This window comes from Bos mutus, chromosome 5 (genome assembly GCF_027580195.1).
Source record: "Bos mutus isolate GX-2022 chromosome 5, NWIPB_WYAK_1.1, whole genome shotgun sequence".
Taxonomy (NCBI): Eukaryota; Metazoa; Chordata; class Mammalia; order Artiodactyla; family Bovidae; genus Bos; species Bos mutus.
In genome coordinates this window covers 98,964,893-99,029,739 of record NC_091621.1, presented here as the reverse complement: position 1 = coordinate 99,029,739, position 64,847 = coordinate 98,964,893, and the positions used below count along the sequence as shown (strand labels likewise).

Genomic DNA, 64,847 nt, shown 5'->3' with positions numbered 1-64,847 from the left:
ATGAGGTCTCTCCAAAGTCCATTGTGGCTCCTCCGGTCAGGCTAGCTGGAGTCATCATCACCACCATCATGGTCATCACCACCACTCATGGTCATCAACCTGGCAGACATGTATTGAGCATTCCCTGAGCCCAGGCACTGAGCTAAGCAATCTGCATGGCATGGAGTTGTCTATCCTTCCCACCATCCTAAGAGGTGTTCTCTTATTCTCTCTTATTCTCCACCCTCTCCCTGCCCCCACCAACCCTTCAGTTCAGTTCAGTTGCTCAGTCGTGTCTGACTCTTTGTGACCCCATGAATCACAGCATGCCAGGCCTCCCTGTCCATCAGCAACTCCCAGAGTTCACTCAGACTCACGTCCATCGAGTCAGTGATGCCATCCAGCCATCTCATCCTCTGTCGTCCCCTTCTCCTCCTGCCCCCAATCCCTCCCAGCATCAGAGTCTTTTCCAATGAGTCAACTCTTCGCATGAGGTGGCCAAAGTACTGGAGTTTCAGCGTTAGCATCATTCCTTCCAAAGAAATCCCAGGGCTGATCTCCTTCAGAATGGACTGGTTGGATCTCCTTGCAGTCCAAGAGACTCTCAAGAGTCTTCTCCAACACCACAGTTCAAAAGGATCAAATCAATTCTTCGGCGCTCAGCCTTCTTCACAGTCCAACTCTCACATCCATACATGACCACAGGAAAAACCATAGCCTTGACTAGACAGACCTTTGTTGGCAAAGTAATGTCTTTGCTTTTCAATATGCTATCTAGGTTGGTCATAACTTTTCTTCCAAGGAGTAAGCGTCTTTTAATTTCATAACTGCAGTCACCATCTGCAGTGATTTTGGAGCCCAAAAAAATAAAGTCTGACACTGTTTCCACTGGTTCCCCATCTATTTCCCATGAAGTGATGGGACCAGATGCCATGATCTTTGTTTTCTGAATGTTGAGCTTTAAGCCAACTTTTTCACTCTCCACTTTCACTTTCATCAGAGGCTTTTTAGTTCCTCTTCACTTTCTGCCATAAGGGTGGTGTCATCTGCATATCTGAGGTTATTGATATTTCTCCTGGCAATCTTGATTCCAGCTTGTGTTTCTTCCAGTCCAGCGTTTCTCATGATGTACTCTGCATATAAGTTAAATAAGCAGGGTGACAATATACAGCCTTGATGAACTCCTTTTCCTATTTGGAACCAGTCTGTTGTTTTATGTCCAGTTCTAACTGTTGCTTCTTGACCTGCATATAGGTTTCTCAAGAGGCAGGTCAGGTGGTCTGGTATTCCCATCTCTTTCAGAATTTTCCACAGTTTATTGTGATCCACACAGTCAAAGGCTTTGGCATAGTCAATAAAGCAGAAATAGATGTTTTTCTGGAACTCTCTTGCTTTTTCCATGATCCAGCAGATGTTGGCAATTTGATCTCTGGTTCCTCTGCCTTTTCTAAAACCAGCTTGAACATCAGGAAGTTCACAGTTCACATATTGCTGAAGCCTGGCTTGGAGACTTTTGAGCATTACTTTACTAGCATGTGAGATGAGTGCAATTGTGCAGTAGTTTGAGCATTCTTTGGCATTGCCTTTCTTTGGGATGGGAATGAAAACTGACCTTTTCCAGTCCTGTGGTCACTGCTGAGTTTTCCAAATGTGCTGGCCTATTGAGTGCAGCACTTTCACAGCATCATCTTTCAGGATTTGAAATAGCTCGGCTGGAATTCCATCACCTCCACTAGCTTTGTTCATAGTGGTGCTTTCTAAGGCCCACTTGACTTCACATTCCAGGATGTCTGGCTCTAGGTCAGTGATCACACCATCGTGATTATCTTGGTCGTGAAGATCTTTTTTGTATAGTTCTTCTGTGTATTCCTGCCACGTCTTTTCAATGATAGCAAACACCCTTTTCCAACAACACAAGAGAAGACTCTACACATGGACATCACCAGATGGTCAACACCGAAATCAGATTGATTATATTCTTTGCAGCCAAAGATGGAGAAGCTCTATACTGTCAACAAAAACAAGACCAGGAGCTGACTGTGGCTCAGATCATGAACTCCTTATTGCCAAATTCAGACGTAAATTGAAGTAGGGAAAACCACTAGACCATTCAGGTATGACCTAAATCAAATCCCTTATGATTATACAGTGGAAGTGAGAAATAGATTTAAGGGACTAGATCTGATAGATAGACTGCCTGATGAACTACGGTCGGAGGTTCGTGACACTGTACAGGAGACAGGGATCAAGATAATCCCCATGGAAAAGAAATGCAAAAAAGCAAAATGGCTGTCTGAGGAGGCCTTACAAATAGCTGTGAAAAGAAGAGAAGCGAAAAGCAAAGGAGAAAAGGAAAGATATAAGCATCGGAATGCAGAGTTCCACCAACCCTTAGAGAGGAGCAAAGTGAGACTCAGAGACGGGTCTTTCACAGCAGAGCAAGTAGGGAGAATCCGTCCTGTAGGGATTCGAACCTAGAGCCAGTCAGTGGCGTCAGCGCTTCAGGCGGTGCAAGGAAGACCGGACCGGACAGCGCGCACCCGCGGCCCCAGAGTTCATTAGCCGGGCGCCACGCGGGCCTTCCTTCAAGCTCAGCTACGTGGAGGATGCCCGCTGCGGCCCTGCCCAGGCGCTCCCGGCACCCGGGGCGGGAGAACCGCTAGGAGGGCAGCGCGGGGTGGGAGGTGGAGCAGGGTCCCCTACCCTCGGGGACCGTCCCTCCAACAAGCCGGGGAAGAGTGCAAGTGCACTGAGGGAAGAGGAGGGGGGCGGCCCTTCAAATTGGGGGGCAATGCCAACACAGAGAGAAGCCCTGGAACGTCCACTTTCCCCCATCCCCTTTGACTCGTTCCCGCAGCCACCCACACACCCATTTTACAGGTGGTTCGCCCGAGGTCGCGAGCGGGAACGAGTTGCTCTCCGCCCCATCTCCAGACCTGATCGAGAGCCTAGGGATGAGGGGAGGGGGCGAGGACCTGACCCGCACTTAGAAGAGGATTTGGAAGGGGCGTGGGAGGACATGCAGAAGGCGCCCGCACCCGCCAGAGCGGCGGCAGGAAACCAAGCCTCTCCGGCTGTAGCGCCGTCGCCGCTCCCTCTCACTCCCCAGCTCGCCTCCGTCAGCCTCCTCCTTCCTGGAGCGCTCCCCTCCTCCTCCAGACTCTCTTTCCGGAAACATGTCCTCTCCCCGCTCCCATCCCCACCGGCTGATTTACCGCAGTCTCGGCCCACTTCTGCGTCCTGCTGTGTGACCCTAGATGAGTGTCTTACCCCCTCTGAGCTTTAGTAGTGTCCTCCGTTATAGATTTAAGTGGAAAAAAAAAAATCAGAAGACCTCAGTGATGAAATGCCATCCTTTAATGGGTTAAAAAGGGGAACATGTACATGTTTGCTTATCTCTGGGCGGACACCCCGGGAGGAAAGCGAAGTCGCCTGCAGTAGTTGGCTGTCTGCCTCCAAGGACAGGAGCCTGGCCTTCTGAGAGAAGGGACGAAAACACAGAGACCCAGCATTGCACACATGCATCTTTTAAATATTGATATATAAATGCATTAGCAATTCCAATGAATAGGTTAAATAAAAGGCAAACATTTACAAAATTGAACTTTAGAAATAATACTGGTACCCGGAGGTGTTGTGAGATGTGTGTATGTGTGAAGCAGACAGACACACGGAAATTTCAATAAACCGTCTCTATTTTGGTTGTCACTGCCGGCTCACTAGCCCTCTCCTGCTCTCAATTTCTGTTCTTTTCTCCCCCACCTTCTCCTGGCCTCTGGTCATCTCCCTCCCCTCCTCTTCTTCTCCCCCCTTATCTCAGCTAAGCGCCAGGGATATTTGACAGTGGAGCCAGGGGGCGAGATAGGGGGCAGAGGCCCCTCCCACCAGCCTGTGGCAGCATCATGGGGACCCCTCAGGCTGCACACTGCGGAGCCTGGGGCCCCTCGCACTCCCTCTTGTCGTAGGCTCCTTCTCCCCTCCCCAGCCTCCTCCAGCTCTCCTCTTGGCAATACAGGCAAGACTGTACCCCGAAATGGCAACAAGTAATCAGCAGGTGAGCCCAGTCTGAGGTGTGCCAGTGTGGCCTCAACCCACCACAGGGGGAGGCTGGTCCAGGAACTGGGAACCTTCCAGAATCCCATCAGCAGCACCTCCCAGAGCTCCACCGCAGAGGGCAAGGGAGAAGCGATCACCCTCGCAGCCCCAGGAAGGCAGGGTGGGGACGGGACGGCTGGGGACCCCTAGAAAGACCTTCCTCCCTAGTCTCCCTGTCTCCAGCCTTGCTCTCTCCAGGCCACCTCCTACAATGCAGGTCTTACCCCTTTCATAGATGAAGAGACTGAGGCTCAGAGAGGTTAAGAGACTTGTTCAAGATCACATAATCTGTGTTTCCTGGGCTCCCATCGCAGTTGGCTTCCAGTTGGATTTGGCCAGTGGCTGGGAGCCTAGAGGATGGGAGGAAGGAAAAAGTCTGGGTCTTTCTGCCTACCTGTCTGCCTTGGCCATGGCTGTGTCTCCTTCAAGGCTCTAGCTCCTGCTGGAAATGCTCAGCCTCATCCTAAGGTCCTTGTCATCATTGTTCAGTTGCTAAGTTGTGTCTGACTCTTTGCAACTCCACGGACTGCAACACACCAGGCTTCCCTGTCCTTCACAGTCTCCTGGAGTTTGCTCAAATTCATGTACATTGAATCAGTGATGCCATCCAATCATCTTATCCTCTGTTGCCCGCCTTCTCCTCCTGCCCTCAATCTTTTTCAACATCAAGGTCTTTTCCAATGAGTTGACTTCTCATCAGGTGGCCAAAGTATTGGAGTTTCAGCATCAGTCCTTCCAAATGAATATTCAGAGTTGATTTCCTTTAGGATTGACTGATTTGATCTCCTTGCAGTCCATGGGACTCTCAAGAGTCTTCTCCAACACCACAATTGGAAAGTGTCAGTTCTTGGATGCTGAGCCTTCTTTATAGTGCAACTCTCACATCCATACATGCCCTTAAACTGCAATAAATCTATCCTTCCTGTGTCCCCCTGGCCTAGGGGAATCTCTTCTTGTCATCCTCTAACTCTTCTAGTCACCCTGTGTAAGCAGCCCCCTATGATGGGTCCTGTGTGTCTAGACCTCAACCCCATTGCCCACAGTCTCTCTCTATACGGTTGCTGCTCCAGCACCTCATGTAGGTTCCCCGTCTCTCACCAGGTGCCTCTAGGCCCTTTCACATGCTGTTCCCTCTGCCTAGGACAGTCTTCCTGAAGCTTTTTGCCTCACCGGTCCATCCATTGCTGTGCTTAGCATTTGCTTAAGGAAGCCCCCTCCACCTCCCAGTCTTGCTTCTTTTTCCCTCACAAGGCCCCATCTTCTCCTTCAAAGCCCTGGGGGCTGCCTGTGGTTACACATCATCTGATTGTTTGCTAAATGTTGGGTTTAGCCCCTGGACCACAGGCTCAGGAACTCCTAGTGAGAAGGCATGTTTGCCTTCTCACAGCTGTGGCCATGGCCCCAGTGTTTCTTACTGTTCCTGGGCATAGCCATCCTCAGTCAGTAATTGCTGAATGAATGAATGAATCTATGAAAGGGTCAGTCTATAGTAGGATTTGCAGATGGACATGGGGGCCCGGCCAGATCACCAAAGACTTTAAGTGTTAGACTACACTAAGAAGGTGAGTGGGACCTGAGGAAACTCTTTTTACTTCCTCTTTTTCTCATCAGATGCTTGACTTGGCTGATGTCCCAAAGCTCACATAAGAGCACAGTAAATGGGTTTCCCAATTCTTACAAACTCACCAGCCACCTTGACCTTTTCCAAGTACATACATGCTGAGCGTGGGAGGCCCGAGAGGGAGGCATGGGGGACTGTGTCAGGCAGCGTGGGTCACCCAGAGCCCAGAGCCCTGATCGGTCTCTTCTCTGCTTAGAGCGGCCCCTCAGGCCATGTTGCTCTGCTAGCTTGTCCCCTTCTTTACCCTGAGAGCCCCAGGGAGGGGTGATGTCAACGGAGCCCAAGGCAACCCACAGGGTTTGATCACTGGGTCAATCTCAGGGAAAAGAGATGTTGAGACCTGAAAAGAGACATGGCAGGATCCCCATCAAACCCTGGGAGTGATCCAGCCCCTGGCCCCTCCTGAAGAGAGCTGGGTGGCTTCCCTAACTGTGTGAGCACTGTACTTGGAGTCACCCAACCCAGGGATTCTTAGCCCCTCAGGGCCTCAGCCCTCACAGTGTCTCTTGCTCCATGAAATGGGGGCATGCCAGGTGAACTGGGACACTGCCAGGGCCGTGAGGGAAAAGAAAAGAGGTGGCAGAGAGGACACGGGATAGAGCCCAGCCTGGGAAGTCCCACGGCCTCCCTGTGCTTCAGTTTTCTCTTTTGTTAAAAGAGGCCATCTGATTACGCTAAGGGAAATAAGCCAGACCCCAAAGCATAAATATTGTCTAATTCCACTTATATGAAGTATCTCAAATAGGTGAATTCATACAGAAAGAAAGTAGTCGGTGGTTACCAGGGTCTAGGGGAGAGAAGGAGAATGGGGGGGTGTGTCTAATGGGTAGAATTTCTGTTTGGAAAGTGAGACAGTTCTGAGGATGGATGCTGGTGATGGCTGTGTAACACTGTGAATGTGCTTAGTACCACAGAACTGTATACTTTAACAAGGTTAAGATGGTAAGTTTTGTGTTACCTCTCTCTATCACAGTTTTAAAAAAATACAAAACACAGAAAGTGATCAGCCCTTACTTATCCCGCAGGGCTGGCTGGGCCCCTGCTGGGAAAGGGCGTGAGATCTGAGTTCTGAGGGGCTGTGTTGAGCCCAGGGCAGTGGAAGAGCTGCCGGGACCTCTCCTCTGCCTTCCTCCTCAGGCCTGAGGTAGGCAGGCCCTGAACACAGGACGAGTGAAGAGCAGGAGCCCGGGGACCCAGGGATGCGCCAGGGAGATCCTGGGTGCTCTACCAGCCAAGCCTGTCACCATGGTGTGTCCTTGTTTTCTGCAGCTCTGTTCGCAACTCAGCAAAACTCTGTCCCTTTCCCAGGGAGGCAGGGCATGGGTCATCAGGCCCATTTTCCAGGAGAGAAGACTGAGGCCTGAACAGACTCAGAGACACCCGCACAGTCCAACAACCTGGACTAGGGTCGGTGGAACCTGCAACCTGACTCCAGAGCCCACCCAGCCTGGTACCTGGGAGCTCTTCTGAAACAGGCACTGCCTGGTATATATCCTTCTCAGACCAGGCCCTCCTCCCATCTCTAAGTGCCCGCCTTAGTCAGCAAATGCCTCCAGAGTCTCCCCTCCTTCCCTTCCACTGTGGCCCACCCTGGGAATATCCTCACAGCGTAGAAACAGGCAAAGGAGGCTCTTAAAAAAGCCAAATAGCCCCATGAGAAACTGCTACTAACCTGGGAGGCTCCAGGGGAGAAACAGCAGGAGTAGGGCACTTGTCCAGCCTCCCCCGCTATGGTGGAGAGACGGGGAGAGGCGGGTGTCAGTGTCAGGTGGCGGGTAGGCGGCGAGGCGCTCGGAGTCCAGTGAATTCTACCGCAGATCCCATCACCGTCTGGCGGCTACTGCAGAGCAAGCACCTGCTGAATGTGCTTGGGCTTCTGTAGGAACGGTGAGCCAGGAGAGACCGGCACCAGGGGTATTAACCCCACTGTACAGATGAGAAAAGTGAGGCCCAGGCAAGGCCATGGACAAATGCGCCTGGTTCCACAAAGGTCATACAGCTGAAAGATGCCTGAGCTTGGGCTGAGGCTGGGAAAAGCACATCTCTCTGAAGCTGAAATCTGAGAGAGACAAGGGAAGATGGATAGAGAGAAGGAGGGAGGAAGATAGGGAGGAGGGAGGGACAGAGAGAAATAGAGAGATGGGGGAAAGGTCAAGCAAGAAGTGTCGTGAGGAGAAAAGTCCACTGTCCTCACCAGCAGCTCTGGGAGCAGCCATATAAATGGAAATTAGGTGCTGCGTGGAGGTGGAGGACTTGAGTTGGCCAAGTCTGCCTCTGAGGGCTCTAACCTGGGGGCCTAGGAGCTGAAGGGGGCTCAGTGCCTCCCCAACCACTGCTGTCCACTTTGTACCCGCTACCCATCCCTTGGCTGGTTACCATGGCACTTGCCCTCCCTCGCTGCTCCTCCAGGGCCCACCCATCCAGCCACAGAGCCAGGGAGCTGTCATCGCAGCAGGGCAGTGCCCACCTTTCCTGCCCAGCTCAGAGTCAGGGAGCAGAGGAGACTGAAGACCTGAATCTTGGTCCCTACTCTGCTACTGTGCAGCCTCAAGCAAGTCACTTTCCCTCTCTGGGCCAAGTTTCCAAGATGGTTGAACATTTCTCAGCTGGTTCTGTTTCTGGGGTTTTCATGCTAGCTGACAACATTGCCAGCTCAGAGAAAGCTCTTTGGTGCCATCAGAAGAGCAGTGATTCTGGAGTCCAGGGGAGAAGTTTCAAATCCTGCCTCTCATCCATCCTTTAAGCACCTACTATGTGCCAAGGACTGGTTCAGAAAGACTGGAAATACTGAAATATTGTTTTCTTTCGTGACCTCTGAAAGTGAAAGTCGATCAGTCGTGTCCGACTCTTTGCAGCCCCATGGAATTCTCCAGGCCAGAATACTGGAGTGGGTAGCCTTTCTCTTCTCCAGGGGATCTTCTCAACCCAGGAATTGAACCAGGGTCCCCTGCATTGTAGGCAGATTCTTTACCAAGTGAGCTATCAGGGAAGCAATTCCGAACCTCGGCTTCCTCATCTATAAAATAGACCGGTGATGGAGAGCTCCTCCCGCAGAACAAGAAAGAGGCACAAGTGAGGCCATTTATGGGAATTGCCCCTAGACAGACCACTGCTGTGATCCTCTTCCTGCTTGGGCTCTATTTCCCCCAGACCTCCGCTCGGAGTCAGGCTGGGTCACTTACCATTTGTGTCATCCTTTGGGGATCCCCGAGATAATCCAGTCTGATATGTGTTGAGTGGGTGCCTCCCCCTAACCTCCATCCCCCTGACCCACTTGCTCCATGAACTCCCCCACCCCCACCCCATCCCCAGAGGATTCGGACTTGGGTCCTCAGAGGCCTTCCCAGGAAGGTCCCAAATCTGAAAGGGTGCAGAGCAGTCAGACGAAATACAGCTTTCTTCACACATGTTTCTCTCCCCTGGTCCAAAACCTTCTGTGGCCCCTCATTGTCCTCCAAATGAGCTTTTCTTCTTGGGTTTTCAAGCCCTTCAGAAGAGGAGCCCAACTCCTTTCTGTCGTGATCTCCCACCATCACTTCCCTGGTTCTACCCTCCCTTCCAGCCAGGCTTGCCTCCCCTCTCCCCACCCTCAGAGCACATGTCACCCTGGTTTATTTTGGCCATTCCAGCTGGAAGGGACCAGACAGTGCAAAGGCTTCCAGTGACGGTGAGACCTGCGCTCAGCACACTGTTCACTGTGGCCAGCCCCCTACTTCTCCATCCCACAGTTGCCCCTGATTTTTTTCCACCCTGCTCCTCTGAAAATCCATTGACATTCTTCTGGGGGCCTGGGAGCCTCTGGGCTTCACTGTTGATTTTTCACAAATGATTATTGGCGGCAGAACTTGTCACCTGCACAATGAAAGGAAAATGAACCTTTCATTCATGAGGCTCTGAATCTCATCAGAGCCAGCCTTGGGCCCCTGCAGGGGCTTTAAGAGCTGGAGTGAGGGGTGGTGGGTGGCGTGTGGGGGAGGGGAAGGAAAGCAAAGGGAGCCCCATCCTGGTCCATTTTAAGTCCCTCCTCGTTGGAGCAAGGGGAAACTGAGAAATAGAAAGCTTGAGAGAATTGCCCAAGGTCCCACAGCAGCTAAGGGACAGTCTTGGTAGGGAGCTTAGCTGTGCCCACTCAGCACCCCATTAATGCTGGCAAGATAGGTCTCACAGGGTTCATGTCACAAAAGCTGAAAGCAATATGGCAGGCGGTCTGGTCCAAGGCCTCCTCCATTTCACAGATGTGGAAATTGAGTCGCACAGAGGGGCAGGGACCTGCCAAGAGCACACAGTGAGGCCCTGGCAGGGCGAGACTAGAACTAAGGGCTCCTGCCCTCAGGCCAGCCTCCTTCCTCCACCCAGGAATCTCTAGTGGGGAGGCCCTGGTGTCCCCAGCCCAAAGGTCTGGACCACACATACCCGCCCCCTCCCTTCACTCTCCCTCCTCCCATGAAACCCTGGGCTCTGTGATCCCAGCTCCGACAGGAGGGTTGCCAGACCAGCCGTCTTCTCCAAGCCTCAGTTCCCCCAGGGAAACTGGGCACCACACCAGCCCATTTCTTGGCCTGCGGTGTGGACCTGGCACACAGAGGTGCCCGCCTCCTCCCCCAGGCCACCCCCAGTCTGAGAATCCTGTCTGTCTCTCTCTCAGCCCCCGCGGCTCACTGTGTGTGCTTCCTGCCTCCTCCACCTCCACCTTGGCGGGCTTCCCTTCTGGCTGCTCACCCGCCTTGCCCCCTCCCAGTGCTCCCGCCGCTCAGCGCTGTGAAGATGATCAAAACCCCAGCTGCCAGGCAGGGAGGGCGGGAGCACAGCGGAGAGTAGCCTGGTTGGCACTTAGGATCTCGGTTCAGAAATTTCCGTGGTTGCCACCCACTCAGCCTCCCATCTCCAGCCCGAGTCCAACCTTCTTCTGCTCTCATCATCCCCCTTCCAAGTCCCCAGACCCCTCCAGGCCCCTGACTCTGTCAGTTCCCAGTCTCCTCCAGCCAGCCCCTAGCCCCTTCCCAAACTCCAAGACCCCTCCAGCTCTGCAGCCCCCACCCTTTCTAGATCCTCATCCTCAGACCCTTCCAGCCCCTCAGCCCTCTCCAGACCCTTCCAGATGTCCCCAACCCTCTGCCCCCTAGCCATCCCATTCTCCTCTAGTCCCCCCGCCTCAGGCCTCTGATCCCTGGGCTCCCCAAACAGAGGGGTGGGCAGAGCAGTGGGGAGGTCTCTAAAGGTGGAGAGGCTGAGCACTGGTCGCCCACCTATCTGGTAGCCCAATTGAACCTGGAGGCTCTGAGAGCCACATTGGGCTCCTACGCTGAAGTGACACCAGCCACCCCGCACTGCCCAGCCCTCAGGGCCTGACCTCAGTGATCTTGGCCTGAAGCGGCTTGAAGCAGGATTTAGGTTCCCACCAGAGACTGAAGTCAGGCCATGACACTGAGAGTGCTCAATCCTAGCCACTAGGCCTTGGCCTGTCAGCTGTGTAGAAATGAATTTTCACATGGAGATGGAAAGTAGTGAAGCAAGTAGTGTTTATTAGGAGGAGAAAGGGTACATGTGCATAGACACCTGGGTGGGCTCAGAGAGAGAGTCACACGCCCTCATGGTGGTTTGAATCGCTTACATGGGGCATTTCTTGTTTCCTTTGGCAAGTCATCTTGCTTGGCCTGGCTCTGAGTCTGTATCGGTACATCTCAGGGTCCTCCCATGGGTGTGTGGACATCTCTTAGCCAAGATGGGTTCTAATGAAGAGGCTTTTGGGTAGGTTGGCATCACTTGCTATGAGGTGACGCCCCCTCCCTTTTGACCTCCAAGGAGCCTTTCTGCACATGTGTAGTTGGGAAGGTCTCCTTGACTTCAAGAGTGAGGAAAATATGGTCTTCTGTCTCTTATCAGGGAAAGGTTCAGCTTCTCATCCCTCCTGCTACTTTGGAGAATCTGTCCACAGGGGACGAACTCTGCACAACCTGGGGTCCATCTATCTCCTGCCTCAGGCCGACCACCCTCTCCCAACTCCTAGTGACAGACACCATCCTGCCCTGGGCCCCCTATCCCATGTCCACACCTACCTCCACCACCACCAGCAGTGCACACACACACACACACATGCATACACACACACACACACACACACACACCCGGGAGCTCTAATCCCACCACAGAGGCCCCTGGCACTCCCCATTCTCAGGGGCCAGGCAGACAGAGCCCTGGGAGAGACATGGCCTGGTCACACACTAGAAAATTCTGCCTCAGAGCCCACCTCTGCGGCCACCTAACAGGCTGCCTTCGTCTCCTGGTCCTCCCCACACCGCCTCTGCTGGTGACTGGGGAGGTGATAATGTGACAGAGGCCCTGGCCATATTGCCACCCCGGCTCCTTTCCTGAAGACTCCCAAGCACCCAGCCTCTAGGGGAGGCCCAAACTCCTTAGCATAGCCTTCACACTGGTCTCTTTCTCCTCTCCCTGCCCACACTGGTCCCCTCGGCCAGTGGGTACCCTGCCCTCCCTACCCTGCCACTCTCTCCAGCAGCACAACAGGGGGCAGTGGGGGTCAAACCTATGTGCAATGCCCAGCTTGGCCACTTCTTAGCTCTGCCTTCACTTCTCTGGGCCTCAGTTTCCTCACCTGTAAAGCGGGCAGGCATGGCACTCACCTCATCAGGTTATGGGGCACCTAGCGCCGAGTAAGTGTTCAGTCAGCAAGCCGTCATCACCTGCCCCCACCTCCATGAGCTCTGCCAGACGCTCACCCTCCAAGGTGTCCCTTCTCTTCCCACTGAGCACCACTCCCCTCTCAGGACCTGGCCCGGGTGCCTCTCCCCAGCGCTCTGGGCCCCCCTCCACCTCAGCAACCCCCACTGCCATTCACAGGGCTTCAGCGGACCTGTCCCTGCCTGTGCCCCATCCAGACTGTGAGCCTCTTCCTAGTCATCCCCACTTTCCCCACCCTCCTCGCCTGTCACTGTGAAGTTTCCTCTGCCAGGAACACCCTCTCTGCTCTTCCCTCCCCAACAGCCTTATAAGTCACCTCCTCCAGGAAGCCCTTCCCATGCTCTCCATGGTGACCCTGGGTGGTGTACAGCTTTAGACCCAGATGATCTGGGTTCTCTCCCTGTCTATGAGACCTCAGGCAAGTTGCTCCTTTTCTCCAAGTCTGAGTTCCTTGTGTGTGAAATGGATTCATAAATGCCAACGGCACACAGTAGGTAGTCAGCAAACCCTGAGGCACACACCTGTCCCCCATGAGGGGTCATCCCTGGACTCTCCTGTGACTGTCCATGGTACGAGCCCCCCCACCCATGGCTTTGACCCCCCGTACTGATCCTAGGTGCAGCGCTAAGCACTTGTCACCTATTCTCACTGTTCTCACCTGAATCCTCTCCACTACCCTCTCACAAAACTCCACAAGCCACAGTTTCTTTGTCATTAAAACAGAATGATAACATGGACGAGAATTTATATGAGGGTGAAATGAAAACATGGCGGCCACCGTTATTTCTGGGTTTGTTGTTGAAACCCATTTCCACCCCAGAAGACTTCAGACCTGAGCATGACATGGACCCTTCCAACCAGGCCGCTTGCAAAGGGTTGAATGGAGGAGCTGGAGGAGCTGAGGTTGTCCCGGCTGAGGCTGGGGAGGAACAAGCAACCCAGCCAAGGGTCCAGAGTGTCCTGGCACCTTTGCATCTCGGAGAGCCACAGCCAAGTCCCGGGACCGCCTTTCATGGGGGACGGGTGTGTGCCTCAGGGTTTGCTGAGTACCTACTGTATGCCGTTGGCATTCAGGCATCCATTTTACACACATGGAACTCAGGCTCCCAGAGGCAGAGCAACTTGCCTGAGGTCTCAAGGGCAGGGAGATAACCCAGATAACCTGGGGCCAAAGCCCCCTCACCACCCCCTGCCTGTGGAGGCCCTGGTGATGGCTTTGACGCTGTGGCCTCCCCACCTTCTTCCTCTTATTTCTCTTTGGAATTGCTTCTCCAAAAGTTCATTTTGAGACAAATCGATTTCCAAGCTGCTTGGAGATGCAATTGGGTTTTTCATTTTGAAGAAATGATGGTTGAGGAGAAGTTCGGACCCTTAATCACCATGGAAGGCCACGGAAATAAAGAATTCCCCTCTCTTGGCCAGAGACAGTGGAGCCTGTGTGCCCAGTTCTCCGGGACAGCAGAAAAAAGGTGTGCGTGGGAGGGCATGGATACTGGACACGCACATGTGCACATTAGCACACATATAAACTACACACAGTCACACACGCAACACACAAACATGCATGCATATGCACACATACACACGATCCACACTCGGTGAACTGCCTGCATCCACACTCAGGGAGCCCCAGTCACCTCCCTGCAAACCCCTCAGCAGGGCAGGGAGGGTCATGGTTGGACCACCTCCATCCCGCAGCACTTCAGAGCATTCTGCTCTGGGACCAACCTCACTGTTGTTATTTCTGGGATGGACTGGCTTCCTTACCTCTTCCAGAGGTTCATTCCAGATCTGAAGCTGCAGGTATGCAAAATCGGACATCACCACCTCATTCATTAACATTCATGGGCTCCCTATTACCTGACTGAACAAAGATCACAACCACATCCATGGGCATAAAAACCCTCACCTTCTGGCACTGAAGCACACGTGCTCTCAATATCACACCTCCCTCGGCAGACCCTGACCGACCAGGCAGTTTCTGTGTCTGCGACTGTGGCCTCCATGTTGTGGATGAACACAGAGCTCAGAGAGGCTGAGGGGTTCACCCAAGGTTGCACAGCTGGTAGGTGGCAGTACACACACACACACACACACACACACACACACACGTCACTGGGCCTCCAATCTACGTTATCATCCCATTCTTTTGCATCTGGAAGATTTCAAAGGTTTCTGTCTGAAGATGCATTGTGTCTGGAAAGGTGTAATATCTGATACTCTAAGGCCAGGGACCCCCAAATTCCTTAAACCTGGGACCAGGAGAAACCCTAAATTTCATCTAGTCCAACTCCTCTGATATTCAAACTCCCTTCACAATATCCTTGCCTAGGGCCATTGGGCCTGTACTAGCACCACCGCCCACCCCCTACTTCCCCTGCCAGGCCTGGGGAGCTCACTCCTACTGGCTTCCTCCCAGCTCCTATGAAGGTTGAGGACCCTCTCATGCTGAGCTGAATGCTGGCTGTCAGGGCCTCTCCCACCTTGGGTCCTGGGTCTCTTCCCTGGGACGCCAAACCCTCTCCTTTTGTGGCTGCTGCCAGGCTCAGAGGACTCATAGAGGTTTCCCAGATCACTCCCACCCCCCATATACACACACGTACACACTCACACGTGTGAAGCAGGGGCCATCCCTTGAGGTGGATAGCCCCTGGGGACACCGTGCAGAGAGAGGGGGATCCTGGGGGTGATAGACATAGGGCCCTGTTTTGAGGGTGGAAGGGATGAAGGGCTTCAGGAAACAAGAGGGGGCACAGATGAGCACAAGTGCCCTGATAGAAGAGGCAGGAACATTCCTGGAGAGTCCCAGCCCATCCTCTGGGCGTCTTTCATTAAGGACAGGTTGCCCCAGGGAGCGACACTCAGTGACCTTCCCTAGGCCCTCCTTCTGCCTGCAGCCCCAGGTTCGCCCATCAGCCAAGGGCACCTGGGGTGGGGACAGGGAGGGGATGCAAAGTCAGACCCTTTGGGAGGTGAGGCCACACTGGGGATGGGGAGGATCCCGGCCACTTGGTGGGACATGAAGTGATCGGGGGTGATCCGCCTTGTTCCTGGGACTCATGGTGTCCACACCTCTTATATATTTACCCACTGGCTTACTTCCCTTTTGTTGTGCATTTCCTACATGCTGAGGGCTTTACACCATCAGTCAGTCCCTAAGTATCTGTTTTTTTCTTAATTTATTCTGAGTTGCACCAGGTCTTTGTTGCTGCTAGGCTTTCTCTAGTTGCAGCGAGCAGGGACTACTCTACGTTGAGGTGCACAGGCTTCTTGTCTCAGGTGTTGCACAGCACGGGCTCTAGGTGCACAGGCTTCATGAGCTGCAGATGGTGGGCTCTACTGCGCAGACTCAGTAGTTGTGATGCACGGGCTTAGCTGCTCCATGGCATGTGGAATCTTGCTGGACCAGGGATCCAACCTGTGTCCCCTGAATTGGCAGGTGGATTCTTAACCACTTCGCTGCCAGAGAAGTCGCCCAGATATCTGTTGAGCACCTACTGTGTGCCTGTGTGCCAGGCATTGGCCTGGGCTGGGTGGATGACTCCGGCGGGCAGCCCTGGGTCTCTGGCTCCCCGACAGCAGTGTGATGGCCTCGAAAAGACCAAGCCCTGACCATTAAGGAGGTCCGGGTATAGGCCCCCAGCCCCACCTCGGAGCTTGTGGGATTGGAGATGAGTTACTTTGTCTCTTTGGGCCTTGTGGTGGGTGGAGCCAGGAGCTGTGGTTTGTGAGGGGCAGGCCCTGACCGGTGGATGGACAGGGAGCCCTGCCCTGGACTCCCCCAGTGGGGCGGGCAGTAGAGAGGTGCCAGCACACAAGGCATGGCCCTAGGGACCAGCCAGGCCGCTGGCCCAGATTCCCTGCACCTGCCCCAGTTTGACGGACCGGTCTATTTCTGCTCAAGGATGTTTGGAGGTTCCTGAGAAGCATGCGGGGTCTGGGGGAGGGCAGGGGACGGGGATGGTGGTGTGGAGGGCTTCCCCCCTCTCCCCAGCTCCAGCCTCAACTCCATCTTAGACACACACCATGACTCCCCTGGCACCCACTCCTCCCTCTGTAGGAAGAAGCCCCTGAGGGTCCTGGGATTCAAGGGGCTGAAAGAGAGCCCCCAGCTCTGCCCACACTGAGGAGCATTTTGAAGCAGACCCAGGTCCCCTACTGTGCCGCTCCTCGCCTCCTTGTTGCCCTCCCCCTCCGCACTTCAGGTCTCTCTCTGGGCCCATCTGCCTTCCTTCCCTCGGATGGCACCCCAGAAGGGCTGAGCGTGTGTGATAACAGAGCTCACAGTCCTGTTATTAGCTCTAATTACCCCAATCAGCATCGTGGGGGATGGAGGGCGCAGCTCTGGCGCCCACCCCAGTCACCAGCCCAGAGTCAGAAATGCCAATCAGCCTGCTCTACGCAGGGGGCAGGCGCCAGTGCCCAGCAATTTCCCATGTGCCAGGGGCTACTTGACCCCTGAGACAGTCCCCTCTCACCTCCAATGGCCCCGGAAGCCCCCTTCCTTCCCCTTAGGATTCTCTCTCCCTCCTGCAGCCCGAGAGGCAGGAAACCAGGAGACCAGGACTCTTTTCATCCTGCCTTCTGCACTCCCGCTCCAGTGGCTGTGTGACCCCGGGTAACTCATTTCTCCTCTTTGGGCAGGTTTCCTCCTCCCTTAAACCAGGAGGTGGCATTTCTTGCCTCCCTTCCAGCTGCATCATCCTGCCAAACTCTCCTCCCCGGCAGCCACCAGTGTCAATGTCCACCTGCCTGTCCCGAGGGGTCGGCTGCTTCCTCTGCCCTCCTTCCTACACGTCTCCCCTGTCTCCCACTCACCTCCACACCCCTTCTCTTCTTTCCCACCTCCCCTCTCTCTCTACCCCAATTCTGTCCCTCTCCTCCTCACCACCACCGCCCCCCCACACCATCCTCTCCCACCCCCGCCCCTCAGCAGCCTCTTCTCTCCCTGTCAATTAGACCGGCTCTGGCAGGATGCTCCGAGAGCAGACCAGGGCACCCAGCTGGAAAATTGGGTGTCGGGAGCTGTCTGGAATCGCAATGCCCCAGCCCTGCCCTCCCCCGACCCTCGCCTCTCCCCCTCTGCTGCTCCCCCTCCTCCCAGACCACTGGCTCCTCTCACTTCCCCAAAAGGGAGCAAACCACCCCCTCCCCTTGCTCGGCCATCCCCTCCCCCAGCTCTGGCTGCCAGTGGAATTCACAGCTCAGAGGAAACAGTGCTGGGCTGACAGTCCAGAGACCCCATCCTGGCCAGTCCCCCTCTCTGGGCCTCAGTTTGCCCATCTGTAAAATGAGGTTCCACCTTAGAGCCCTTCCAGCTCAGGCTATGTGGCTTCTAGGTCTTTCAATTTTTCCTCCGAAGCAACAGGCTCCATACCTGCTCTCATGGCTGGCCTCATTTTGTGCTTTTGTTTTTATTATGAATGGTTTGGGCTTCCCTGGTGGTTCAGATGGTAAAGAATCCGCCTGCATGCGGGAGACCTGGGTTCGATTCCTGGGTTGGGAAGATCCCCTGGAAAAAGGCACAGCAACTCACTCTAGTATTCTTGCCTGGACAATCTCCATGGACAGAGGAGCCTGGCGGGATACAGTCCACAGGGTCACAAAGAGTCAACCCCATGGTCGACTTAGTCGACTGAGCAATTAAGCACACACAGCACATGAATGGTTTGGGACTAGGCACAGAGTTTCTGATCCTCACAAACCCTCTCACTCCCTCTGTCTCTGTGGTCACCTCACTCGTCTTTGCTCCTGCCTGGCCCCTGAACAGACAGTGTTTTTGCTCCTCCTGGGTTCCTTGGACTTCCCAACTCTGAGCTGGCAGTCACCCAGGGCCAGCAGGCATTTAGGTAACCCAAGCCCCATCTCCGCCTCCTCCCAGGCAGTCCAAGAGAGCGCCTCTGAGTGGAATGGAAGACGCACTCTCCCTGGCCCCCACCTACTCCCATCCAAAGCCAACCCCAGTCTCAAGGGTCCAGCTCCGCTCTAGTCCCTCAGACCTTGTAGGTGTCAGTTGGCCAGGGCTGAGGACACTGATGGTTCACCCAGATCAATAGTTTTCTTTTATAACTGATATTATTTTTTAAATTATTTTCTAATTACCCAGGTAACAAGAATCCCCAACAAGAAGACTCTTTTCCACACAATGCACATTCCATCAGCTGGTAGAGGATACACAGGACCCACACGCTCTCCCATCAGTCCAGACTCCAGGAATCTTTGAGGGGGAATCAGTGTCAAGCTCCTACTGTGTGCCAGGAGCATGCTGGGGCTCTGGGCACAGCAAGGAACCTGACAGACAAGTCCTCTTTTCTCACAGTCTACAAACGGGTAAATGCTACAGTAGATCATTTCAGAGAGACCAGCATTAGGAAAGAAAGAAAACAGAGGGACAGGATACTGCTTCGGGACAAGGCCAGATTCAAGGACTCTGGGAAGACACCTCGGGGGAGGTGACACGGAGATGGGGCTGGAATGACAAGAAGCCAACATGACAGGGTTTGGGGCGCATCATTCTGGATGGAGGGACTGAAAGTACAGATGCCCTGAGGCTGGAACATGTGGTTGTCTGAGGACCAGCAGCCAGCGTGGCTGGAGCACAAGGGGTCAGAGACACTGTCCCCGCTGGATCGCATCTTGCCTGGTAGATCCTGGAAGTTGCTGGCGATGCATTCTAAGCACAACAAACACCCAGTAGAGCTTTTAAGCACAAGAGAAATGTGTTCTATTGTTCCTGTAAAAGATCTTCATATTCTGGTGGCTGGCACAGAACCGGTTGTTGAGGGTAGGGTGGGAAGAATAGAAGCCAGGAGGCCAGTTTAAAGGGATGTTGCAGAGATGCAGGCAAGAGATGTTGGTGGCACAGGCACAGCGGCAGCAAGGAGAGAAGTGGTTCTGGAGAACAGAGGGAGGTCCACAGGGCGAGGTCCGCTGAACTTGTTCCACCTATGACAGCAGGAAGTGCTTTCCCAGGACCCTCCCCATTTCACCTTCCTTTTCCTTCCACTCCATACCCATACCTCGGTTCTTTTTCATTCCCTGTCTCACTGAAATCCTGCCTCCTCTTGCCTCCAGCCTTCCACATGGGCTTTCCTGTCCTTCTTAGCTTTATCCAGTCCTGCAACTGTTCTGGTGGGGAATGGGGCGGAGGAGAAGGCGCGGGCACTGAGGTCCTCAAGGGGAGGGGAAGAGCAGAGCCCTCATGGGGTCCACTCCAATAATGGCACCTACTTCTTTAAAAAGCAACCAGACCTTTTACACTGCAAAGACCAACCTCTGGCTGAGGGTGTTCTTTATCCTGTACTGTATTATATAATGCAAAGAGTGTCCATTACCTTCTCAGCCTTGAGCCGGTTTTCAGCAATCTCCCTTCTATTACCTGAGCCTGGGTGTTGTCCAGAAAAGGATGCAGCACTGTGAAAGAAAAGACAAGACACTCCTTGGGAAAAGATACTTACCAATAAGACTCTATTACAAATCAACTGGAGAAAAGGAGATAACCTAACAGAAAAATGGACAAGTGACTTGAGCAGGCATTTCACAACAGAGGATATTCAGAAGGTCAATAAAGATACTTAAAAAGCACTCAACTTTATTTACTCAGGGAAATGCAACTTAAACTCACAGTGATTAACAATTCGCACACCCAGGAGAGGGATCGAAATGAAATTGCTAGACTGTATCAAGGGTTGGTAAGGATATGGGTGTCGCAATCAGAACCTTCATGTATAATTGGGGAATGTGTAAATTGGTGCGAGCATTTTGGCAGCTCTTTGCTCAATGGCACCCCACTCCAGTACTCTTGCCTGGAAAATCCCATGGACGGAGGAGCTTGGTGAGCTACAGTCCATGGGGTCACTAAGAATCGGACTCGACTGAGCTACTTCACTTTCACTTCTCACTTTTCATGCATTGGAGAAGGAAACGGCAACCCACTCCAGTGTTCTTGCCTGGAGAATCCCAGGGACAGGGGAGCCTGGTGGGCTACCGTCTATGGGGTTGCACAGAGTCGGACACGACTGAAGGGCCTTAGCAGCAGTAGCAGCAGCAGTAAAACTGAGCATGGGTGCATGTGCGCTCAGTAATGTCAGACGCTTTTTCGACCCCATGGACTATATAGCCCACCAGGCTCCTCTGTCCATGGGATTTCTCAGGCAAGAATATTGGGATGGGTTGCCATTTCCTCCTCCAGGGGATCTTCCTGACACAGGGATCAAACCAGAGTCTCCTGCATCTCCTGCATTGCAGGCAGATTCTTTACTGCTGAGCCACCGGGGAAGCCCCCAAACTGATCATACACACACCCTGTGGTGGAATGATCCAGACCCAGGTACACATCCACCAGGAGGGAGTACAGATGCCACCAAAAGAAGGGTGAATGAATGTTCATACCAGCTTCATTCATCACAGTGCCAGACAGAAGCCACCCAAGTGTCTGTCCACAGTGGAAGGAATAAACTGCAGCGTATCTCACAGGAAGAGGAACAAACTACTACTACACTCAGCGTTAGTCACTCAGTCATGTCTGTTTCTTTGCGACCCCATGGACTGTAGCCCACCAGGCACCTCTGTCCATGGAACCTTCCAACCAAGAATACCTGAGTGGGTTGCCATTTCCTTCTCTAGGGAATCTTCTGGACCCAGGGATCGAACCTGAGTTTCTTGCATCTCCTGCATTGATAGACGGATTCTTTATCACTAGCACCACCTGGGAAGCCCTAAATGCATATATACATATATACATACTGCGTGATTCCATTTATACGATGTTCAAAACAGGTTAGCATCCAGGAGAGGCATCATCCTTGTAGGGCAGTGAGAGACTAGAAGGCGACACAAGCAGCCTCAAGGGATGCTGGTCATTTTGTCTTGTCTGGGGTCCCTGTGTTATGGGTGTGCTCACTTTGTGAAAAATTCATCATTTTCATCTGGGTACTTTGTGGGTACATATATATATATTAACTTTAACTTCAAATTTATTAACTTTAAAAAAAATAACAAAACACTGCAGAAGGATTTAGAGTGAGGAGTATATTCACCCCCTATCCCACATGGCTTTGGAGTGTGAAAGAAAGTGAAAGTCGCTTAGTCATCTCCAACTCTTTGAGACCCTGTGAACTATACAGTCCATGGAATTCTCCAAGCCAGAATAGCTTGGAGAATTCCCTTCTCCAGGAGATCTCCCCAACTGAGGGATCGAACCTAGGTCTCCTGCATTGCAGGCGGATTCTTTACCAACTGAGCCACAAGGGAAGCTCAAAAATATTGGAGAAATGGGTAGTTTATCCCTTCTCTAGGCGATCTTCCTGACCTAAGAATCAAGCCGGGGGCTCCTGCATTGCAGACAGATTCTTTACCAACTGAGCTATCAGAGAAGCCCATGGAGTGTGACCTCCATAAATTTTTCTATGCAATCATGTAGCTTAATTCGAATTTTAACACCAATGGGATTCCAGTGTAGCTTACTGAGTTGTTTCTCATTTTATAACAGGGATCCTCAGGTTTGGCACTATTGACATTTTAGGCTGGTACATGCTTTGTTGGGAGGGCCGTCCTGTGCATTGTGCGATGTCTGCGAGCATCCTTGGCCTCTACTTACTAGTGCCCTCCTGTCAGTCACGATAACCAGAAATGTCTCCAGACATTGCCAAAGTCCTGAAGGCAGGGTCGCCAGATAAAATACAGATATTCAGTTAATAATGTACTCCCCGGGACTTTATTTTAAAAAAGTATCCATTGTTTATCTGAGATATATATTTATTCTGTATTTTTATTTACTCAGTCTGGCAACCTACCTGGGGAGAAAATAATTCCTGATTGAGAACCAAAATTATCTCCTGTGGCTGGTTCCCTTTCTAGACACGAGGATCCTACTCTTCTTTGCAGTGGCTCTGCCATGTTCCACAATACCAACGTGCCCTGATTTGCTAAGACTTCCCTTCTGACAGGCATTTTGCTTGTCCATCGAAGGTTTCCTGCTGCAAGTAACAGAAACCCCTGCTCAATCTCGCGTCGACCACAAGCATATACCCATTTCTGCACAACAGGAAGCCTGGAGTGAGCTTTGGGTTCCAGGATGCAGGAAGCAGCCTCTTCCCTAGTTGGGCTCACCCCCATCTCAGTGGTGTAGCAGATATCACTGCCAAGCTGGCTGTGTTGGTAGACCCCACAGCAGAGTCCCGGCTGCTTTCCCTGATGTTTCACTGGGTGGGGTTGGTCACATGCACACTCTTGACCTATCACTGACAGAGGATATGTCATCCTTAGGCCAATCAAGAGCACCCGTGGTGGTGGTGGTGGTCGTGGTGGTGGTGGTGGGGCTTGTGTTCCCTGAAGCAGTTGCTGGAGGCGGGAGGGCCCAGGTTAGGCACTGTTATTAAGACAAGACGGGCATGGGTGCTGGTGGGCAGCAGACACCACTCTGCCGATTCTGAGTTTGCACTGTTGCCACTAACTCCCATCCACTCACGAGCAACATGCAGAGGGCTCTTCCAAATCAGATCATGGTGCTCCCTGCTGGAAGCCCCTCAGTTCCTCCCTCTGTTGTTGGAAGCTAGAAAGCCTTAACTAGGGCTCTTCCCCTTGCCCTGCTGGCAGGATCATGTGCCTACCCATTTGGCATCCTTGCTCTTCTTCAAACAGGGAAAACTCCACCCTGTCTCAAGAAATTAAAACTGCTCTTCCCCTTAGCCAAATCGTGTGTCAGGGACTCCTTCTCCTTGTCCCCTCCCTGCTCAGAAATCTCCAGAGATGGGCCACCCCTGAGCACCCCATCACCTATAATCACTCTGGGACCTCTTTCCCCAGTGTTCAGTTCAGTTAGTTCAGTCACTCAGGCGTGTCTGACTCTTTGCAACCCCATGAATTGCAGCATGCCAGGCCTCCCTGTCCATCACCAACTCCCGGAGTTCACTCAGATTCACATCCACCGAGTCAGTGATGCCATCCAGCCATCTCATCCTCTGTCGTCCCCTTTTTCTCCTGCCCCCAATCCCTCCCAGCATCAGAGTCTTTTCCAATGAGTCAACTCTTTGCATGAGGTGGCCAAAGTACTGGAGTTTCAGCTTTAGCATCATTCCTTCCAAAGAACACCCAGGGCTGATCTCTTTCAGAATGGACTGGTTGGATCTCCTTGCAGTCCAAGAGACTCTCAAGAGTCTTCTCCAACACCACAGTTCAAAAGCATCGGTTCTTCGGTGCTCAGCTTTCTTCACAGTCCAACTCTCACATCCATACATGACCACTGGAAAAACCATAGCCTTGACTAGACAGACCTTTGTTGGCAAAGTAATGTCTCTGCTTTTGAATATGCTATCTTACCAGAGGTCAAATTACCTTGTTTACCTACCTGTATTTGTCGATTGTCTCCTCCTGCTTAGATGTCAGCTCCTTGATGGCAACCCTCAACATCCTGGTCACTGTTGTGTCCTTGGGGACTTCTGGGAGCAGTCCATGGCACCAAGACGTTCCCCACTCACACTGACTTAACCAAGCATGAGAGGGTGCACCTCTGTGTACCAGGCAAGTACAGGCCGGGCCCTTATTCAGAGCCATAATATTCTGGTGCTCAGAAGACCTTCTCTTTACCTAGATGGCAGCAAACCTGACCCAAATCGATGTGAGGCTATTTCAAGTCTTTGTGTATCTCACTTACTGTGAATATGTATGCAGTTTGCTGAAGAAATATTAAAAAGTGTTTCATTAAGGGATTATTCTGGGCTGGGCTCCCTAAAAGCAGAGCCAGAGACAGGACTTGGGTGCTGGTGGTTTATTTGGAAGGTGATGCCAGGAAGCAGGAATTAGGGACTGGGGAGAGTAAGATAGGGAGAGGGAGAAGCCAAAACAAGGGTCATTGTCGAGGTAGCTGCAGAGGAGCGGTCAATCCTCTGGGACTTCATGAGTAGCCTGGAGTATTCGCGTGAAAGATGGAGTCTACTAGGCACTTACCCACCTGCCCCTGGGCCCTAGCCGAGGGTTACCCCAAGGAGCTTCCACTCTCCGGAACTTCCCAGCCACACCTGAGGTGGGACCTGTGCGCACGAGGCTGAAATCAGAAGTGGAACTGAAGACCCCAGTGTGAGACACCTCCAGACCCTGTGGAAGAGTGATGAAGAATGTGGCATAAGCACCAAATTACCTTCTTAAAATCTGGAACATATCTGGCCCCTAGGATTTCTGCTTCCTAGAGGCAGAATTGCTCCGTTAGAGCAAAGTTTTAATAGATGCAACCAAGAGCCTTCTGGAATGGCTCTCTACATTTCACACCACCTCTGACCCAGTCAGCAGCAGATGTGATAGCTAAGTAGGAATTTTAAGGGCAGGCGCATTAGTGCCTTTTCTAAGAATTTATTTCCCACAATATTCACTAATACTGTGTGTGTGTGTGTGTGTGTGTGTGTTTTAAAACAATCATTTGTTTCAGGTAAGGAACCTGAAAAGGTCATGGGACACAGAGATTACACAATTCATCCAGATTGCCATAGCTGGTAAATCCAAGGCAGGAGTCCAACCCAGGTGCGACATTAACCACAAGGCTACACTGTCTCCAATGATATAATCATCTTTTAATTCTTATCAATATCATAAGTGAAAAGTAACAGTTTATTGTCATTTTATCAGTTAGGATTAGGCATGGGTACAAGTAACAGAGACCTAAGCCAGAAATGTGTTGCTCAAGTAAAATCTTGAGGCTGATAGTTGAGAACTGGCATGGTGGCTCTACTCCACAGTGTCAATCACTCAGGCTCCTTCTCTTATCACTTCCCTGTGTATGATCTCTGTTCCCAAGATCTCTTCTCAGTCCAGTATAGCTGCTGGTGCTCCAACCATCAAGTCCTGTCTTCCAGTCACAGGAAGAAGGGATAAAGACAAAAAGCACTTACCAGTTGTCTTTTCAGAAGATTCCTGGAATCTGCTACTTCTCATTGGCCAGAACTTGGGCACATGGCCTCACCTAGATGGGAGACTATGTCTTTATTCTAGATGACCATGTGCCTAGCCAAAAATCAAGGGCTCTGCTCCTATGGAAGAAGGGAAGGTAAATTGGAGAACAGCCTGTGATCTCTGCCACACTGGAGGAGTACACAAAGAAACCTTTGTGTGTCTCACTGTGAGTCTTTGTGTATCTCACTGTGAATGTGTAAGAGCTCTTCCCCTTTTCACTTCTTCACCTCAGAATTATCTTTTCATAGTCTCCATTTCTATTGCATTAGTTATTCTCATTTTTAATGATGCTTCTTGTGGGGAACTCATGACTGTAACAACAATGCTTGACTCTAAGGATTTGTGTCCCAATCAAATGGAAGACACAGTGGTGGACCCAGCTCAGCACCTGACTCATCTCAGGTGCCCTGCAAATGTTGACTTCCTTCCCAAGGCAGGGGTTGCCCAGTGCTGGTGTGTATCACAAGCTGCTGTAGTGCTAAGAACTCAGTCTGGGACTCACTGAAAGACAGGAACTGGGCCTGTGGTTTTACTAAGTTCCTGAGGTGAGAACAATGCCCAGCAAGTTTGAGTTTGCCCTAAATTGTTAGCAAACTTCTTTATGCTGTCATTCTCTTCCTCTTGGTGGTCTGTAGCGCAAATGTGGCTGGTCTCTCCTCCATTCAGCCGCCCCCCACACACATCTTGAAGAGATTAATGAGGTCACCCACAGAGCCTTCCCTTTGTCAGGCTAAAACCCCCATTTTCTTACATGTCCATTGTCTGACAGGATTCCCAAACCTTCCAAATGGTATTGTTCTCAGAGGGGCTCCATTGGGTCAACCTCCCTCCTGGAATTGACCACAGCTTCTCTAGGTGGGGTCTGGGCAATACAGAAGAGTAGGGAACCCTCACCTCCCTTGGCCTGGACCCTGTGTTTCTATTAATGTGGCCCACAGCTGCATCAACCCTAGAAGCAGCTGTCACTCTGTGAATTGACTCTGAGCCCAAATCTACCACGCCCTCCACAGGTAGGAGTGACATGTTGATGGTGTGTATCTGCATATGGCTACAAGTGACACAAAATCCCTATTCAAGTCAAGTTCCAGCTAAAGAGACATCATCTCACATGAGAAGGCAGAGGCAGACAGACCCAATGCAGTCCTCAGGTCCATTCTTCAAATAAGGGTCCTCAGGTCCATTTCTTCAAATATTCTCTTTCCATTTGGCCTTCCTGGTGTGTCAACTGTGCTCATAGAGAAGGGCTTCGTGGCCACAAGGCTGAAATGGTTCCAGTATCTGCATCCCAATTACATACAACAAGGGCATCCAGGAGAACACAGAAAATCCTTCCCCTCTCAAAGCCCACCAGTAGGTTTCCTTCCCTTGGTAGGAAATGGGTCATGTGGCCATTCCTAAACCAATCACTGGCAAGTGGGGGGAGCGGTGGTAGGGCCACCATGATTGCCCAGGCCAATCCACATTTGCCTGGAGCTAGGGGCAGGGCCATGTCCAGTACTGAGTGTAGGTGGGGAAAGTTCTCCTGAACCTAAGGACGATTCTTTTAGGGAAGGTAAAGGGAAGAAATGGAGGTTCAGGGGGAAATCTCCAGCAGAGAGAACAGCGGGTTCAAAGGTCCAGAGGCATGACTGGGTGAAGGGTCTTCTCAGCCTGGCTGATGGAGGCAATGAGATTATTTAGACAGATGAGGGGCACAACCAGATGCATGCCCATCATGATCCCTGTGCCTGTTTCAAAGAAACAGACTGGGGCCTGCACCCAAGGCAGGGAGGCCAGTTAGGAGGCTGCTGCAGTGCCCAGGTGAAGGATGCTGTGCTTGGACTACAGGGAGAATGCATACATGGTGTCAGATTCGAGGTGGGTTTTCAGAGTCAGGTCAGTAGGATGTGCTGCAGCCTCAGACCTGGGGAATGAGGGGGAAAGCTCAGTAAAGAGGACCCATGGTGCTGGCTTGAGCAGCTGAGTGGTGCCATTTACGTAGGAAGCAGATTGTTTTGGGGGCTGTTGGGGATGTCTGGGTCGGATATGTAGCTGAGAGTCATCAACATATGGATGGTATTTGAAGCCTTGGGACTTCAGAAAGTGTGTTCAGGAGGGAGTCAACGAAGGGATGTTTTCGTGAGCCCACACCTTTCTCTAACCATTGTAGGAATCCAAGAGACAGACAGACAGGCCAAGATTAAGGTGTACTAGAGAGGATGGACTTCAGACGCCTTGAAGATACCATCTGTAGGACCTCTGGACCTAAGCAAATGCAAGTAGGGAAGGAGAGGGAGAAATTGAGGTAATTTGCAGGTTTGGGCTTCAGAGAGGACTGGGTGGTACAAGGTTCAACATTAACCATTAACCCTATAGGCTCTGCCCTGCCAGGGCCCAGGCCTCCCCCAGAGCCCACACTGAGGCCTCCCCACACCCTGCTCGTTCCCCTTTTCTTTCATCCCACTCTGAGATTCTCTTCCTTTCCCTCTTCTGGTTTAGAGCTGCCCCCGCATGCCTCTGGCCCCGGGGTCTGTTTCTTTTGGACAAAGCATGTGCTCCCGCTGCTGTGTTGGCCACTCTGTCACACCCTCTTCCATTCAGCTAACATTCTTGGCAGCCTCCCTGGGCCAGGCCCTGGTAGCACTGCTCCTCGGCTCTCAGGTCTTCAACACCTCCCTACAGCCTGGGAGGTGGATGCAGCTATAGCTTTATTTCACAGAGGTGGAAACTGAGGTTCTGCAGTTGGGGAAGCACTCTAAGGTTCGCCATCCAGCCACCATACTCCTTCTCGTATCAGAGCCATCCCTGGCAGTCAGTCCAGCGATTGGCTCTAGACTGGCCTGGGACATATCATCTATTGATGGCTATTGAGAGGCAGCCAGGTCTGGGGCAGGGACATGATCTGGGGGAATCTGGCCTTGCCTGTGTTAATCAACATCTGTTGAGCCTCACTCCCCTGGTCTGTACACTGGGGATAAGAAACACATTTAATCTCACAGACATACTGCAAAGATTTAACAACCTAATGCCTACCTCATGGTGCTACTGTGAGGTTTAAATAGCTGAGCACAATGCCGATACACAGTGAGGTCCTCCAGGGCAGGAGCCATGGACCACTCTCCTTCCCACCCCCCAAAGCAGCCCGTGGCAGGCCTGGCCCAGTGACAGCTCAGGGACTGACTATCAGGAATGGATTGCATTGGTAGCGGGGCTTCTATGCTCAGGTCCTAAAGCCAGAACAGTCCTTAGGCTAGAAGTGGCCGGGCAAGGGGGACCCATGGCCCAAACCTGGGGTTGCTAGGATCAGAGTTGACAGCAGCAACACCAGAGAAGTGGAAGGATGGGGTGCTGGAACAAGTCTGGGCAGGAGACAAATGAGCAGAATAAAGAAGGATTTTCTGAGAAGAATTGCCATGAATCCTAACTGCAATCTAGATGTACTTCAAGAGAGCAAAGAGCAGCATTCCTCTTTTATCGTTGTTTGACGGGGAGGCTAGGCTGTTTGGAATAGTGTTCACTTCAGAGACTGAGCCACACAAGGCCCCCTTGTCTACTAGGGTTACAGCCCAGCATTCATGCCTCACCTGAAGAACTTTACAAGTAGTTAAGGGGTGGTAACATCCGGCAGCTCCCATGCCTGGCCCTTGCCCCCAGTCTCACCCCCACGCCCCCATTCCCCACCCCGGAGGCCCTTGTTCTGCCTCAGCATCTCTCAGCTCCCAGGAACCAGAGGCCGTGTCTCCTTGAGCTTTCTCCACTGCATACACCAGCCAGGGCCAGGGCTCCACCTAGCACATAGGCTCGTGGGTTGACCCTCAGAGTAAGAAACTAGGAAAACCATCTGGGCTGGGGATTCCGCTGAGCAGCAGAAGAGGGAAGAAGAAATTGGCGATTTACTCAGCAAGGCAAAGGAAGGACACACCCCAAATGCAAATGGCCTTTCTGACTTCATCTGATCCATGCCACCTCTCTTCCCTCAGAAACTAGTTCCTTCATCCTCTCACTCCTCCAGGAGACAAGAGTCCAGCCTCCTAACCCTTGTGCCCAAGCCAGGCCATATCCACTCCTCTTTCCTCCCCTTTGCAGTGTCACTCCCTCTCCTATGACTGGCTTCCAAGCCCATCCTGCTCCTGCCCAGACATAAAAAGCAAAACCATTTACTCATCCAACACCATTTATTGAGCCTTTTTTTCCAAACAGTAGGCTCCTCCTCCCACCCTTCACTTAGGGCACCCTAAGCTCCCCCAAGCTGAACCCCTCTCCAAGTGCTAGTAAGGCCTGGGCAAGAATACAAAGGGAAGCTCAGATACTGTAGGTCTAAATATTTAAGTTATAAATCAAGCTTAGAAATCATTAGCACATCCTCCTGCTTTGACAAATATACCTTCATAATGACCTAGGAAGATGTGAATTTCAAATCCTTGGATGCCTTGAGTGTGGTGGCTCTGGGAAACCAAGCCCCCATTTTCTGGCCCACCACAACCCCTTCTCTTCTCTTCCCAGTGCTTTCTTACAACTTAAGGGGTCTCACATGCATGCAAATAGCAACCCCCCAACCCATACATCTAGACTGTGTCCACACTTCCCACTCACAGCTACCCCTTGGCCATCTCTTGTGCCCACGTGGAGACGTGCTCACCCTGAGCAGACAGACTGTGGAAGCAGGCCTAAGACCAACTGGACAGATGACCCCGGCATCCCAGGTTATTTCAAGCAGGATCTAGAATAGGGAGACCTTGGGCATGCACATGTTGGCCCTGTAGACTCACTGCCCTGCAGGGAGGAACAGGGTGCTGGAGGCAGGTCAAAGCAGGCCCTCTGATGTGTGTGGCCCAAGGCAGGTCCCCTATTGATGCTAGTCACATCTGCCTCCTTCCCTTCCCTTGTCTGGGGCCTAGTTGAAATAGTGTGAGGCCTGACCTCCATCCTCTCAGGTCATACCATACTCCTTATGACTGGGAAGTTTTTCTCCCCCATCCCCTATTTTCTGGACTTCATTCATCTCATCTTGAAATGAGGAATTTGCATAGATATATTAGAAGTAACCAGAATTCTAATAGAAAGAATCAGAATGCAGGGTCTGATAGTGCTTAGGACATCTTACCTCAGTCCGAGGCTCAGGATGGCCACAGGTCCTAGGCCTGAAGCTGGCCTTCCTCTGCTCTCTGTTGGCCTACAGATTGAGATGTCCTGCAGTGTCCTAACTGGGCCTCGGGCCTTTGAGCGCTGTCCTGAGGGAATGTCTGGATGAAGCTATCTAAAGGAATGAGCGAAGCTTAGGAGTCAAGTGGGGTGGGGTTCCCTCCCAGGCTGCCCCTGATAAGCCGTGCCAGCTCAGGGGAATTTCTATTTCTGACCCTGTTCCATTTCCCAAATGTAAAGCGGAGCTAAAGCATCTACTTCCCAGAGTTGCTATGGGAATTCGATTTAACTTGGTTTGTACAGTGGACAGGCGGGATTGGCCCATTGCCCTACAGCGTACCTCCAGGCACTATAGAGGCCAGAAAGCTAAAAACTGGCCCAAGTAAGACGCTCTTGAAGCTGAGTGTCGGGAAGATTCGGTTCTGCAGATCAGGGGCTCTTTGCAGAGATGTGGAAGGAGGCAATGAACCAGAGGGTATACTTCGGTGACCATCCCCTGCCTTAGCAGAGGAACCTTCAGCCCATCGTCAGCTTCCATGGCCCAGTATCCACTGGGCCACTGTTGTCCTGGCACCAGCAGCCTGGATCCTGCTAATGGACCAAGGGGCAGCTGCCTCCTAGGTGACCCAGGTCTGCACTGTTACTTAGAAAGTCAATCCAGAAAGCACAAGCTCGAGTCTGGGTCTTCAGCTCGCCCGATAATTCTCTACAGCTCTTGGTCCCCCTCTCATTAACTCTTCTCCGTTTCAACTGGTTATAGAAAATTCTGTTGTCTTCAACAGAGTCCAGGCCAAATTCATAGCTGTTGTGTCTCGCTAATACGGACAGGGACCAGAAATGGTTTTTGTATTGACTAGAAGAAAGAATGGATGAGTGGGTTTTACCTCCTGGGCCATTATAGATTCTGATGCGGAGGGGTGGTTGCTGGAGGAGGAGGTCAGGAAAAAGGCAGGCAAGAATACTGAGGACAAGGACTTTCAGAGGCTACAACTTCCAGGTCTTCACCTCTGTCACTGTGACTCCCTCACATGTGATCTTGCTTAGTTTGGCAAGAACCATGACGACCCAAGACAGGCTGTCAGGGATGTCATGGGGGGAGGTATTTCAGTCCAAGAAAGGAGATTTGGGGTGGTGCTTCCAATTCCCATGGGAGCTGGGCAGGAATGGATGTGATAGACTTGGCATTGTGGAGAGAGGACAGATAGGCCTGGCAACCCAGGCCTACGGGAGGAAAATGGGGACCTAGGCCAGGCAGAGAGGCAGCCTTGGGCCTCATGTGGAGGGTGGACAGTGGAGACCCAGTCACAGACCCCTTCGGGCACCAGTGAGACAGTGGGGAGGGAGTAAGCCCTGAGTTAACTGCTGATGAGGGTGGCAGCATCAGAGACCCTGCCACCTTGGCTCACACATCAGGATGTCTCGGGGCCAAAGACAAGTGTGAAGGGGGAAGACACTCTGAGAGCTAAGGACCCATGGAAGGAGACAGTAGCTGAGTTCCCAAGATGGCAAAAATGAGAGCAGGGCTAGGAACAGAGAGTGGGTGACCCATAGGAGGGGGAAGGACGAACAATGAGTGTGCCCAGAACTGTCACATCTGACCTGTATCTTTCTTGCAGGTAAAGAGCCCTGAGAAGGTGGCTCCTGGGGGCTGAGTGCTCACCCTGAGCGAGACTACAAATGCAGAGGCTGAGAAGTGACAAATTGGGACCTGTAATCAGGCAAGCCTTTCATACAGTTCATGGGGTTCTCAAGGCAAGAATGGTGAAGTGATTTGCCATTCCCTTCTCCAGTGGACCATATTTTGTCAGAACTCTCCACCATTACCCAATCGTCTTGGGTGGTCCTGCACAGCATGGCTCATAGTTTCATTGAGTCAGACAAGGCTGTGGTTCATGTGATCAGTTTGGCTAGTTTTCTGTGATTGTGGTTTTCATTCTGTCTGCCCTCTGAAGGATAAGGATAAGAGGCTTGTGGAAGCTTCCTGATGGGAGGGACTGGCTGTTCAGGTATCTGGGTCTTGCTCTGATGGGTGGGGCTCAGTTAATCTTTAATCCAATTTTCTGTTGTTGGGTGGGGTAGTGTTCCCTCCCATAGGGGTAATGGTGATAATGGCGACTTCCTTCAAAAGGATTTATGCCAGCATGCCAGGGCTCCCAGGACTGTTGTATTCAGTGTCCCTGACCCTGTGGCAGGCCACTGTCGACCCACACCTCCACTGGAGACTCCTGGACACTCACAGGCAAGTCTGGCTCAGTCTCTTGCAAGATCAAACTAGTCAATTCTAAAGGAAATGAGTCCTGAATATTCACTGGAAGGACTGATACTGAAGTTGAAGCACCAATACTTTGGTTACCTGATGCAAAGACTTGACTCATTGGAAAAGACTCTGATGGCTGGGAAAGATTGAAGGCGGGAGGAGAAGGGGATGTCAGAGGATGAGATGGTTGGATGGCATCACCAACTCGATGGATATGAGTTTGAGCAAGCTCCAGGAGTTGGTGATGGACAGGGAACCCTGGCATGCTGCAGTCCATGAGGTTGCAAAGAGTAAGACATGACTGAGTGACTGAACTGAACTGAGTCAGGGAAGCGGGATGAGTTGGGGCCAAGAGAGTCCAGACCCAGAACTGGATTCTCCAACCTCACAGTCTAGAAAATAATGAGGAAAATACCTCAGCTGCTGTGAGACCATCTTAAATAGCCTACTGTTAGGGAGCAGAATTTGAGGGCTTTCCTGGAAGAAGGGGTTAGCAGACCCCCATCCTCACAGCTATGGCATAAAGAGACCTCATGAATGGCAAGGGAAAAGCAACTGGAACAGGTGGCCCTGAGCCAGAGCCGGGCTGGGGGACCCTAGGCCAGTCCCACCTGCAGGCCTGAAATGACAGAGCCTGTGAGATTCCACCTGTTCTTCTGAACCCTCTCCCACACACCTGTCTCCCTCCCCCTCCACCCAGGGGGCAAGTTACCAGGGAAGCAGGACACAGCTGCTTGAGAAGAGCTGACGAGCAGAGGGAGACCACGGCCTGGGCTGTGACCACCTTGGGACAACAGCACAGAGGGTGCTTGAGGGCAGCTTGGAGGGGACAGGATACAAGCTGGGACTCCAGCCTGGGTCTTTCCGGGGAGCCCCTCCCCCCAATCCATACCAACTCCCAGGGAGGCAAAAGGCTTCAGGAAAGGCCCATGGGCCAGGAGCCAGGGGGGCCACAGAGAACACGGACCCCAGGTGGGGCTGCCGAATGTCTGAGTGTGGCCTCACTCATGGGGAAGAGCTCAGAGTCAGGGAGGCCAAATCCCCTTACAGCAATCCAGGCTGAATCCAGGAGCTGCCCAGAGGCAGGGAGTTGCAGCAGTTGGAGAGCAGAGGTCTGGGAAGAGAGGGGGAGGGGCTCTGAAACCATTTACCACAGATTGAGACTCGAACCCAGTCAAAACCCTGCTTGGGACTTGAACCACATGACTGGGACTCAAACCCAGCCAAAACCCTGCTTGGGACTTGAGCCCAGGTAGCTGGGACTCAAACCCAGCCAGAACCCACAATACCTGAGGACCTAATGAAGCTCGGGTTCTTGATATCTCATCACAGAAAGAATTCAGTAAGAGACAAAGTGATAGGTAAGAAGTGGATTTATTCAGAAACAGAGAGAAGCACACTCCACATACAGAGTGTGGGCCATCACAGAGGGCGAATGCAGCGGCTGTGAACTGTGGCATGGTTAGTTTTTATAGGCTAGGTATTTTCATATGCTAATGAGTTGGAGGACTATTCCAACTATTCTGGGGAAGGGGCAGAGATTTCCTGGATTTGGGCCGCCTCCCAGTCCTTGATCTTTTAATAGTGCCTTGGAGCTGTCATGGCACCTCTGGGTGTGTCATTTCTCTTGCTGATTCAGGATCAGGGTCTAGTCTTGTCTGCCATCTTGGTCCCATTTGATTCTAATCAGTTTATGTTGTGTCCTTGGGCTACGTTATTCTTTCAAAAGTTGTGCCTTGCCCCTTTCCCTCCTGTTACAGCTCTGCCTACAGGGGAGACAGAGAGACTGGGGCTTGGAGCTGGGCTTCAGGCTCCTCCACTTCCCCTTCCCTATCCAAGTTTGGCAACTTAGCCTGAGGTCACTGGATGAAGCCTGAGCTCCATGCCTGTCCAGAGAGACAAGTTCCATCTCTTGATCCCTGAGAATGAGCAGGGGTGGTTCAGAACCATGGAGAAAGGGCCCACAGACTGTTGTGGTCGGGCAACAGGAGACAGTGCAAGTAAGAGGGGTCATGTGCAAGCAGAGGTCCAGTGAAGCCTGGAGGCTGACCTTGCCTTGGCCTGAAGGAAGAAGCCTATGGGTCCCCCAGATACTCCAAGCACTCAAGGCAGAGATAGAAGGAGATGCCTGGAACCTGTCACAGGACACTGGTGCCTCGCTCCTGGGAATAAGCTGAAAGCTGGCTATACCCTCCAATTGTCACTATTACTGCTGATGGGCAAAATCTAGACACCTTCCTGAAAGAAGGCGTTTCTAGTCCCAACAGGATGGCAAGGGTCTGGAAGAAGGGCTGGTGGCCCAGCAGCAAACAGTAGTGCAAAGGAGCCTGAGGTCCCTGGATGAGGACCTTTGGGGTCCCCCAGGATGAGAAGGATATTTTCTATGCAGTCCCTTCTCCTTCCTCAACAGTGGGTGCCTTGGGTCCACTGCCAGGCCCTCCTTACTGCAGTTTGGGGAGATCTGGCTTTGGGACATGCACTTGGCTCAACTCACCTAGGAGTAGAGTGTGTGGGTCCCTGCAGCTCCCTGAGGCACCCAGTTGGGAGGAAGAGGCTGTGAGGAGTAGAGGGACCAGTTGGGGGGGTGCAGGCCCAAAGAGACGAGCAAGGCATAAGCATGGGCTGCATTTAGGCCTGGAAGGCAGCCCACCTCCCCATGTCCCACCCCCTCTACCTTCCCTCAAAAGGAAGACTTCATGTGACCTGGAAAGGTAATTCTCAGGTTGAAAGAAAGTCCTGGAAGTGTTGGGGCCTAAGAGAAGCACAGATCCAGGTCCTAGCTGCTGGCCTTACCATGTGTACATGATCCTTCTAAGAGCCTCTTTTCCTGAGGACTTTATTCCAAGTCCTTCCTGGAGGATAGGTTTGTAGACACACACACCCCCTCCCCCATCCTCACAATGACAGCAGGGGAGGGCAAGGGGGAAGGCAGCTGGGCAGGGCACCCTGAAACTGACCGAGGCTTGGGGACCTCTGAGCAACCCCAGCTGCAGGCCTGAGCAGATAGAGCTTGTGAGATTCTAACACCTGCTCCTCAGACCACCCCCAGCCCCACAAGCCTGCTCCTTCTCCTCCTCCTCCCATGGTGCAAGTTCATAGCGAACCTTCCCTTAGGAAACAAGACATGGGCTATATTAACCTAAAATAATAAAACAGCCAGTTATTCTACCAGCAAAATGGATTTATGTGGGAGCAGCCAAGAATTGCAACTTGGGGACTCTGGTGAAATACTTGTAAATCCCAAGAAAGTGAAGGAGAGGAAACTCTTATAGAGAAGGGGACCTAGGAGGGGCGGTTATAAACAAAAAGTCCACTGGAGGAAAACTGCTTTACTCTGGCTGAGATGTGACACTTAGCTGTTGCCAAGCCAGGGACTTCCTTGGTGGCTCAGATGGCAAAGCGTCTGTCTATGATGAAGATCTGGCTTCAATACCTGGGTTAAGAAAATTCCCTGGAGAAGGAAACGGCAATCCACTCCAGTACTCTTGCCTAGAAAATCCCATGGACAGAGGAGCTTGGTACAGGCTACTGTCCATGGGGTCGCAAAGAGTCAGGCACGACTAAGCGACTTCACTTTCACTTTCACTTTCAAGCCAGCAGAAAATCTTCCTCCTGCTGGCAGTGCTAAGGTAGTGTCACCTCCTGCCGGAAAAGCAGGGTCTATCTCTTTCTGTTGGGATCAGTATTGATAGCTAATGGTACATGCCTGAGCATTCTCCCTTCTGGTCTCCCATGTCCATTTTAGTGAGGTTTCCCTTTATCACTTTTCACAGCTGCTTGGGAAGTCAGTAAACAGGGTGACTGGGACCAGGCTGTGGCCACCTTGGGACAGCAGCACAGAGGGTGCTTGAGGGCAGCTTGGAGGAGACAGGATACAAGCTGGGACTCCAGCCTGGGTCTTTCTGGGGAGTCCTTCCTAACCTCGCCTCCCCAATCCACACCTCCAGCCTGGGTCTTTCTGGGGAGTCCTTCCTAACCTCGCCTCCCCAATCCACACCAACTCCCAGGGAGGCAAAAGTCCACAGGAAAGGTCCACGGGCCAGGAGCCAGGAGGGCCACAGGAAACACTGACCCTCGGTGGGGCTACTGAATATACCTGTGCGTGGCCTCACTCCTGAGCAAGAGCTCAGAGTCAGCGAGGCCAAGTTCCCTTATAGCCACCCAGGCTGAATCCAGGGGCTGCCCAGAGGCAGGGGGTTGCAGCAGTTGGAGAGCAGAGGTCTGGGAAGAGAGGGGGAGCGGCTCTGTCTACTGGGGAGACAGGGAGGCTGGGGCTTGGAGCTGGGCTTCAGGCTCCCCGACTAACCCTTCCCAATCCAAGCTTTGGCAGCTGAGCCTGAGGTCACTGGATGAAGCCCAAGTTCTGTGCCTGTCCAGAGAGACAAGGTGCATCTCTTGACCCCTGAGAAGGAGCAGAGTTGGTTCAGAGCTGTGGAGAAAAGGGGCCGCAGACCATTGGCAGCGAGTAGGGAGACAAGGTAAGCTAGGGCGCCTAGGTCAGGGGTCCTGCCAGGCCTAAAGGAGGTGGCCCTTGGGTCCTACAGAAACCTCAACCCCCCAAGGCAGAGGCAGGAGGCAGCAACCTGGGAGAAGCAGGGGTCTGGGAGTCACAAACCTGGGGCTGCCTCTGAGAACCAGGGAAGCCCCATAGGGCTCAATTTGAGGGTATTTCGGGAGAAAGAGCTTTTTGTTGTTGTGAAGGCAAAGTGGGAGCCCAGGGGAGGGGAATTGAACTAAGTGACTAAACAGAAGTTCCCTGGCTGGCAGCTGTGAGGGGTCACAGAATAAACTTGGAACTGTGAACACCTTCAAACCAAGCCCCGGCAGAGCTCGGGTAGTGGGGGCTCTTGTATATAGGGGGTGTGTTTGTGAATGTGGAGAAGGAGGAAGCGGTCCTGAGCTAGACAGGGTCAAGGTTGAGAGGACATGGGGGGGTTGACAGACTTTCTGGAGAAGACAGAAGAGCCATGTCACCTGCAGCTAGGCCCACGGGCACTGGTTTGGAAGAACCCCAATTTGGAGGGAATGACACAGAAAGTGTAAAAGTGGGGTGCCTCCTGGCCTTGGGCTCTTTCTATAGCACCCCAACCCCACCCGAAGCCTCAAGTCCTCGGGAGCCCCAGCCAGCAAGGTTTTACCCAAAATTGCCCACAAGGCATTTATTTCCTTACTGGATGAATACCGCCTCACCCCAGAAGGAATTAGAAGTAGGTACCAAATAAACATGTCACATTTGCCTAATTAATAAACATTTGTGTTGAGTGATCTGGGATATTTAGTGTTCCGGGTATTTTTGATGTTTGTCTGCTCTGTTAAATGTTAAAGCACCAGTGTCCTTGACATTCAAATCAATGATTTGAAAATAAGGAATTAGTTCAGAATTGTGATTTTCCTGGAAATACCACTAGTGTGATAAGAAGCTTGGGACGTGACAAGAACCCAGAGTCAAGCTAGGAGTAAGCGGAAACTTAGCAGGATACAAGATTCTTCACATAAATGAAGTATTGAAAAAGGAAATCAGATATATTAAATTTCCTGATATAGTTTTGGGAGAGTTAAGGACATTTACTTAATTACATGTGTACGCAGGACCTAAATTAACCCAAAGTCCCCTTAAAAATGAATGTTCAAATTGACTAGATTTATTCATAGAGTAACTTTTGCATTGAAATGAAAGACCATGAGTCTTTGAATCTAACTTTGTAAATAGTTCATTTTGGAATCCAAGTAACAAAGGAGCGAGCCTTTCTGTACCCAAAGGCAAAACTCTTTGAGGACACGTTCCAAACGCCCAGTAACTGTAAACTCCCTAACCCTCATGGTGTGGTAGCACTCAGGGGGGTGGGGGAGCTGGGGCAGCCACAAGGGGGAGGATCTGACCTGACCTGGACCCTGCTCCCCCTACACACATGTCCACACTTAGTCACATCTTTGTTTTTTCAGGAATAATAAGAATTTTCCAAGAGAAAAGGCCCATGCTGATGAAGAGAAACCAAGACAGAGTGTCAAAAGAAGGTAGCTGGGCTGGGCTGGGGGACCCTAGGCCAGTCCCACCTGCAGGCCTGAAATGACAGAGCCTGTGAGATTCCAGCACCTGCTCTTCTGAACCCTTCCCCACATACCTGTCTCCCTCCCCCTCCACCCAGGGGGCAAGTTACCAGGGAAGCAGGACACAGCTGCTTGAGAAGAGCTGACGAGCAGAGGGAGACCACGGCCTGGGCTGTGACCACCTTGGGACAACAGCACAGAGGGTGCTTGAGGGCAGCTTGGAGGGGACAGGATACAAGCTGGGACTCCAGCCTGGGTCTTTCCGGGGAGCCCCTCCCCCCAATCCATACCAACTCCCAGGGAGGCAAAAGGCTTCAGGAAAGGCCCATGGGCCAGGAGCCAGGGGGGCCACAGAGAACACGGACCCCAGGTGGGGCTGCCGAATGTCTGAGTGTGGCCTCACTCATGGGGAAGAGCTCAGTCAGGGAGACCAAACTCCCTTACAGCAATCCAGGCTGAATCCAGGGCTGCCCAGAGGCAGGGCGTTGCAGCAGTTGGAGAGCAGAGGTCTGGGAAGAGAGGTGGAGGGGCTCTGTCTACTGGGGAGACAGGGAGGCTGGGGCTTGGAGCTGGGGTCCAGGCTCCCCAACTCGCCCTTCCCCATCCAAGCTTTGGCAGCTCAGCCTGACGTCACTGGATGAATCCTGAGCTCCATGCCTGTCCAGAGAGACAAGGTGTATCTCTTGATTCCTGAGAAGGAGCAGGGGTGGTTCAGAGCTGTGGAGAAAAGGGTAGCAGACGGCTGGAAGAGGCAGGCAGCCTGGAAGTTGACCTCGGCAACCTTGGCCAGGAGAAAGGGTACTCCCACCATCCCAACCCTCTAAGGACAGAGAGCTGTTAGAGGCAGGCCTATGAGAAAGTGGGGTCCTTGGCCACTCACTACAGTGCGTAACCCCGGCAATCAGCTGAGACTGAAGTGATGCCCAATGCTCCTCCACCTCTGCAGTCTAGATCCAGTGATAATGGAGGCCAGGACACCAGGCAGGGGAGTGGGGGCACATGGCAGTGGGCTCCCACGTTTCTAGCGGGATGACACCATGCGGCCCCCAGCTGGCTAGGATTGGGGCAGGGAAAGTGACCCTTAGTTCCCAGCTGGCCCATGCGCTGTCTGGGGGACACACTTCTTTTTCCCTTGACCATGGGCGAAGACTTGCCCATTTGATAGGCCCCCTTCCTTAACCCTGCGTGTGAGGCTCTGGTGAGAAAGGGAGATGGGAACTGGCTACCAGAAACTGGAGGCGCTGGGATCCCAACTTGCAGAGGGAGGGGTCGACATTCAACAAAGACCTTGGTCCTGTTGTTTTAAATAAGAAATTTATTGCAAATATAGAAATTGATTCTCTCCATACAGGAATCTCCGAGTTGAGGAAAACAATTTCGTGCCATTCAGTTTAAAACAGGAAATAGGGAAGAGGGAGAGGCAGATATAGGGAAGAGAAAATAAATGAAGTTACCCCTCCCCCCACCCCAAAAAGAAGAAAAGGAGAGTTCAGGCCCCGCCACGGGAAGAAAGGTCCACACACAGCTGGGGTTCACAGGTTCGTAGCCCGGGGCCAGGAGCCCAGCTCTGCACGACCCAAACCAGGTGCCAAGCCGTGGGACAGGATGGATGGGCTGGTGGCTCCAGGGCCAGGGTTGAGGGGTGGGGGTGGAGGAAGCCAGGGGACAAGAGTGGACCCCCCTCGGCCCTGCCCAGCCCTGTGCTTGTTTGGCAAGGGGCAGGTAAAGGAAGGAGAGGCTGACCAGACCCTCTCAAGACCACCCCATTCCACCCCCTTTCTCTCCCTACTTCTCAGCAGCAGTGATGGAACTTAATGGGGGACTCGGTGGCAGGCATGAGAACAAGGAGTCTAACACCGGTTCTGTCCTAAGGGTGGGAGGACAGACGAGGAGCACGGCAGCTCCTAGGACCGAGGTGGCTGTGAAGCAGCGGTCTCGGCAGAGAGGAGACCAGCACTGCCCTCAGGTAAGCCCCAACCTTCACTCTGGCCTGGCGGGCAAGCTCCGGGGAGCCCCTTAAGCCCTGTGGGGCTCTCACACCCCCAGGCTTCCTCATGCCTGACCACCCATCCCAACACCTCAGAAAGAAGGCCCCAACTCCCTCCTCAGGAATGTGGTGGGATGCTGCTGAACCCTGGGGTCTTTGCAGGGAAGGGCCAGAGTAGTGGAGGTCACCGGAGGAGGTACGTGGGGGAGTCCAGCCCCTCCTAACAACCTTACTTCTCCCCCCTCCCATGTCATCCTCCCCTGGCTAGCGGGCTAGTCCTCTGGCTCTGTCGTTCAGAGCTTGGCTCCCCTGCCCTGAGGGTTCCCCTGGCCCCTCCCCACTCTATTCTCCCGATTTTTGCTTCTCTGTGCATTTTGTGGCTGTCCCTTCACTGCATGTAAGCCCCTTATAAGCCGGGACCTGTCACTCTTGTCCCCCATGTCTGGCCCCTTTCCTGGCCTTAGTATGTTTTGAGACCCTAGAAGATTTCTTTCCTTCCCCCTCCCTGTGCTTCTGCTTCCCCATCTGTTAACATGTCCAGGACAGGAGGGGTGCAGGTGGGCGACTCCTCGCTAGGAACCTCAGAGCCCTTCGACCAGGCTCAGACTCTTCTCCCTGCCTCTCTGGGATTCTGCAGACCTCCTCTCCCCAGGTGGGTCTTTCTACTCCAACCCCCACCCCCCGCCCCCGCCCCCGCCGCAGACAGTCCCTTCCCAGCCTGGACACAGGCCACCACCGTCCTCCTGCTCTGTCCCCTAGGAGGGGTCAGGGGTGAGGAGCCTCTGGGGGGCCAACACAGGCCCCTCCTATGGAGAGGAGACAAGCCTGGGACCCCCGAGGAGGTGGCCACCCCAGACTAAGCTTTCTTCCTGCCAGACCCCGACTTTTCACTTCTGGAAGGCCATTAGCTCCAACAGAAGGGTCACGGTCCCTACTGCATTCTCCAGGAGACCATGGGTGTCCCTTCCCGGGAACAGGTGCCAAGGAAGGAAGCTCCTGTGAAGGTTTATTCAAAGAGGCCAGCCAGCCTCCAGAAGGTCCAGGGTGCAGCAACCCCACTCCACTAGGCCCCCCTGTCCCCTTCCTCCCCAGGAGACCCCACCCCCCTTCCCTTCTCTCTTGGTTTCATGCCCTCCTGGCCTGCCCAGGCCATGGCACCGGGGTCCACCGTGCTCATCACCATTACAAACACAGGACCCCGGCCAGCCAGATTCCTGGACGTAAATGTTCACCAGTCTTTTGTGAATATTTTGTCCTGAACAGGACACAGGACATAGATGCAGGAAAGCCTCTGGGGTGAGCAACAGTGTGTGCCCCACTCCCCAGAGCTTTGGCCTGGCCTGGGCACCCAGGAGGTCATCTTATTCTGCTTCATAGACCTGTATGCCCTGGGCTGTGAATGTGGGTTCAGCTCCTGGAGTGGAAGACCCTTGCGGTTAAGATGGGGACCTATCCTCTGAAGCCCCCCAAAGTCAGCCTATCTGAGGTTTTTATAGGTCATCTTCAGCCAAGAATGAAGGGGAATTGAGGGGAGCTCTGGCTCCTGCTGCAGGATTCCTCCCCATGGGCAGTGCTGTCCCTAGGCCAACCTCAAGGGAGGGGCTCCCCCTATGGGTTCTTCCCTCAGGGCCTCAAGCTCCCCCCTTGTAGAGCCACCCCAAGCTCGGCCTCCTGTACTCAGCAATGTGACTGACTCTCCCGGCAGGCAAATCACCAGACCCCTTCCTTTTGGGGAGCTCCCACTTCTTCATCTGCAAAATGGGAGCAAGTGGGACAGAGGAGCAGTCCCCCCAGGTGCCCTTCCCTGGGGCTGCCCTTCCCTGGCCAGGAAGAGGCTGATGGGAGGAGGGGAGGCGGCACTTGTGGGCTGGCCCTGATGTCCAGAAAAACAGGAGGTGGGTCGGAGGGCGGTGGGTGTTTTTGGTGGCACCTGTTTTGGGTCTTTTGCACAGCGGGCCCCTCCCTGGGTTTCAAGAGCTGCTTGTCAGATCACAACAGAGGGAATGTGGGAATGGGAGCGCGGCGGGGAGGGAGGGAGGGCCAGGGAGTCTGGACAAACTGGCACATACACGACAGATGTTTGCTCAGAAAAATACAGTAAAATCGTCATGCAAATATAACAGGGAATCTGCTTTCTCACATCACTGGCTTCTCTGCTTGCTTTTCTGTTTCATCAATCCAGTGTGAGGAGAGGTTGGGGGCAGGTTTTGGGGAGTTGGGAGAGGTCTGCTCTGCATGTCCATGCTGGCCCTCTCCCCTCCACTTCCCCAGGAGAACAGTCCTTTCTTTGCAAATGTCACCCCAAAAGTGAGCCCCAGGCTTGGTCTGTCCCCCAAGTGGGGCTCAGTTGAGCCCTAAGGCCCCATTCCCCTCCACTGTCCTCCCCCAGGAAGGTCGCTGGAGCCTACCACCCAGGGAATGGCGCTAGCTTTCCTGGTCAGAATCCCCTCCACAGTATAGGTCCCATCCAGCATCCACCCTCACCCCACAGTCACACCCCCAAAACTCAAGAACCCAACTGAGTGACAGGCCACAACCAGGAGTGTGAGGAGAGCCCAGTGGGCTCCTTCCACTCCTGAGGTGGGTGGGGCGCCAAGGGGCACATGGGCAGGTGGGCAAAGCTAGAGTCATCTCACTCCCCACTGGCCAACCTCCCTTCCACAGGTGCAGGGGCGCTGACTCCCACCCCTCAGCACCCTGTCAGTGTTCAAGACAGTCTCCAAGACAGTCTCAGGACCCCAGATCCGTCCCTTAGAGCTGACCCCAGGAAGCCCCCAGCTCTTGAGAAAGGCAGCCACCCCATCTGGCCCTGCCTTCCCTCACCGCCCTCTGCCACCCACACTGACTGAGAGAGAACCCCCAGAAGCCCAAACGGTCCCAACTGCCAGGCTCTGGGTTGCCATGGTGACAGAGGCAGGCCAGGGAGGGGGAGGGGCCCCAGGAACCCAGCCTGCTCCTTCCCAGTAGGGGTGTGGGGGGGTGCTCACCATTTGTGCTTTGTTCGATGTTGGGTGGGTGTCAGCATGGGAGGAGCGGCCATTTCCATGAAAACATGGGGGCCTCTCAGACCAGTGGGTAAGGTGGGGATAGGTAGCCAAGAGGGTGTGAGTGGAAAAACCCCAGAAGGCCCTCCTTCCTCTGGGCAGGCTGAGATGCTGCCTGGAGAGCCCACAGCAGGGGTCTGGCAGGTGGGACGCCAGGACGTAGGGGCAGAGTCAGGAAGGCCCCCACTGGACTCCACCCCCCACCCCCCCCCCCGGCTGCTCTCAGGTATCACAGTTCACCCCTGCCCTTCTGGGATGAGTAGGGGTCTTGGAGGCCCAGAGAGGCTGGGGGCCGGGGTGTAGAGGCCTGCACCTGAGATGCGGAGGCCGCTGGCCCAGCCGCTCTCCTCAGACCCCGTCGACAGCTCCCAGGCTACTTGGAAGACACTTGAAGGGGGCTGGTGGACCGTCCCATGCCTGCACCTCCCCTACGACCAGGACCTCCCACTTCTCCTGGGTGCTGGCATCAGTGGGCAGAGACCCCCCCACAGCCGCCCATGAGGAGTTCCATACTCTGGGGGCGTGGCCATGAGCCTTTCTAGAAAGGAAAAGCACCTGCCTGACCCTCAGCTCCAGGAGACCACAGCTCTGGAACAGATAGCGGATGGACAGAGGGTGAGGGCCCCAGAAGAGCCACTGGGGGAGTGGGGGACAACACTGGGCTGGGAAACTGGGAGACTGCCTCTCACCTGCCACGTGACGCCCTTCCTCTGGGCCTCGGTCTCCCTATCCATAAAGGGAGAAAACGATGCCCAATGTCCATATGCTACTAAGTCTCCCAGTAACCTGTCCCCCATTTGGGGGACCCACTCCCTGCCCCAGGGGAGCTTGGGTCCATCTCCACCCCAGGCTCCTTTACCCCCAAACCTGTCCCTAGTCCCAGAGCCCCAGACCCCACACCCTCCTCTGGCTTCCTCGTCTGCCCCTCCCCCCTCCCCTCCGCCCCCAACCGAGCCCGCACACCCCAGCAGAGTCCCTGGGCAGCACAGTAAAGACGACTGGTTTCGGTATCAGTGTGTAAACTTTAAGGAGAACATGTCTTTGTTTTCCTGTCCGTTATTGTCGGGTGGTGGTTGTTCACAGTCAGGTGGTGGTCACGTGTGTGCGTGGGTGCGTGCGTGCGGGTGTGCGTGTGCGTCCACTCCTCGGCCCCCAGCGCGCCCCGCCCGGCCGCCCCGGCCCTTCCCCGCGTGCCCCTGGCCCTCCCCCTCCAACCTCACCAGGGTCGGGGGTGGGGAGAGGGTCACAGCTTCTGCTGGGCCGAGACCCCCTTCCAGTAATCGAGGATGTCATGCAGGTCCTCGTCCTTGGCGAACTGGACCTTCTTGCGCAGGGCGTGGCCGGCGGCCATGTACACCTCCTCCCGGTGGTGCTTCTTGTAGGGCCGGAAGCGTTCCCAGATCTTGTGCGTGCTCTCGGAGGAGTACTCAGGGCTGGAGGAGTAACCTGAGTAGTAGTGTCTGGGGGAGAGCTGCGAGTAGGTGGAGTCCCGCTTGGTGCGGGTCAGCGGCTTGAGGAAGGACACGCGCTGGCTCAGGCTGTCGGTGCCCTCCTCGTAGTACAGGGCCGGGAAGCTGTGCCGGTGCTCGCTGCAGTGGTAGGCGGGCTTCACCTCCAGGTGGTGGACGGCGCCGCCACCACCACCGCTACTCCCGCTGCTGCTGGCCGGCACCAATGGGAGCCGGTCCAGCGGGCTGTTGAGGGGGCTGCCCTTCTCGATGTACTTGGAGTCGCCCTTGGCCAGCCCCGGAGTGGCCGGATGATCCGGCACATCCAGGCTGAAGACCTTGGCGCTCTTGATGGAGCCGCTGGAGGAGACGCTGCAGGTCTTACGAGCCACGGCGGCATCGGCGCTCAGCTGGCGCTGCAGCGGGTGATGAGAGCCCTCCTTATAGGGGGGAGAGAGGAAGCTGGGCCGCTCCAGCACGCCAGGAACAGGGGTGGCGGTGGAGGAGGTGGTGGAGGCCGCAGGGAGGGACTGGCACTCGAAGGCCATCTCAGGGTCCCCGCCACCACTGCCACTCCCCAGGAAAGAGGCCGAGTCCAGCTTGAGGGCATCGATGCAATTGTTAATGATCTGGTTGACCTTGTCCACCTCCTTGGCGATGGTGGAGATCTCAGCAGCCGAGCCCTGGCCGTTCTCCAACTCAGGGAGGTCATCCTCCGGCCGCGCCAGGCCCTCGCTGCCCGTGCCCGTGCGTACCTCGATATAGTTGCCCTTGGTGGCCACCTTTGGCGTGTCCAACCCAGCCTCCAGCCCCTTGGAGGTGGTGGGCAGCTTCTCCCCGATCATGGAGGGGATGGAAGACATTCGGGACACGGGCAGCACAGGGGGCTCGCCCAGCTTCTGGGTGGCGTGGACAACGGAGCCGGCGTCCACGTCCGCCCCATAGCGCATCTCCAGGATGGTTTTCTTGACCTTGACCGACTTCTGCTTCTCCTCCTGCATGCGTCGCTTGCGCAGGCAGTAGTAGACGGCTCCCAGCACGATGACCATGCCGAAGAGACAGCCCAGGATGGTCATGATGTAGTGGGTGGTGGTGGAGGTGCTGGGTGCCAGGTCGCCGGGCACTGGGTCCCTGGTGGTGAAGGTCAGGCAGGTGTGATTGAAGCGGCGGCTGTTTCGCAGTGAGGTCACGCAGAAGGTGTACTCGGTGTGCGCCCGCAGCTTGTCCAGCGTCACGATCTCCTTCTTGTTCTTGAGGGTCATGACGTCGGAGAAGTAGCTGTTGTTGTACTGGACCAGCACGTACATCTTGCTGTACGGGTGCGGGATGATGACCACCAGGGTGGCCGAGGTGAAGGTGACCTGGTGCAGCTTGATGGCCGGCCCCGCTGACGCGTCCGTGGTGGACGAGGCTGGCGGCTCCACTGACAAGATCTCGTCGGGGCTGAAGCCTGAGTTCTCGTCAGGCTCCCTCTGGGTGTCGGTGGAGTAGGGCGTGGGGTGGCTTGCAGGCCGGGCGGGCAGCGAGCCATTTCGGCACTTGGCCTGGAGCACGGTGATGGCGTTGAGGCTGTGGTAGGGCCGGGGCACCAGCAGTGGGTAGCCAGCGAACTCACGTGGCGACTCGCACTGCAGGCGGTCATAGTTCTTGGTTACATTGTTGAAGACCACGAGCCAGGCCAGGAAGCCGAAGAGGTCGCACTCGCAGTTGAAGGGGTTGCCGGCCAGCTCGCACACCATGAGGCTGGCCAGGCTGGCGAAGGTGGCGCCGTCGAGACGGCTGAGGCGGTTGGAGGACAGGTCAATGCTGATGAGGCTCGGGCACTCGGAGAAGGCGGCGGGCGTCACCACCTCGATGAGGTTGTGCTGCACGAAGAGGAACTGCAGGCGGCCCATGCCCCGCAGCATGCCCTCGGTCAGGTTGCTGAGCTTGTTGTAGCCCAGCTGCAGCACCTGCAGGCTCGACTGGCCCAGGAATGCGCCGTCCTCGATGTAGGAGATCTCGTTCTTGGTGAGGTTGAGGTCGGTGAGGTTCCCGAAGCGGTTAAGCGAGGAGTAGAGCACGGCCTTGAGTTTGTTCTCGTTGAGCCGCAGGTCATGCACAGTGCTGTTGATGTGCTGTGGGATGGTCTCGTAGGGTGGCTGGTTCTGGCTGCAGATGGCCAGCCACACGTACCCCTTGTCGCCCTCGATGAGCCAGCAGTCCGCGCGCACGGTTCCCGGCCGGCACACACACAGCAGCGCGGCCGCGCACAGCCCCAGGCGCAGCATGGCTCCAGCCACGGCCCCCTCTCAGGCCTGGCTCAGGGTGGGGGGCCGGGGCGCCGGGGGACCTAGTGGCCAGAGGTTGGGGCCAGCAGCACAGTCCTCCCTGGGGCTGCCACCATCTTTTGGGGGACCCCCAGCTCGGGGGCCCCAGGTGAGGTGGGCACGGCCAGTGCCAACTGTCAGGGGGCCTTCTGGGGTGCTACCCACAGTCGCCGGGCACCAGAGCCAGACCAAGGCCAGGGGGGCTGCAGGCCCCACAGCCTGCTTCCCCGAGGTGTTCTTTTCCTGCCAGGAAGATGCCCAGGTTCTCGGGGCTTGACTTCCTCTGCCTCTTCCTCTTCCTCCTGGGGCTCGGGGCTCAGAATTTCAGACGACTCCCACAGGAGGCTGGAGACTGGGACTCTGAGAGGGGAGCACGAAAGATGGGGACAGGAAGGAAGAGGCGCGTCTGTCACCTGGTTCCTGAAAGGCAGCACCGAGAGGGGGTGACAGATCAGTGTGAAGGCTCAGGGCAGCCCTCTAAGCTCCAGCACAGGCCCCCAGCCCCACTCCCACCCCCTCCCAGGGCGTCCTGTGCCAGCAGCACTCTGGGTCCCTGTTACATAAAAGAAGGGAGGTGGCAGGGGGGCAAGAGGGGGAGGAGGGGGCCAGAGGACCTGGGAGGAAGGAGATCAAAGAAACAAGAGGGAGGGGGGAGGGGACAGTGTCTGAAGCCAGTAGACAAAGAAAGGAGACTGGAGACTTAACAGGGCAGGGGCAGATACACATACACGCATCAGCATCCTCACGTCCACACTCGTCCACCTGCCGGCACAAAGACCCACATGCCCCCATGTGAATCAGAACTGCATAGCAAGCTCACATAGACAGGTGCGCACAACCACACACACACACTCAAGCACACCTACAGTCTTGTGTACGACAACAGGCCTGTACACACATGGCCACGTATCCAGGCAGCCACCCTCCAATCCAGAAAAGAATTAAGGAGCCCAGCAAAATGCCTCCTCTCCTCCATGCCCAAAGATAAATAATTCATTTGTTGTGTAACTGCTCTTGTTCCAAAAATAATTCCCTTGTCTCGGCTTCCATGGGGGAGGGGGAGCAGAGCAACATGGTTGTGAGCCCCCCAGGCAGGAGGTGCACAGCGGCTGGGGTCTCCCGCAGTGGGAGGGCAGGAGATGAACTCTTCTTACTGCAAAAGCAGAGCCGAAGGAAAGAGAGGGTGAGTCTGGGAACCCAGACACACTCCCAATAGCCCCTCCTCAAAGTGCTTTCCAGTAGGGGGCACCCCCAACCCTGATCCCACAAGGGTGCCTCAGGCAGAAGTCAGAGTCATCGGGAATGCCCAGGCATCTCCTCAGTGGCTGGAGAGTTAGAGGCCCAGAGAGGGGCAGTGACCTGCCCAGAGTCACATACTGCAGCCTGGGTCACGGCCAGGATCAAGGCTCCTGAGCCAGCAGCATTCGGGCCTGGAGCCCCATCCACCCTGCCCCATTAGTTAGATGGACTGCACCGTCTCTGAGTCTAGTCTCCACATCTGTAAAGTGCGGACCAGGCCCCTGCCAGGCCTCTGATAGGGGGAGAAGTAAAGTGAGCCATGTTGCTCATGCTTGACTTGCAGGGGGTCAGGGGAGGCTGTGCAGGGCTCTCGGCCTGCAGACCCTCAATTTCGTGAATTTCAATCTAGGGGGGACTTGCCCTGGTCTCCTAGCAAGCCAGACACGGCCCGTCACCCAGATCAGTCTCTCACACCCAGTGCTTTCCTGGCTGTGGGAACAACTCGGCCCTCCCTCCCTCCGTCCTGGGCACTGGCCAGGGATATGAAGATTAAGCCAGAGAAACCCATGTTTGGATCAAGGGAGCCAAAGACTGTTCAAAAGGGCCACCTCTGCCTCCCGCTCCTTCTCCCGAAAAACTCCAGGCAAGAGAGCGCTTTAAGAAAAAGTGTGAAACCTTTGCAGTTAAAAGCAAAACCAATTTACAGCCCTGAGCCCCAGAGGGCTGGAACTGAGGAAAGGGAAGTGGAGAGGGAGAGAAGTCCCCAGAGCAGCACAGGCAGGCAGTTTTCATTGAGGTGGCAAGTGAACAGGGCATCCAGATGTCCCCTCAGATGGAAGGCTGATGCAGCATCAGAGGCTGTGATTATCACGGTTGCCACAGGGGGTCAGCCTCACACCTCCTTGACGCCCCCCCTGCACCGCCCACCCCTCCCTGCCCCCACACCGACCGGTCCCTGGGCCAGCTCAGGCTGAGGCCGGATGGGGGCAGGGGAGTAGGTAACCACGAGGCTGCGAGGCTGCAGGTCAAGATGGGGTCCCCAGGCAGCAGAGAGCATTTTTGTCCTTGGCTCTGCCAAGCACATTCTCAGGGCTGGAGTCAGGAGACCTAGGCTCCCTTCTGACGTGGCAGCTGGCTCCCAGGGGGCCTCAGGCCAGTCCTACCCGCTGGGGCCTCAGTGCCCCTCCCCGCCAGGCAGGGAGGTTGAACCGGAGGAGGCTGACTTGCCAGGTCTGTCCTGTCAGAGGACCCTCCGTCTGTGCCTCTGCCGGCTGGGAACGTCTGGGGACCGCATTTGTATGCAGGTGATGTGCAGGTGTGCACTGGCTCAGCGCACCAGCTGTGCTGGCGTGTATGAGTAGACGTGTGTGCAGGCCAGCGTGTGCACACGCATGCCTGTGTGCACGGGTCATGTGCCCGCCTGGCCAGCTACAGGAGTGAACGGCAGAGTAAGAAGGGGCTATCTGTGAGTGGAGGGGTGGGAAGGGATGCACGTGGGGCATCTCATGGAAATGCAGGCAGGTGCCTGCCTGTATGCTGACATGTTAATAAGCATGTGTCCCACATGAATGTGTATGTATGCACATGCGCGACTTTAGCCGCATCAGGCCCCACCTCCCACCCTCAGATCTGAGTTGCTCAAAGTGGAACCCACTCAGGCAGACCTAGCAGCTAGCAGGCAGGCAAAGCTGGCCAGACTCTTGGAAATCCCAGGCCAAGCTGAGGGTGTGGGAAGAGGCAAAGGGGAGGGGAGTGGAGTAGGCGAAGGGGCCCAGGCTTGAGGGAGGGCCGGAGCGGGGTTGGGGGCTCACTAGCCCTGCCCTGCCTCCTCCCTTCCCAAACAGTCCAAGGTGTACAGTGGCACCTGTGCCCCTAGCCTAGCCCCTCTGAGTTCTGCCCACCTTGGCCCTCAAGGTGACCCCGCCCTCTCTCCTGCTCCTCCTGGTGTCCAGCTCCCCCCTCCCTCCCCCATGACTCAGAGTGGGGAGGAGGCTCCCCATTACCCTGTCCCATCGTCCCATGTGCGTCAACTGCCTGTCCCTGTCCCCGGGCTGCCTGCCCACCACCCGTCGAGGCCTGACGCAGCCAGGGAGGGGGGACGGCAAGGCCGCTAAGGCGCTGACAGCAGCACTTGGCCCCCCGCCCGGCTGCACACCCACTCGAGGTGTGGGGAGGGGTGTGCCGGCTGCTGTGCTGTCAGGCCTCGGGCTGACGGTTCTGGGGGCCGGGCCTCCCCCTGCTCCCACAGGAGTGATGCCCCAGCCCAGACACTAGTGGGAGGAACCAGGGCCCTATCCGCCTCCCCCCACCCTGCCCCACACGCCAGGGGCTGGTGAGAGAGAGAGGAAGTGAGGAGCTGCAGCCCAGAGGCGAGAGCTGAGGAGGAGGGAGAAGCCAGAATCTGGAGCCAGCTGAGCAGGGAGAGACAGAGGAATAGAGATAAATGGAGAGGGACCATGGGAGACGGAGGAATCGATCGGCAGAGAAGCACGGCGTGATGACAAATGTGGGGGGTTCGAGGGAGGGCACACAGTCCAGCTGCCCACTCCTCCCACCCACCCAGGGGCCAGGGAGACAGATGAGCACTGAAGCCACCAAGATGCTGTCTGTGACCAGCCCGGGAGGGGGGTGGGGAGCGGCCGGAAGCGGCTGTTGGAAGCAGAGGTGTTTACTGCCCAGGACGCAACCGGTGCAAAACCTGTGAGGGTATGGCCACCATGGGAAGCCAACTGTGGGCCAGTGGCCGGGCGCCAGGGCTTGTGCGGCAAAGAGTAGTGCTCCCAGCTGACCTGGACCCCTCCCCTAATGTCCCACCCTCACCCCACTCCCATAGGTGTGGGGTATTGAGTGAACTCTGGCCAGAGAGGGGGGCAGACCAGCATCTCTTCGAGGGTCTCTCTCTCCTGCCACCACAGAGATGGAACATGGCAAAATTGGGGGGCAGCATGCCATCGAGGGATCCTGGGGACCCCAGTCTAGCAGGCTACACACTGCATGATGTCCACTCCCACGTGGACACCCCTGCACAGAACGAAGAGACGGCAAGCCCATGAGGGTCTGAGAGGAATTGAAGAGGGGCCAGGGGTCTTTGTTCAGAGCTGGGCACGGCCTCAGAACATCCAAGTCACTCTGGGCAGGGCCCTCCCCTCTCTCCAGGGCTCAGCACCCACCCTCAAGCCGCCGGTCGTCCCTGTTGGATCTTGTGCCCTCCTCCTCCAGTGGCCAGGATTCAAGACCCCTCCATGGACTCAGGATCCTAGAGCCTCTGAGCAGCCGGGAAGAGGCATCCTGGCTCTGCTCAACCCCAGTCACTGTCAGAGGGGAAGCTGAGGCCAGGACTGGGGAGGGCACATCTGGCTGGTAGCAGGTCCGCTTAAGACCCAGGGCTGCAGTAACAGACCCTGATACGCCAACCTCAAATCCTCTCTGGGAGCTTACTCCCCAGACATGGGCCCCGCCCCCCAGCTGCCCCAGGACACCGGGCACGGGAGAGTTTCTCTGCCTGGGAAGTGGGTTTGAACGATCCCTCCCTGCAGGGCTGCAGGGCAAGCACGCTGCCTGGTGCAGAGCAGGTAGCCTCAGAGAATGTTAGCTACCATCCTTCATGAGGCTCTTCTTATTTCCTCACAAGCCCATCAGGGTTCCCCTGGACTCAGGCTCCCTGAAGCCCTTGGTCACATCTCCCCAGACCCTTTCACTTCAGGCTGACCACCAAGCTCCCCAGTCAGAGGGGAGCCTTGACCTCTCCACCCCAGGCTGTGGGGCTGGGAGGGTCAGGGAGTCATTGGGCCACTCCTCCTGCTTGGGCTGGGCGAGAGGATGAACAGGGTAAAGGCCTGTGTGTCCCCAGGCTCAGGGCGGCTTGGGTGGGGAATGGGGGTGGGCAGAGGCCAGAAGGCAAGAGGTGGGGCCGCTGACTCTGAGACCTTGGGTCCTCTCCAGACCACAGTTTTTCCACCTGTGTGGCAAGGTGAGTGTCTCCCAGTCCCCAGGGCTCCCAACAAAACCCTAGGACTCAGTGGAGACAGACACACTCTCTCCTGGCGAATGCATAGCTCCTGCCCATAACGTCACATCCTCATGGATGTTGGTAGGGTCCCGGGAGTGGATGGGGGAGATGCCGTGCGTGTTCGACCTCCCAGGAGCGGGACGTGAGGCTTAGCCAGGAAAATCTCATTTGCAGCAGCTGATCAGCCCTGGCACGGGCTTCTCCCTGAGCTGGCTGGCCAAGGCTCCCTGAGGTGCCACTGACACTGTCCGTGTCAATGCCATTACCCAGGATTAGGAGAACCGAGGACCCCTGGGGTCCAGCCAGAACTTGAGGGGCAGGTGGCCACCTCACCTCTGCTGGAAGCATAGCACCAAACTAGGGGTCCTAGAGGTCGGCTGCCACCGCTCTGCCCTCAAGGACAAAGCCTGCCACCCCCTGGGAACTAGATACTGAGTCTTGTCACTGCCTCCACCTCACCAGGGCTCCTTGGGCAGGCTGCTCTGGGCCTTGCTTCCTCACCTGTGAAATGGGATAATTATACCTTCGCCCCTGAACTACTGTCTGGTAAATGAACCATCAGGATTTCAGGTACAAAGAGCCCCAGCTGCAGGACAGAGAGGAAAATAAAAAGCATGGATGTGGGAGGCAAAGGGTCCTGAGAGTGAATGCTGTGCTGTGTGACAAAGGGCACGTTAATTAACCTCTCCGGGCTTTAGTCCCTTTCCCATAAGAGCGACACAGCTAAACAGACTCATCTGCATCTGATATTTCACATTCCTTGAATCTCGTATTAGCCCTGCATGGTTGATGCTGTTGGCTTCATCTAACAGATGAAACACCAAGGCCCCCTCCTTCCCCAGCTTCCTCCAAAGAGCTGGGTCCATCACAGGGACTGGACATGTAGGCCATCTTGTGGGTTTCCTGCCCCTTGAGTAGACACCTCCCTCCCTACCAGGAAAGCATGTAAGAGTGGACCATCCATAAACCAAGAGAGAATTCTACATATCCATTCATCAGGAAGTACTTAGTCCAGGCCTCCAGGCCTATGCTCCTCCAGTATTCCCAGGCACATGCCCACCTCAGGGCCTTTGCACATGCTACTCTCTCTGCTTGGCATGCCCTTCCCCCAATATCCACACAACCCACTACCTCACTTCATTCAGGTCTCTGCTCAACTGCTCCCCTCAACCTTGCCCTCCCTGATACCAATTCTGAGATGATTCACTTGCTCTGGTCCCTTCAGAGCCCTCAACAATACCAGACACCATTTAGCTCCTAATCATTCCCTCCCCGCCCCCATCATAAAATCAAAGGAGGCTTTACCTTGTTCGAAACTGTAACCTCCATGCCTGGAACAGGGTCAGACATTTAGTAGGTGCCAGAACATGATGTGTGGAGTGACAGATCAGGGCTAGGGACAGGGACGAGGGACAGAAGGAGATCCTGGAGTCCCTGACTCCACTGAGTCAGGACTTGAACCATCAGCGGGAGGGGTTCCACTACTGATGAGGTGTTCATGGTGTGCAAGAAATGTGCTGAGCCTTCTCTTTAGCCTCATGGCCCTGCTGATGCCTCCTATCTCTCAGATGAGGAAACAGGCTCAGAGAGGTGCCATCATCTGCCCTAGACCACATAGCCAGGAACTTGAACTGGCCTGAGCTCTTAGAATTACCAGACTTCCCAGGAACCCTACAGATATGACTTCCCCTGACTTAAATACCTCCAGGGACAGGGATCTCAGCACCCATCTGAGGCTACTGACTCCCTTCTTGAACAGCTCTGACTGTTAGAGGTTTCTTTATATTACAAAGCCAGACCTAGCTGCTGTACCTCTGTCTGCTCATTGGTCCCAGCCTGCCACTGGCCAGGCACAGCCCATCTGTAGCCACTGTGGCCAAGAGCCCTCCTCAGAGGTCCTTCTGGTATTTGTTCAACTATTATCTCATGCTTCTGCCATCCACATATCCAGCCTAAACGGCCTCAAGTCCTTTACTGCTCTTCCTACTCCATGGTGTCAAGTCCCATACCCTCGGGTCCAGCCGTGCTGGGTCATGCTTGCTGTCAAGGTCCCTCCTAAAAGGTGTCACCTAGAGCTGAGCCACAGCACCAACATGGTTGGAGTGGTGACAGGCACCAAGGGACCCTCTGCCTCACTCGCTTCGGCTCCATGCTCGTTAGAGCAGCATGAACACGCACAGCAGTGTGTCCCCACCTTGTCCGAGATGCCAACCAAACCCCCAGGCCCCCTCGCACGTCCTGCAAGTTTGCCCCCATGCCCTCAGAACGCTGTCAGGCAGCTCCGGGAAGTATCTGTTTTGGTTTCACCCGAGGTGCCGGGTTTCCGTCCACTCCCATTCAATCATGTCTTGTTAGTCTCAGGCCTCCGTGCCAGCTGCTCCACATCTCGGGGGAGCTGGCTCCTGCCCCTGACACCGTGGCACCCGCTCCCGGCTCCGTGCCCTAGTACGCCAGGTGAGCAGGGTGTGCCGGCTGCATCCACGTCACAGGGAATCAGAGAACAGGCCCGCAGCTCAGCCCTGGGGTCGGGAGGGCACGCTGTCCAACCAGCCACACGCTCGGCCACGCTCTTCCACACCCACACAGCGTCACTGCACACCCACTGTGTGCCTGTGATGTGTGTTATTGCAGACAGACTTGCTCTACCTTCACCAGGTTTCCAACTTACCCAAAAGAGCTTAGTAAGAACACGGCCATATCAACAGCAACAGTTACGGGGTTAATTGGGTTGGCAAGGCCTTGATGCACGTGCACCCATCTCCAAGAGGAGTAACCTCGGCCAGAGAAGGGGGCTGGGCTAGTTTGCTGTGCCACGCGCTGTTGTGACACTCAGAGGGCAGGCTCTCTGTGTCACCTTGGGCAGGTCAGCGCCGTACCCCTCTGGGCCTCAGTTTCCTCATCTGTTTATAGGGATAACAGCTGAGTGCTTGTGTCTCTCTGGTTTGTTGGGGCCACCCCCAGCCCTCTGTGACTGCTCACTGGGTCATCTCCCAAGAACCCCACTGGGGCCTGGGCTTCCCCTGCTCCCAGGGGTGTCAGATCTGTTGTTGGCACCAGTGCTGGGTCCAGACCTCTGTGAAAGGAGGTAGGCAGGAGGATGGAAGGGCTTTTGGGAAACCACCCAGCAGCCTGGTAGGAGAGGCCCTGACACTGGTTCTGTGGGCAACTCTTCACATGGCCCACTCCCTGGTACCCACCCGCCGACCCTAAGCAACACACCAGCCACCCCAGCCACCCCCAGGACGACTGTGTAGAGCATGTGACCCTCCTGCTCACAGCCAAGAATGACCTGTATTAAAAGTCTGTCTCCTAGTCCCACTGCAGGAGTCATCTCTGGCTTTCCCAGAATCCCCCAGGCCATTCAAGGGACTGCCTCCTCCATCTGTGACTCCCCAACTGACCCCTGCTTTCCCCCACCTGACCCTTGCCTCCCCACCTTGCCCCTCACCCGCACCTGGCCCCTGCCCTCCCCCACCTGGCCCTGCCTTCCCACATGGTCTCTGCCGCTCACCTGGCCCCTGCCTCCCCCCACACCTGTCCTCTGCCTCCCCCATCTGCTCCCTGCTGGCCCCTTGGCCTTGGCTCCGGCACACCCCAGGCCCCGCTCAGCTGCAGCCCCGGGCACTACTCACCAGTCTCCACTGGACCCGCTCTTTCACCAGTGCCTGCGCACGCACGGCTGCCTCTGCCTGCATGGCCTCCATTCATTCATTCAATAAACATTTATGGAGCACCTACTATGTACCAGGCGCTGGCTAGGCCCACCCTCCCGGCTCTGCTCCCTCCAGGGCCCCAAGGGGTGAATATTTCCCTGCTTTCCAACACCCTCAGGGCTGCCCCAGGGCAGACTGGCACGGCTGGAGCCCACGGGGAGAAGCGGAGGCTCCGGGTGGCAGACAGCGCAGCCCCGGGGGCAAAATGAAAACAGAGTCCTGGGCTGACATGGGTAGGCCTAGCACTTCTCATGTGAACTCACTTAAACCTCTGCACAACCTCATGAGTCATGCTGTTATTATTCCCACTTTACAGAGGAGGAAACTGAGGTTTCACAACTGCTACAGAATGGCTTTGACCCTCCATGGCACCAGGCTCTGGGTCAAGCCATACTATGAGTTCCTGTTTCATCTGGACAATGGCTTTTTAAAAAAATTTTTAATTACATGCCAATGTTGATAACTTGGGAGATTTTATTTTTAAAATCCCCACTTCTGGAATGACTGGAAAACCTGGAAGAACTGGCTGCCCACCTTCTACATCTCTGCGGAGACAGGGCAGATGGCATGAGCCTCCCTGGTTCTGTAGCTCTGGGACATTCTGAAGGCATAGATCTTTTTGTGGGGATGGCAGGTCTCTGATTACGAATCTGGGGCTCAAGAGTTATGTAGTTCCTTGATCCTAAAAGTCTACTTGGCCTCTGTGTCACTGATGGTACAGGACTGCCCTGACCCATCCACAACCCTTGCTCGCCTCCAAGCAGGCCCACCAGAGTGGGGACCCCAAACCAGGAGAGCACCCCCACACAGCCCCTTGACCTGCCTGTCTCCCCACGGGGTCCCTGGCTCTTCAACAACGCTGCTCGGTTTGCTAGGTCCAGTTGGGGGCTTCTGCTGGGGTTTGGGAGTAATGGGCTCCCAAATACGATTCCTAGTCCATAAAACGTTGCCAGCCAGGATGGGCTGAGGCTCCCACCAAGGCTGCTGTGAACACCAGGAGGCATAAAGCCTTGGCTGCCCAAGCCACAGCCCAGAGCGGGTACTGCTGCAAAGGGCTCTGGGGCTTCTAGAATGGCCCCTTGCTCCTGCCCCTCCCCCAGAGCTTAGGTTCCCCTTGCTCTGCTTACCTGGGACTCCTGCCCACCCTCCCCATGGCCTCTCCCAGGCCACCACATGGGCCCATAGCCAGCCAGGGCCAGGCGCGTTCCAGGGTGACAGTCTATCACAATCCTGAACCAGGTGGTCGCATGGGGTCCCTCTCCTAGCCCTGAGACTGGCTTCTCTGCAGGGGTGGGGGGGTACAGCTTGCAGGGGCCTGCAGCTGTGGCACCAGAGAACAAGGAAGCTCTGTTTGGGCAGGAGGAGCCCCGGAAGTGCCCAGGGGAGGGCCACCCCATGGACTGCCGGCTGCACAGAAACCACAGCCCAGGACACGTGTCCACCAAGTCTGCGTGGCCAACCCATGGAGACCGGCCCTCCTTAGTGTTCTCCTAGAAGGACAGGCCATCTTCAACTCAAATCCTGGCCCTGCCACTGAACGAAGAGCGTGGCCCAGGCAAGCTATTTCTTTCCTCTGAGTCTCAGTCTCCTCTTCTGTAAAATGGGACTAGAAGGGCACGACCTCAGAGGGTGGGAGAACAAAGCTTCAGAGCAGGTCTGGCACATAGTAAGTGCTCACAGCTACCTCTAGAATGGGTATGATGGCCTGGCTCACAGGTGTGGCATGGTGCCTGGCACAAACAGGGTCCCTGTCACCCATCGCTGCAGCAGTGGCAGCGAGGAAGGGATGAGGCCTGGCCCTGGACAGTGTCTGCCTTCCTTCCTGTTCCTGCCCCTTCAGAGACCTGCTCCCACCCCTGCCTTTAGCCTGCTCCCCAGCCTCGGTTTCTCTCCCATTGCCAAAGCACAATGGCTGTTATAATTAACGGATTATCTCAGTGCGACAGCTGTGGTCCTTTGAAAATTGGGTTGAATAACAAGATCCCGGCGTATGGTAATTTCTTTTCATCCCCTGCTCCCTCTTTCTCTCTCCCTCGCTTCAGCCTTGTTACGCATGCAAATATTTCTTCCCCTTTCCCTCCTTCCCAAACACCTCCTCCTCCTTGGTGGCCCCCTCCTCCTCGGGATGGCAGTGGGGGACAGACTACAGTTCTGCTTTCTGGTGACAGCCAGGTGGGAACTGACCCTCCAGGGCCCCTCCATGCTCCTGGCGCTGGGCAGATTGCCTGACACATGTGACTTCTGTCATCTCCCGGGCAGACCTAAGTCCCTACACCGGGGGATTCGTCCTACCTGCCAGGCCACTCCTTCCTTGGGCTACTTTGCAGGGACCTTCCCTGAAGTCCTGGTCCCCACTCTCTGATCTTCCCAAACCTACTTTCCCACTCCTACTGCCCAGCATCTCTACCCCTCCCAAGGCTTCTGTTGGCAGCTTGGTTCCAACCACCATCCCCCTCCCACTGCCTTCTGGACCCCTCCCTGGCACGTGACACTCCGCCTGTCCTCATCCATGACTGGACTTGCCTCCCACTGCCCGCCCACTCCCCCTCCACTGCTTCTCTCCCCTGCCCCTGAGCCAGGCAGGAGCATCCCCACGTGCCCACACCTGGGTGGTCTTGGCATATGCCCTCCCACTGCTCCTGTCCTGCTGCAGTCTCCTTCCTCACCCAAGGTGAATCTCTCAATCTGCATGCTCAAGGGTCTCCCTGACTCCACTCTTAGCACCCCCTCCACCCAGTAGAGGAGGAGCATTCTAAAATGTACATCGGAGCATGGTGCTCCCTTGCTCAAAAGCCTTCACCGGCTCCCTTACTAATCTGGGAAATTTCCAACAAGGATCATCTGAAGCTCAGCCTCTGGGGTCTTGGGGAGCTGGTTTCCTGCCTTCCTCTCCTGCCCTCCTGCTTCCCTCCACCAATCAAAATTGTCTGGCTGGGGTCCCTCCTGTGGGTTCCCACAGCACTCTGGGCTTCTTCCATCACAACCAGAATGAAAACCGCTGCTGTGACTCCTGAGCTGAGTTCTCCGAGGAAGGGTCTGATTCTCCACTAAAGGCCAACACCGGACACCCAGTAGGTTCTGAATAAACATGTATTGATGACTGAATGAAAGAAGCCTGCTATCTCCCTTTATAGATATAAAAACTGAGGCTCAGAGTAATAACTTGCTCAAGATCACACTGTTTGTGCAAGACAAAACCAGGATTTGAACCCAGGTCTGTGATTCTAATGCCAGTCTTTCCCACTCCCTGGGGGTGGAGGGAGAACTGTGGGGGTCAGCTTCTGCACAGATCTCAGGGGATTTGAACCTCCCTCCAGCCTCAGCTGGGTGATAAGATGGGACTCCCTGCCCATGTTGTCACTGCATGGACCTTGGACTCCCAGGGCCTCAGTCTGCTCATCTGTAAAGTGGGAAGGAGCCCTGCCTCACTCCCATCTCAGAGGATGTCTCTGGGGACAGAAGCTCAGGTCTTGGAGAGAGCCAGCCCTGCTAACATCTGAGGGTTCACCCATCTCCAACCTCCAAACTCAACTGCACTGCCCTTGACAGGTACTTCTATGAGCTTGGGGGTTCCTAGGATGGCTGGTGTCACACAGGACAGAGATGCACCCCCCCCACCAAAAAAAGTGAGAGCTAGTGGAAGAAGCATGGGAAAACTGAGGGTCAGATCATGACCTTGGGCAAAAACTTCCCTCTCTCAGCCTCAGTGTCTTTGTCTGTGAATGGGGCCCAGTAATGCCCACTTTATGGGGTTGCCATGGGAACTGATGTGTAATGTGTCCAGCACATGCAGGCACCACCGTGGTCACAGGTTCTACAGGAACATGATGGTCAAGTGTACCCAGGAGAGAGGGCAGGTGAAGGGGGCAGCACAAGGCAGGGCCACTGTTCCTGACCTCCGTCCTCAACAGCCCACAGAACAGAGCTCAAACCCCAACATGAAGCCTTGGGTCCCCCCCTCCCTCTCTAACTTCATACCCCACAACATCCCTTCTCAACCTACAGTTACAGGGATTCCCATCTGCGTGTCCCCTGGGCCTTAGCTCATGTTCTTCCTGACCCTGGGGTACCATTTCCACCCTCCCTACCCCCTTGCAGCCCAGGCCTTGTGCCTCCTCCTCCAGGAAGCCTTCAGAGATTTCTTCTCCACAGGAAGGGTGTGGGCCTCCCTATCGTGCCTTCCCCCATGCCCTGATTCCACCTTCATGGACTCCTGGAAGGATCCTAGAGATTGTCTTACCCCACCCCACCCCACCATTTGTTTTACAGATGGGGAAACTGAGGCACAGGCAAGGGACAGCAGCTCTCCAGGGATGTGCTTGTACCCAGGTATCTGCTGCTACCAAGCCTACAGGCAGCTTCTCTCCTGGAGCTGAGATGTCCTTGTTCAGACCTTGCTTGTCTTCTCCTCACCCCCCAGCTCAGAGCTACCTGAGGATGGGACTCCATCTTCCTCTCTGCGCCCCCACCCCAGTGCCTAGCCTAAGGCCTGGCGCATAGTAGGCACTCAGTAAATGTCTGTTGAATTGAATTGCGCTCAGGGCGGCCAGTCGTCTCTGCTCTGTAAGAGAAGCATAGAGTTAGTGGAGCCGTTCCCATGGCGACGGGGGTGGGAACCAAGCTGGTGGGGTGGGAGGGCAGCCTGCCCCAAGGACCCCGAGGGCCCTGGAAAGGAGAGGGTCTGGGAAGCTGGAACATTCAGACTTAGAGGAGTCTGAAATTCTGCTCCAACAGGCAGCACAGCCCTGACAAGTCATACCGCCCCTGGAGCCTCAGTGGCCTCCTCTGGCCATTGGAGAGGACACTCCAGTCCCTAGGGGCTGTGAGGACGGCTTGTGATGAGGACCAGAAGAGATGTGAGGAGGGTAAACAGTGACTCCCGCTCACACTGAGCCCTCAGTGCCTGAAATATCAAGTCAGGTGGAAATGATGGCCCATTCTACAGACGAGGAGACTGAGGCTCAGGGAGGCGGGGAGGCTTCTCCCCTCAGGCCGCACAGCCCGCGTGCTTGATCCCATGCTGTACACACAGTCTCCCTGCAGAGAAGGGAGGAAAGCAAGGCATAAAAAAAAAAAAAAAAAAAAAAAAGACGCTGAACCCACCAAAAGGTGGCTGGAGCCCAGGCCTGGGCTGAAGAAAGAACTCCAGGCACAGGGCCCAGCATGAGCCCCATGGCTGTGAAGGTTTAAAGCCTTTCAGATCCAGAGGCTGCAAAGGCCTGGGCAGGCCCTGATGTTAATATAGATCAGCAGAGACTATAAATACTTGGCCAGGCCAGGTATTGCAGGGCCAAGCCCATGGAGCAGCCCAGCAGGGGCTCGAACCCTGGCCCCCTCCTCCTTGGGCCTCCGTTCCCTATCTGTCAAGAGCAGGCTACAACACGATCATGACAGGTTCTTTATCCAACAACCTAGAGTTCCCTGACCCAGTCAGGCTGGCAGGGGGACCTCAGGGCCCAGGCTAGAGTCCCAGGAGGAATTAAAAAGGATGCAAGAGAGGCTGCCCTGGTCTACCTGGGACAACCAAGGGAGGGCTTGGCTGGGCCTCTGCTCCCTGGCCTGGAGCCCGGGAGAGGCAGGGAAAGGGGCCTAGGATGCCAGCCATTCACTCCTTCACTTTCTCATTCATTCCAACAGCCATTCTCTGAGGATCTCCTGCTGGGGGAGCCGAGGATTCATTGCCAAAAGGCACGGCCTCAGGTAGATGCTCCAGTGAGGAAGACAGCAAGACAAACAAGCACGGCAGTGCAGAGGCCGACCTCAGGCTCCGTGCCCCATCCCAGACTGCATCACCTGACACTAGATTCACACCTGCGTGTGTCCGGACCAGTACCTCGTCAAGGCCAAGGATGGGGAGGGCAATCTCGCTCCTGTTGTAAACCCAGAGCCCAACCCGGCACCAGGAAGCACTCCATTAATATTCACAAAAGGACCGAAGAATGAAAAAATGTCTTGGAGCTTAAAAGAAAGGGCGCCCATATACAAGGCCATGGCATGGCAGGGGCGGGGTGGGGGAGCAGGAAGGAGCCCACACAATTAATACACAATTTGCCCACTTGAAGGATGGAGAAACTGAGACTGAAAGAGGCTAGGGGATGTGCCCAAGGACCTCAAAGCTACAAGAATGGCGCAGGACCCGCAGCTCCCCAGATATAAGATAGGCTGGTACATATAAATTCCAGGTACAGCTGCTTCAGGCATCAGAGGGGTAATGTTTGCAGGTCTGAGACTCCTTGAAACGCTGAGTACAGGTGAGGGTGCAGTATCCCATCTTCTCGCCAAAGCCTCAAAACAGCTCTGGGTGGCAGATAGACCCTCATACCACAGACAGAAAAACCGGGGCTCTGGGAGAGGGTGTAGGATTCCCCACCCCCAGGCCCTTCTTGGTCAGTACCTCAGTGGGACTCTCCTGCTGACTGGCGGTTCCACCTCCATCCCCTCTGAAATTCACCAGCACGGGGTGCAGACCTGGGCCCGGGCCTGAATCTGCCTCTGCCGACTGGGTGACTCGGGCAGGGACCAGCCCTCTTTGAGCCTCAGCTTTCCCAAGAGCCATCTCCTCTGCCCCACGCAGCTGCTTCAAGGAGCAGAGGAAAGAGCATGCGTGGACGATCAGTCACTTCAGTCGTCTCCGACTCTTTGCGACCCTGTAAACTGTACCTGCCAGGCTCCTCTGTCCATGGGATTCTCCAGGCAAGAATACTGGAGTGAATTGCCATGCCCTCCTCCAGGGGATCTTCCCGACCCAGGGATCGAACCCTCATCTCTTGTATTTCCTGCATTAGAAAGCAGGTTCTTTACCACTAGTGCCACCTGGTAAGCCACAGAGGAAAGATCAACCCCCTTACAAACTGTAAAGTGCTAGTGATATTGAAGGGAATTTAATCACTACTGTTATACTTTCCTTCCTCAACCACTCCTCTGCTCTTCTTACTAACAAGGCTATGACAGTTTCTATCAGATGCCCGCACTACGCCTACCTCTGGTGCTAAGGGGTTGTCATGAATTTCATCCCAAGGATCGTAGGGATCATTTACTATTTTTATGCCCATTCTGCAGATGAGGACATGGAGGTTCAGAGAAGTGATGTGACTTTCTCAAGATCACACAGCAAGAAATGAGAGCACTTAGCCATGACCCTGTATATCTGCTTTCAAGTATCTGTATATTCAGCCCTTTGGGGCCACTAGAGTCCTCCAGTTCATTAATGCCCACCTGTTCCCTGGTTTATCCAACTTCCCAGATGTATGCAATATTCATATTTCCATCAGCAGCAGCTCACGCACCCTTCTCTGAGGCCTTCGGGAGCCCCATTAATCATTCAGACACACCTGCATATTCATTAACTTACGAATTAATACAGGGCCCCTTATTACTTCGGGCCTGCTGCCTGCATTAAAGATACTTCGACTTCATTCATTATTAAACTCCTCTGATAAATGATCACATCCGTCCTTCACAGAGTGGGGCAGCGCCCAGGCCCCCAAGCTAGTAGGTCTGCACCAGCTGCTGTGTGACCTTGAGCCAGGCCCTCACCTTCTCTGGGCCTCCCGAATGTTTACCTGATAAAATGAGGCAAAGGACAGTCTCTAAACACTGCCTGGGCTTGTCGAGACTGGCCCTGTCCCATCCTTCCGCAGGCTCCTTCAACCCTTTCCTGCACTTACAAGGCTTTCCTGGGCTCACACGACCCTTTGTTCTCCATAAAACAGGAGCCAGTTGTCCCTGCTGTTTTCCTGATCCTCTCCCACCAGTGGCCTCCATTCACATCTGGGCCTGAGCCTGGGCTTTGCAGCCAGCATCATGTATCCTGAGCTAAGCTGGCTTGGCAGACCAGAACATATCCCAGATCACAGAGGCCAACTGCCTCCCGTGGCCAGCAAGGGTGGACTCCGTCTGCCACACAACAACAACGATGATGACAACAATAATAATCACAAGTGCGCCCAGCATTTCCTGAGCACATACCAGGCCCCAGGCCTTAGGCAAAGTCCTGCACTGTCTCAGCCTTCTCAGAACCACGTCCACTTTACAGATGGGGAAACCAAGCCCAGTGAGGTCAAGGCCATTTCCCCATCTCACTTGGGATCCCCAGCTCATCACCATCACACACTTCGGTTGGAGGTGGGACCCTCGGTCAGCACCCTGCCCTGGCTCCATCCTTTCCTGACTGGGTCCTCTGTACACCGACCCTACCTAATGGGGGGTTTCAGGCAACACAGAATGGGCCCCCACTCCCTGATCGATCCCCTTATGTCTGGCACAGAGCAGAGCCCATGAACAAAGCGTGAGGATGCTGCTCCCTATGTCACCCCTGCTGGCTCCACTGCCCTCCC

The 64,847-nt window shown here is 54.7% G+C and overlaps 1 protein-coding gene across 1 annotated transcript; it reads right to left on the bottom strand.

Annotated features, from left to right (window-relative positions):
- Positions 1 to 44,777: 44,777 nt before the first annotated feature.
- On the bottom strand, positions 44,778 to 57,244 carry ELFN2 (extracellular leucine rich repeat and fibronectin type III domain containing 2). Its single transcript, XM_005887445.2, has 2 exons — positions 56,431 to 57,244; positions 44,778 to 47,970 (listed from the first exon to the last, which is right to left on the bottom strand). The coding sequence occupies exon 2, from the start codon at positions 47,509 to 47,511 to the stop codon at positions 45,037 to 45,039; it is 2,475 nt and encodes an 824-aa protein (XP_005887507.1). The 5' UTR covers positions 47,512 to 47,970; positions 56,431 to 57,244; the 3' UTR covers positions 44,778 to 45,036.
- Between the last annotated feature and the right edge of the window lie 7,603 nt (positions 57,245 to 64,847).

Bases quoted from the DNA above. Each gene is read 5' to 3' on its own strand.
- ELFN2 (XM_005887445.2), bottom strand. From the start codon at position 47,511: ATGCTGCGCCTGGGGCTGTGCGCGGCCGCGCTGCTGTGTGTGTGCCGG.